Genomic DNA, 72,089 nt, shown 5'->3' with positions numbered 1-72,089 from the left:
ACATTTAAGGCTCATTAGGTCGTTATAGGTCATGTTTAGAGCTAAAATGACATTTCCGCTCCCAACTTTGAACTAAAGAACGTAAGGACTCATTTGATTCTTATTACATGACTAATATGCATATTGTTAACTTTCTAAAACTCATTCTAATATACGTATGCACATTTAAGGCTCATTGGGTCGTTATAGGTCATATTTAGAGCTAAAATGACATTTCCGCTCCCAACTTTGAACTAAAGAACCTAAGGACTCATTTGATTCTTATTACATGACTAATATGCATATTGTTAACTTTCTAAAACTCATTCTAATCTACGTATGCACATTTAAGGCTCATTGGGTCGTTATAGGTCATATTTAGAGCTAAAATGACATTTCCGCTCCCAACTTTGAACTAAAGAACCTAAGGACTCATTTGATTCTTATTACATGACTAATATGCATATTGTTAACTTTCTAAAACTCATTCTAATCTACGTATGCACATTTAAGGCTCATTGGGTCGTTATAGGTCATATTTAGAGCTAAAATGACATTTCCGCTCCCAACTTTGAACTAAAGAACCTAAGGACTCATTTGATTCTTATTACATGACTAATATGCATAGTTTTAACTTTCTAAAACTCATTCAAATCTATTTATACACATTTAAGGCTCATTAGGTCGTTATAGGTCATGTTTAGAGCTAAAATGACATTTCCCCTCCCAACTTTGAACTAAAGAACGTAAGGACTCATTTGATTCTTATTACATGACTAATATGCATATTGTTAACTTTCTAAAACTCATTCTAATCTACGTATGCACATTTAAGGCTCATTGGGTCGTTATAGGTCATATTTAGAGCTAAAATGACATTTCCGCTCCCAACTTTGAACTAAAGAACCTAAGGATTCATATGATTCTTATTACATGACTAATATGCATTATTTTAACTTTCTAAAACTCATTCGAATCTATTTATGCACATTTAAGGCTCATTAGGTCGTTATAGGTCATGTTTAGAGCTAAAATGACATTTCAGCTCCCAACTTTGAACTAAAGAACCTAAGGACTCATTTGATTCTTATTACATGACTAATATGCATATTGTTAACTTTCTAAAACTCATTCTAATCTACGTATGCACATTTAAGGCTCATTGGGTCGTTATAGGTCATATTTAGAGCTAAAATGACATTTCAGCTCCCAACTTTGAACTAAAGAACCAAAGGACTCATTTGATTCTTATTACATGACTAATTTGCATAGTTTTAACTTTCTAAAACTCATTCGAATCTATTTATGCACATTTAAGGCTCATTAGGTCGTTATAGGTCATGTTTAGAGCTAAAATGACATTTCCGCTCCCAACTTTGAACTAAAGAACCTAAGGACTCATTTGATTCTTATTACATGACTAATATGCATAGTTTTAACTTTCTAAAACTCATTCGAATCTATTTATGCACATTTAAGGCTCATTAGGTCGTTATAGGTCATGTTTAGAGCTAAAATGACATTTCCGCTCCCAACTTTGAACTAAAGAACGTAAGGACTCATTTGATTCTTATTACATGACTAATATGCATATTGTTAACTTTCTAAAACTCATTCTAATCTACGTATGCACATTTAAGGCTCATTGGGTCGTTATAGGTCATATTTAGAGCTAAAATGACATTTCCGCTCCCAACTTTGAACTAAAGAACCTAAGGACTCATTTGATTCTTATTACATGACTAATATGCATAGTTTTAACTTTCTAAAACTCATTCAAATCTATTTATACACATTTAAGGCTCATTAGGTCGTTATAGGTCATGTTTAGAGCTAAAATGACATTTCCGCTCTCAACTTTGAACTAAAGAACCTAAGGACTCATTTGATTCTTATTACATGACTAATATGCATATTGTTAACTTTCTAAAACTCATTCTAATCTACGTATTCACATTTAAGGCTCATTGGGTCGTTATAGGTCATATTTAGAGCTAAAATGACATTTCAGCTCCCAACTTTGAACTAAAGAACCTAAGGACTCATTTGATTCTTATTACATGACTAATATGCATATTGTTAACTTTCTAAAACTCATTCTAATCTACGTATGCACATTTAAGGCTCATTGGGTCGTTATAGGTCATGTTTAGAGCTAAAATGACATTTCAGCTCCCAACTTTGAACTAAAGAACCAAAGGACTCATTTGATTCTTATTACATGACTAATTTGCATAGTTTTAACTTTCTAAAACTCATTCGAATCTATTTATGCAAATTTAAGGCTCATTAGGTCGTTATAGGTCATGTTTAGAGCTAAAATGACATTTCCGCTCCCAACTTTGAACTAAAGAACGTAAGGACTCATTTGATTCTTATTACATGACTAATATGCATATTGTTAACTTTCTAAAACTCATTCGAATCTACGTATGCACATTTAAGGCTCATTGGGTCGTTATAGGTCATATTTAGAGCTAAAATGACATTTCCGCTCCCAACTTTGAACTAAAGAACCTAAGGATTCATATGATTCTTATTACATGACTAATATGCATTATTTTAACTTTCTAAAACTCATTCGAATCTATTTATGCACATTTAAGGCTCATTAGGTCGTTATAGGTCATGTTTAGAGCTAAAATGACATTTCCGCTCTCAACTTTGAACTAAAGAACCTAAGGACTCATTTGATTCTTATTACATGACTAATATGCATATTGTTAACTTTCTAAAACTCATTCTAATCTACGTATGCACATTTAAGGCTCATTGGGTCGTTATAGGTCATATTTAGAGCTAAAATGACATTTCCGCTCCCAACTTTGAACTAAAGAACCTAAGGACTCATTTGATTCTTATTACATGACTAATATGCATAGTTTTAACTTTCTAAAACTCATTCAAATCTATTTATACACATTTAAGGCTCATTAGGTCGTTATAGGTCATGTTTAGAGCTAAAATGACATTTCCGCTCCCAACTTTGAACTAAAGAACCTAAGGACTCATTTGATTCTTATTACATGACTAATATGCATATTGTTAACTTTCTAAAACTCATTCTAATCTACGTATGCACATTTAAGGCTCATTGGGTCGTTATAGGTCATATTTAGAGCTAAAATGACATTTCCGCTCCCAACTTTGAACTAAAGAACCTAAGGACTCATTTGATTCTTATTACATGACTAATATGCATATTGTTAACTTTCTAAAACTCATTCTAATCTACGTATGCACATTTAAGGCTCATTGGGTCGTTATAGGTCATATTTAGAGCTAAAATGACATTTCCGCTCCCAACTTTGAACTAAAGAACCTAAGGACTCATTTGATTCTTATTTCATGACTAATTTGCATAGTTTTAACTTTGTAAAACTCATTCGAATCTATTTATGCACATTTAAGGCTCATTAGGTCGTTATAGTTCATGTTTAGAGCTAAAATGACATTTCCGCTCCCAACTTTGAACTAAAGAACCTAAGGACTCATTTGATTCTTATTACATGACTAATATGCATAGTTTTAACTTTCTAAAACTCATTCGAATCTATTTATGCACATTTAAGGCTCATTAGGTCGTTATAGGTCATGTTTAGAGCTAAAATGACATTTCCGCTCCCAACTTTGAACTAAAGAACGTAAGGACTCATTTGATTCTTATTACATGACTAATATGCATATTGTTAACTTTCAAAAACTCATTCTAATATACGTATGCACATTTAAGGCTCATTGGGTCGTTATAGGTCATATTTAGAGCTAAAATGACATTTCCGCTCCCAACTTTGTACTAAAGAACCTAAGGACTCATTTGATTCTTTTTACATGACTAATATGCATAGTTTTAACTTTCTAAAACTCATTCAAATCTATTTATACACATTTAAGGCTCATTAGGTCGTTATAGGTCATGTTTAGAGCTAAAATGACATTTTCGCTCTCAACTTTGAACTAAAGAACCTAAGGACTCATTTGATTCTTATTACATGACTAATATGCATATTGTTAACTTTCTAAAACTCATTCTAATCTACGTATGCACATTTAAGGCTCATTGGGTCGTTATAGGTCATATTTAGAGCTAAAATGACATTTCCGCTCCCAACTTTGAACTAAAGAACCTAAGGACTCATTTGATTCTTATTACATGACTAATATGCATAGTTTTAACTTTCTAAAACTCATTCAAATCTATTTATACACATTTAAGGCTCATTAGGTTGTTATAGGTCATGTTTAGAGCTAAAATGACATTTCCGCTCTCAACTTTGAACTAAAGAACCTAAGGACTCATTTTATTCTTATTACATGACTAATATGCATATTGTTAACTTTCTAAAACTCATTCTAATCTACGTATGCACATTTAAGGCTCATTCGGTCGTTATAGGTCATATTTAGAGCTAAAATGACATTTCCGCTCCCAACTTTGAACTAAAGAACCTAAGGATTCATATGATTCTTATTACATGACTAATATGCATTATTTTAACTTTCTAAAACTCATTCGAATCTATTTATGCACATTTAAGGCTCATTAGGTCGTTATAGGTCATGTTTAGAGCTAAAATGACATTTCCGCTCCCAACTTTGAACTAAAGAACCTAAGGACTCATTTGATTCTTATTACATGACTAATATGCATATTGTTAACTTTCTAAAACTCATTCTAATCTACGTATGCACATTTAAGGCTCATTGGGTCGTTATAGGTCATATTTAGAGCTAAAATGACATTTCCGCTCCCAACTTTGAACTAAAGAACCTAAGGACTCATTTGATTCTTATTACATGACTAATATGCATAGTTTTAACTTTCTAAAACTCATTCAAATCTATTTATACACATTTAAGGCTCATTAGGTCGTTATAGGTCATGTTTAGAGCTAAAATGACATTTCCCCTCTCAACTTTGAACTAAAGAACCTAAGGACTCATTTGATTCTTATTACATGACTAATATGCATATTGTTAACTTTCTAAAACTCATTCCAATCTACGTATGCACATTTAAGGCTCATTGGGTCGTTATAGGTCATATTTAGAGCTAAAATGACATTTCCGCTCCCAACTTTGAACTAAAGAACCTAAGGATTCATATGATTCTTATTACATGACTAATATGCATTATTTTAACTTTCTAAAACTCATTCGAATCTATTTATGCACATTTAAGGCTCATTAGGTCGTTATAGGTCATGTTTAGAGCTAAAATCACATTTCCGCTCTCAACTTTGAACTAAAGAACCTAAGGACTCATTTGATTCTTATTACATGACTAATATGCATATTGTTAACTTTCTAAAACTCATTCTAATCTACGTATGCACATTTAAGTCTCATTGGGTCGTTATAGGTCATATTTAGAGCTAAAATGACATTTCCGCTCCCAACTTTGAACTAAAGAACCTAAGGACTCATTTGATTCTTATTACATGACTAATATGCATAGTTTTAACTTTCTAAAACTCATTCAAATCTATTTATACACATTTAAGGCTCATTAGGTCGTTATAGGTCATGTTTAGAGCTAAAATGACATTTCCGCTCCCAACTTTGAACTAAAGAACCTAAGGACTCATTTGATTCTTATTACATGACTAATATGCATATTGTTAACTTTCTAAAACTCATTCTAATCTACGTATGCACATTTAAGGCTCATTGGGTCGTTATAGGTCATATTTAGAGCTAAAATGACATTTCCGCTCCCAACTTTGAACTAAAGAACCTAAGGATTCATATGATTCTTATTACATGACTAATATGCATTATTTTAACTTTCTAAAACTCATTCGAATCTATTTATGCACATTTAAGGCTCATTAGGTCGTTATAGGTCATGTTTAGAGCTAAAATGACATTTCCGCTCTCAACTTTGAACTAAAGAACCTAAGGACTCATTTGATTCCTATTACATGACTAATATGCATATTGTTAACTTTCTAAAACTCATTCTAATCTACGTATGCACATTTAAGGCTCATTGGGTCGTTATAGGTCATATTTAGAGCTAAAATGACATTTCCGCTCCCAACTTTGAACTAAAGAACCTAAGGACTCATTTGATTCTTATTACATGACTAATATGCATAGTTTTAACTTTCTAAAACTCATTCAAATCTATTTATACACATTTAAGGCTCATTAGGTCGTTATAGGTCATGTTTAGAGCTAAAATGACATTTCCGCTCCCAACTTTGAACTAAAGAACCTAAGGACTCATTTGATTCTTATTACATGACTAATATGCATATTGTTAACTTTCTAAAACTCATTCTAATCTACGTATGCACATTTAAGGCTCATTGGGTCGTTATAGGTCATATTTAGAGCTAAAATGACATTTCCGCTCCCAACTTTGAACTAAAGAACCTAAGGACTCATTTGATTCTTATTACATGACTAATATGCATATTGTTAACTTTCTAAAACTCATTCTAATCTACGTATGCACATTTAAGGCTCATTGGGTCGTTATAGGTCATATTTAGAGCTAAAATGACATTTCCGCTCCCAACTTTGAACTAAAGAACCTAAGGATTCATATGATTCTTATTACATGACTAATATGCATTATTTTAACTTTCTAAAACTCATTCGAATCTATTTATGCACATTTAAGGCTCATTAGGTCGTTATAGGTCATGTTTAGAGCTAAAATGACATTTCCGCTCTCAACTTTGAACTAAAGAACCTAAGGACTCATTTGATTCTTATTACATGACTAATATGCATATTGTTAACTTTCTAAAACTCATTCTAATCTACGTATGCACATTTAAGGCTCATTGGGTCGTTATAGGTCATATTTAGAGCTAAAATGACATTTCCGCTCCCAACTTTGAACTAAAGAACCTAAGGACTCATTTGATTCTTATTACATGACTAATATGCATAGTTTTAACTTTCTAAAACTCATTCAAATCTATTTATACACATTTAAGGCTCATTAGGTCGTTATAGGTCATGTTTAGAGCTAAAATGACATTTCCGCTCCCAACTTTGAACTAAAGAACCTAAGGACTCATTTGATTCTTATTACATGACTAATATGCATATTGTTAACTTTCTAAAACTCATTCTAATCTACGTATGCACATTTAAGGCTCATTGGGTCGTTATAGGTCATATTTAGAGCTAAAATGACATTTCCGCTCCCAACTTTGAACTAAAGAACCTAAGGACTCATTTGATTCTTATTACATGACTAATATGCATATTGTTAACTTTCTAAAACTCATTCTAATCTACGTATGCACATTTAAGGCTCATTGGGTCGTTATAGGTCATATTTAGAGCTAAAATGACATTTCCGCTCCCAACTTTGAACTAAAGAACCTAAGGACTCATTTGATTCTTATTACATGACTAATTTGCATAGTTTTAACTTTGTAAAACTCATTCGAATCTATTTATGCACATTTAAGGCTCATTAGGTCGTTATAGGTCATGTTTAGAGCTAAAATGACATTTCCGCTCCCAACTTTGAACTAAAGAACCTAAGGACTCATTTGATTCTTATTACATGACTAATATGCATAGTTTTAACTTTCTAAAACTCATTCGAATCTATTTATGCACATTTAAGGCTCATTAGGTCGTTATAGGTCATGTTTAGAGCTAAAATGACATTTCCGCTCCCAACTTTGAACTAAAGAACGTAAGGACTCATTTAATTCTTATTACATGACTAATATGCATATTGTTAACTTTCTAAAACTCATTCTAATCTACGTATGCACATTTAAGGCTCATTGGGTCGTTATAGGTCATATTTAGAGCTAAAATGACATTTCCGCTCCCAACTTTGTACTAAAGAACCTAAGGACTCATTTTATTCTTTTTACATGACTAATATGCATAGTTTTAACTTTCTAAAACTCATTCAAATCTATTTATACACATTTAAGGCTCATTAGGTCGTTATAGGTCATGTTTAGAGCTAAAATGACATTTTCGCTCTCAACTTTGAACTAAAGAACCTAAGGACTCATTTGATTCTTATTACATGACTAATATGCATATTGTTAACTTTCTAAAACTCATTCTAATCTACGTATGCACATTTAAGGCTCATTGGGTCGTTATAGGTCATATTTAGAGCTAAAATGACATTTCCGCTCCCAACTTTGAACTAAAGAACCTAAGGACTCATTTGATTCTTATTACATGACTAATATGCATAGTTTTAACTTTCTAAAACTCATTCAAATCTATTTATACACATTTAAGGCTCATTAGGTCGTTATAGGTCATGTTTAGAGCTAAAATGACATTTCCGCTCTCAACTTTGAACTAAAGAACCTAAGGACTCATTTGATTCTTATTACATGACTAATATGCATATTGTTAACTTTCTAAAACTCATTCTAATCTACGTATGCACATTTAAGGCTCATTGGGTCGTTATAGGTCATATTTAGAGCTAAAATGACATTTCCGCTCCCAACTTTGAACTAAAGAACCTAAGGACTCATTTGATTCTTATTACATGACTAATATGCATATTGTTAACTTTCTAAAACTCATTCTAATCTACGTATGCACATTTAAGGCTCATTGGGTCGTTATAGGTCATATTTAGAGCTAAAATGACATTTCCGCTCCCAACTTTGAACTAAAGAACCTAAGGACTCATTTGATTCTTATTACATGACTAATATGCATATTGTTAACTTTCTAAAACTCATTCTAATCTACGTATGCACATTTAAGGCTCATTGGGTCGTTATAGGTCATATTTAGAGCTAAAATGACATTTCCGCTCCCAACTTTGAACTAAAGAACCTAAGGACTCATTTGATTCTTATTACATGACTAATATGCATAGTTTTAACTTTCTAAAACTCATTCAAATCTATTTATACACATTTAAGGCTCATTAGGTCGTTATAGGTCATGTTTAGAGCTAAAATGACATTTCCGCTCCCAACTTTGAACTAAAGAACCTAAGGACTCATTTGATTCTTATTACATGACTAATATGCATATTGTTAACTTTCTAAAACTCATTCTAATCTACGTATGCACATTTAAGGCTCATTGGGTCATTATAGGTCATATTTAGAGCTAAAATGACATTTCCGCTCCCAACTTTGTACTAAAGAACCTAAGGACTCATTTGATTCTTTTTACATGACTAATATGCATAGTTTTAACTTTCTAAAACTCATTCAAATCTATTTATACACATTTAAGGCTCATTAGGTCGTTATAGGTCATGTTTAGAGCTAAAATGACATTTTCGCTCTCAACTTTGAACTAAAGAACCTAAGGACTCATTTGATTCTTATTACATGACTAATATGCATATTGTTAACTTTCTAAAACTCATTCTAATCTACGTATGCACATTTAAGGCTCATTGGGTCGTTATAGGTCATATTTAGAGCTAAAATGACATTTCCGCTCCCAACTTTGAACTAAAGAACCTAAGGACTCATTTGATTCTTATTACATGACTAATATGCATAGTTTTAACTTTCTAAAACTCATTCAAATCTATTTATACACATTTAAGGCTCATTAGGTCGTTATAGGTCATGTTTAGAGCTAAAATGACATTTCCGCTCTCAACTTTGAACTAAAGAACCTAAGGACTCATTTGATTCTTATTACATGACTAATATGCATATTGTTAACTTTCTAAAACTCATTCTAATCTACGTATGCACATTTAAGGCTCATTCGGTCGTTATAGGTCATATTTAGAGCTAAAATGACATTTCCGCTCCCAACTTTGAACTAAAGAACCTAAGGATTCATATGATTCTTATTACATGACTAATATGCATTATTTTAACTTTCTAAAACTCATTCGAATCTATTTATGCACATTTAAGGCTCATTAGGTCGTTATAGGTCATGTTTAGAGCTAAAATGACATTTCCGCTCCCAACTTTGAACTAAAGAACCTAAGGACTCATTTGATTCTTATTACATGACTAATATGCATATTGTTAACTTTCTAAAACTCATTCTAATCTACGTATGCACATTTAAGGCTCATTGGGTCGTTATCGGTCATATTTAGAGCTAAAATGACATTTCCGCTCCCAACTTTGAACTAAAGAACCTAAGGACTCATTTGATTCTTATTACATGACTAATATGCATAGTTTTAACTTTCTAAAACTCATTCAAATCTATTTATACACATTTAAGGCTCATTAGGTCGTTATAGGTCATGTTTAGAGCTAAAATGACATTTCCGCTCTCAACTTTGAACTAAAGAACCTAAGGACTCATTTGATTCTTATTACATGACTAATATGCATATTGTTAACTTTCTAAAACTCATTCCAATCTACGTATGCACATTTAAGGCTCATTGGGTCGTTATAGGTCATATTTAGAGCTAAAATGACATTTCCGCTCCCAACTTTGAACTAAAGAACCTAAGGATTCATATGATTCTTATTACATGACTAATATGCATTATTTTAACTTTCTAAAACTCATTCGAATCTATTTATGCACATTTAAGGCTCATTAGGTCGTTATAGGTCATGTTTAGAACTAAAGAACCTAAGGACTCATTTGATTCTTATTACATGATTAATATGCATTAGATCTGTCTAAATTAGAGTTGTTTCACCAACTAATCTTGGTTTGACAGGCATCAGCTTTCCCGGACACTTGAATGCTCACAGAGCAATTAGAATTACACGTTTATTTGCATGGTTCTCAACAACGTACTTAATTATCTCTATAGTCCGCAACTATATCTTTTAATTTTATGCTTCAATGGAATGTAAAGACAATATCGTGAGTGTAAAATTTGGTACTCATATATATTTTCCTTCCATGCAACTTGCAGGCTAGGGATCGAGTCGATTGGAAGAAAGTCAACACGACCTTACTTAAGGTTTGTAATTCATGATCTAAAGGGACCTAAGTGGCTGGCTTAGAGACATTTGTTAGATTAGCTCTCTAGCCTTTTGTCTTTAGTTGTTAATATTAGTTGTAATTTGTTAGACTAGCTAGGTGTTTAAAAATTGTAAACATACGTACTATATATACGCTTTGCTCTGTTGGGTTAATATAAATGAAGTTAATGTAATGATTTATTTATCAAAGATAAGCAGATTCATACCTTTGCTATTTTGGTGTTGATTGGGTACAGGTTTCAATACTCAATGGACTATATATCTAGTTGTGGTTATTGCCGCCTATTTTATATTTTAAAAGAATTTGGAAAAAAAAAATTAATGTTGTTGAAGGGGGCTTTTAATGTACACCTCAACAACATATGAATTTATGGCGCCAATGTACAGGTATTGGCGCAAAAATACAGGTCTGTTGAGGGGGGCATTTAAGAAGTGAGCCTCAACAGAGGAGGCTGTTGAGGCGGGCTTCTGTAAAGCCCCCCACAACAGGTCCTTATTTTTCGCTTATCTGTAGAGGTTGTTGAGGCGGGCTTTTGAAAGCCCCCCACAACAGATCACCTGTTGAGGCGAACAAAGCCCGCCTCAACAGATCACTGAGCTGTTGAAGCTACGTCTGTCGCAGCGGGCCTTGTTCGCCTCAATAAACCCAAAATGCCCCCCTCAACAGGTATTTTTTCCACTAGTGGATTCAAGACCGAGTGGGCCTTGCTATTGGGCCTAAAGTGGGCCGCTTTATTTTTTATATTTGCAAGTATGATTAGTGCTTATTTAATGTTAGAATAATACCTTAGGAGAAATTTTATGCCTTTATTAATTTTGAAAGTAAGGAAAACACACTGAAATAAATTAACCAATATTCTAAGGGTTCCTAGGACCATATCTAAAGTTTTATTCTTTCTATCATCTAAAGAACTACTAGGCGTTTTTCTAAAGTGCTCTCTACGGCTCAAGCCTTGGGTTTAGTCTCGTAGAACCTTGGTCCTTCGCCTGTACTCATCTTGAACTCTATTCCCTTTGCGTTGACCCACTGACATGTTTTCACCCATCCGTTCTCGGCCTCTTCTAGTGTTGATGTAGGAGCGATTAACCGAGTTAGATCGAAACTTTCATCTTGTAGGGCTAGGGTAGTCATCACAGTCTCGTCCTCCACAGGCCTCGATTCGTTAAACAATGTCCATAGAGCTTGGTTGTCCAATATTTCAGCTGTTTGAGTCTTGGTGAGGTGGGGTGCCTCATCCAAAGTATGACAATCATAGAAAATTTCAAATCCGGGTTTTAGCAGGCCATCCTGAACGAAGGGTTCAGAGAAGTCACAGCATGGGTGTTCTTCTCCTTCCCGGACAAACATACCGTTAAGGGTTCTTTGATATGGGGGAAGAAGGGTGGTTTGTTTTGTCTTGGCTGGCTTAAGGCGTAGCCTAGACAAGCGGTCAACAATATCTTCCTCCGCCGGCTCGTAGCCTAGGCCAAAGGGAGTAGGTTTGTTGGGTAGGGGATGGAACATGTAGTTCTTCTTCCTTATGCCTAATGGAGTTCCCGGGAAATAGCCTTGAGCTAGCAGTATTTTAGGGATGACTCGGGATGCACACGGATCTAGAAATGCTAAATTATAGTCCTCAATGACTTGGATGGCTTAATCCACTTGAAAACCGTAAAGGTCTTCTGCAGTTTCGGCCGTTCCAACCATAGTACAACTGACGTCGAGAGGAGGGGCGCGTATTTCTAGAATTACCCCGTTATGATTAAGTTTAACCATTTGGTGCAAGGTAGAAGCCACACCCCCTAAGTCGTGGAGCCAAGGGCATCCTAAGAGGAGGTTGAAAGTGGGCTTGATGTCGATTATTTGAAACTCCGTGGTACGTGCCACAGGCCCGGTTTGTATCGTGAGGTTGATTTTTCCCAACACAGGCCTTCAAGAGTTATCATAAGCTCGTACCCCTTGTGTGGAGGTTTGGAAGTCATCACTTCCTAGCCCCAAGCAATGGGCGGTTCGCAATGGGCAAACATTTACCGCTGAACCGTTATCTACGAGTGCTAGGGGGATGTTTTGTCCTTTGCATCCAACCACTAGATAGAGGGACTTGTTGTGGGCGCCTCCTTCTTTAGGTAAATCTTTGTCAGTAAAAACTATTGCTTTTTCCTCAACATCTCTTGTGACGTGGTTAACCAACGAGTCAAGTGTGATATCCGTAGGGACTGAGATGAGGTCAAGTGAGCGAATAAGTTTTTAACGATATTCCTTTGAAGTGCACATGAGATCCCAGATGGTAATTTCGGCTTTAGTTCTTTTTAGTTGCTTCAAGAGAGGATTTTCGATGACTTCTGCGACGGTGGTGTGCTGTACGTTTTCAGGAGTCTGTCTGACTGGGATGTCGTCCCCGGGAGGTGGGCGAATATCCTGTTGGTATACCCTTCCTGACCGAGTGAGATTGTCAGCTTCGGGCTCTTGGGGGGTGGTGTCAATGGGAGCATGCCCGGGCCAAGTTTCAGTAAAGAGGTCCTGGCCCGATACTTGAGACAGGTAGACATCTTCCGCATCATCATCCCACACACCGCACACTTCTTTCTCGATTTGATCCATAGGGACCATGGCGAGTGGTGCACCTTGAGGCGTAATATACACCGTAGGGTCAAAGTTTTTATTTTCTAGTTGATCGAGAGAGATGTGACAAGAACCGAGTGGGCTCTTGTTGTTGGGTTTTCCAACGTTAGGGAGAGGTATTACTTCATCCTCTATCATATCCTGGATCGTGCCCATTTCCCTGATGGAATTTGCAATAGGTGCCCTCGACCCAATATTTGTTTTTGAATGGAAGGTCGGGTGTGGGGCCTATAGGCCTTAGATTTCCTTGATTGGTTAGTCTTTGGAAGGCTTGTACCAGAGTTGACCCGAGTGGGGCAAACTTTCGATCTCGGGTCCACCTTCTAGGGCTCCTTCGGGTCGGGGTTTCCTCTACGGCGTGGACCTCTGGGGCTTGAGGCGTGTGGCCCCGGTTGTAGGTGTTACTTTTGTATGCAGGCTTGCTTTGTACTGTTTTTGCAAGGTCATCCTTGATCTTTATTCCTACATCATAAACCCTTTTGAAGGTATCAAGGCCTAAGTACCTAAGGTGTTGTTTGTAAGCTGGGTCTAGGTTGTCAATGAATTTTTGGACCAATTCAGTTTCAGGAGGCCTATTGATTAGTTGGGCCGCTTGGTCTCTCCATCTAGCAAAGAAGGTCGTGAAACCTTCATTTTTCTTTTGGAATAGGACTTCCAACTCGCGCATGGTGACTTGAAAATCCATGTTTGACGAGTATTGCCTGACGAAGACATTGACAAAGTCCTCCCAAGTGGGGAAGAGTTAAGGGTCCTGGTGGTAGTACCACTTGAGTGGCACAGGTTCCAAGGACAAAGGAAAGGCAGGCAAATACATGGACTTGTCCACACCTTTCAAGTTCATGGCATTCACAAAGCTCAGGAGATGGTCACGGGGATTGTCCGTGGCTTTGAACTTTGGTAAGTCAGATGAACTGAACTTTTCCGGTAGTTTGCCGGGAAAAGGTTTAGGATCGAGGGAGAAATACTTGCTCCCCATGGTTTGCTGTAGAACCATTTTTCGATCTTCTTCTCGTTATCGAGGTCATTTTTGGCTTGCGCGACTGCTAAGGATTTGTTTTCCATTCTCATTTGGTTCATAAGTTGGGTCATTTGGACCATTTGGTCTCGTAATTCTTCCATGGACGTGTTTGAGGGTGCGAATCGAGGTTGGAGAAGCGGAGATCCTTGAAAGGGGGAATGACGGATGGAGCTTGGAGTTACTAAACCTTGTGTTGGTGATGTAGCTTCGAGACGCACTAACCTTTGATTTTCAGATCGACGACAAGTGGCAGAACCAGCCCTATGCATAAGACAAGCTAAAGTTTAGGCCCAAAGTTAAGCATTACTTAGTCTAGACTTCTGACTCTTTCTATTTTTTTTCTATTCTCGCTTTTGTTGGTACACTTTTGGCTCTTATATTGGTCATTCTTTGGATTTTCGAAACATTTGCCCGTGTGACATTCAAGGTTATTTTAATTAGCATGCTCGGTTTTGGTGCCGAACATTGTCGTTATAGGAAGCCTAACAACGACACAAGGAGTTATGTATTTTATAAGTCAATCTTAGAATCGAGTGCCTTTTTTCATGCGTCCTCGTAGCAAATTTGTTGCGAATTTTTTTTATATTGCTACGTATATTTTATGCGCGGGCACCGAGGCTGTTGTTCCTGCCCAAAAGGCCAGGCAGCAACTTTAGCGCCCAACTCTGGGCGTTGAAAACGATTGGCGCCCAGCCAGGGGCGCTGAAAATGCGTCCCTGACTGGTACTCGTATTCTGTTCGCGTATCCTTTTTTGTATATACGACTTAATTTTGCGTTCTTGCCTAATAACGTCCTTTACGTGTTGTGCAGCGTTGTGGAATCCGTTACAGGCCGTCCTGGGCGTCGCTTATTTTTGTGGAGCTGGCCCGGGGTTGCGGAACACGTATTTTGGTATAACTATTTGGCCAATTGGTGTTTATGAATGTTTGGGCAATTTTTAGGGTCGTTGGTTTTCTAGCATTATTTGTCACACACAATCACATAATTCGCTACACATAACTAACATTACAACATGAAGCAAAATAATATGTCACGTAGTTTATGATAGGCTTCTATGGGTAATATTTGCGCCGACTTGGTACCGCTTCTATCGTCGATCCAACACATGCCCCGGTCGAGGTAGTGTATTCACGAGCGAATTTTGTCCCAATAGGCCAATCACGATGTAAGCCAAGGGGGCATGCACCAATGAGAGGGACCTAGTGGGCGAGCGATTGGGTTTGGGACAGGTGTACTACTAGCGAAAGTGCCGAGTGGACAACATTCGAAGCGTTTGCACCCCTCGGGTGGCGTTGGGTATCCTTATTCCCAATTCCCGAGATGAAACATGCCAAGGGAGCCAAGATTCGTTATGCGGTTCTGTCCGTTCACATTAATATGTTGATTTTCAGGTCGTCCCAACTTGATAGGGAAATAAATGCGGGGTAGGATCGTTTCACCCTTCGGCTATTTTGATTACCTACGAGCGCGAGTATTTCATTAACATCCCCAGTGGAGTCGCCACTGTGAGGGGGTCGAAAAGCACGAGGCTAATGCATGACCTCGTCCCTCGTGGGCGTGACGTCGTCAGATCAAGTGTATTTGGATTTCCTGTGAGTTTACACCTAATCGACTAGTAATATAGGAGTCGCCATTCAGTTTTTAACGACAATGAGAAAAACTGACAAAACCTGGTTATCGTGACATAAAGGGAGTGCAATTATGTTCGACCACGACGGCCATAGGTTCCCTTGTGATCCCTGGTGCGGGGATCGCTCAACGTACACCCGCAGGGCAGAGATTGAGAGTTCGGGGGACTGTAGCTACCGAGAGGAGTGCTCATCGATAATACTCCAGAGGCAGGTTATCCTTACTAGCTCAGCATAAATAATTGAAGGGACATGCGTTAAACTATTAAACTATTCTGAATTGATTTTAGCAATATGCAACACATAACACTAAATCGATCGTGATTATCTTATTTAAATTGATTTAAGGTACCTAGCATGATAATTCAATTGTTCAAGGTATTATCTTATTAGGCGTGATAGATCAATCAAGTTAATAGTTTGAAAATTTTATAAAAGGGTGATGAAAGCGATTAAATCATATGAGGGACACATTACAACGCACCCTTGAGAGGTGCGTTATGGTTCTCAGAAAACTAACCACTTGGCTTTGCTATTTCTCCTTTTATTTAACGAATCTCGGGTTTCTAAGCGATGTTCCAGTATTTAGGCTTAATTCATCAAGCTACAAGGGGCAGAATGCGTTCTGTTCGACTTTTGGGTCGATTGTGACAGAACGCCGGATCAATTTCGCAGCGTGAGGCTTAGGCTTAAGGCTAGAGTCAATACTCAGGTTATGCAATTGTGTGTCCCCTTCACGTCGGTTTTGAGGCTGTATTTATAGGAAAAGGGTGTGTGGAAAGATAGAATTTAAGATACGAATCCAAAAAGAATCCAGAAATAAAACGGCCCCAGGCATTTTCAGCGCCCAGGGCAGGGCGCCGAAGATTTCGGCGCCCAGATCCAGAAGTTGAAAATGGGATCTGCGCCGAGTTCTTTGTCAGATTTGGACTATTAGAACACAGAGCTTTTAGACTTATCCGAGTCTTTTAGTGCGTATTAACTTTATGACGGAATGTGTCTGGGCCCGTTACGAACTCTAGGTTCGTTAGGAATTTAATTAATACGTAACTCTTATTTTCGAATTATACCAGGAATGTAAATTCTATCTCTTTTAGGATTTATGTTGGAGTGCAACACCTAATCCTGACAGGTTTCTATCTTTTATGACTAGCCACTTTTAACAACTACCTTTTACGGCAGTTACTATTCTTAGCAGGTTTCTATAAATAGCAGTTTTGACTGAAATGAAAGGATGATTGAGATTCGTTTATTTTATAAGAGATGCGTTGCCAAGTGGAGATTTATGTTCTCATCATCAAACTTTCCCTTTCGGGAATGGGGACAAAAGTAGGTGTCGACAACTAGGGGTAGTGGACAATCTAAAAATTCCACCAAAATCAGCAATACTCAAATGAACATCACGGTTCATCAAACGAAAATGAACCGAAGACACATTCCTATAACCATCTTTACGTAAATGCAAAGAACTCGGAAATTCCAAAGTCAAACGCCTAAAGGTAAGACGCAACATGCTATACATATTTTTCATGCCAACACCATAAAAAACTCGTTTTACGTCCTATTCAATACCCATATCATGAATTGATTTTTGACATATAAAACGGGTAGGAATTACCTCCCTCTTTTGAGGTGGATGAACCGATCCCGTTGGCACTCCGTAGTAAAAATAACTTCCGGAAAGTCTCGGTCGACTTCGAACTGGGGTGGCGGCGGTGGTGGTGTCGGCTCACGAGCTCGGCTTGTAGAAGCCTCGTGTTGGTTCCTTGCTTGCATGGTGCAATTCCTCTTTGGACGGTTAGCCATGGAAGAAAATCTGAATTTTTGAGGTTTTTTGGGATTTTTGGTGGAATTTGGGGATTTGGTGGAGAGTGGAGGAAACTGAAATTAGTTAGGTGTAGGTTCTAGAGGATGATGAGAGGAAGATTTTGATGTATGGTGTGTTGAATTTGGTGAAGAATTGAGTGAGATATGAGGGATTGAAGAATTTTGGAGATGGGGTTTAATGGAGGAAGAGAGAGAAATTTGGTTGAAGAAGGAGATGAGAGTGAAGAATAGAAGAGGAATCATGGGCTTAAGTCGCTGATATCACCCGACGCCCGATCAGGCAGCAGCTTGCCCGATCGGGCGAAAAATAAAGTTGCTGAAACCATCTACGCGCGCCCGATCGGGCGCACCTCGCTCGATCCGGACCTAGCGAACTGTGAACTGCCTCTAAATTCATTCTTCAACTCAGATTCCTCCTAGACCTCATAATGACGTCATCACGCACCGCCTGATCGGGCAGAATTTCGCCCGATCGGACATTCTACTCGCCTTTTGATTCGATCGGGCAACCATCGCCCGTTCGGGCGATTTTCAACCTTTTTCCTTGGATCGACACGCGCCCGATCGGTGATGAGCGGCATTTATGTCGCTCTATGCTAGGATTTTATAGAGTTTTATTATGCTTTTTTGATAGTTTTATATAGTTTTGCTGCATTTTTTTCCCCTTTTCCATCTTTGTGCTTTTCAGGTGATAATGTCGAAAATGATGGAAAATAGTTGAGATTTGCTCGAGCAGGTCCAGTGCGATCGCACGGAATTTACGTGCGATCGCACGGAATTTACGTGCGATCGCACGGAATTTACGTGCGCTCGCACGGGTCTAAAAAGTTGGCTCCAAAAGTCAAGGCAGCGTGTTCGCTCGTGCCCCAAATTCGTGTGTTCGCACGAATCCGCAAGAAGGAGGCAGGAACTCCAAGGCATTGGGTGCGCTCGTGCCCCAAATTCGTGTGTTCGCATGAATCCGAAAAAAGGAGGCAGGAACTCCAAGGCATGGAGCCCGCTCGCACGGATTTCCTGTGCAAGCACACGAGGATTTTCTGAGATTTGGCCAAGTTACAGCCGTGCGATCGCACGGTTGTGTGGCACGATCGCAAGACACGAAGGAGAAGAATCGTCGCAAGGCCCGTTCGCACAGATGCACAGCACGATCGCACCGATGCGATCGCACCTGGGTCTGCCCGATTGCACGGCTTCGCGGGATTCAGTTTTCGAGTTTAAATCTCTTATTTTTGGGGTTTAGTATAAATAGGATTTTGATTATTTTCAATTTACGCTTTCATTTTTACGCTTTCATTTTCAGAAATACATTTTAGAGGTTTTATGATTTTGTTCTTCAATCTAGAGAGAGAAACTCTTTAATTCCAAGCATCAATTCAGTAATTTTCTTCAACTCTTCTCTTCTTTATGCAATTGACTTCTTAGTTCTTTACTTCTTGCACTTGCTTAGTTGATAATTGTTTTGCAATTCCTCAATACCTTGAGTTCTTGATTTCAATTTTGCTTGTTACTTTGATTTTCAGCTTTTTTATTTGAGTGTGCAATTGAGTTTCCAATTCTCTACTTCTTCTCCTTTAATTTCATGTTAGCTAGTTTTGAACTAATGGATACCTTGATCGTTAGGATGCTTAGTGAGTAGTTTTAGGTTAGGGAAAGGGGAGAAACTAGGGGATGAATTAGGGGAAATAGATTATTGATTGTTGGTTGATTCATGTGATTAAATAAGATTTGATGATAGGAAATCCATGCTAGTTGAGTGGTAGTTGCAAATGCTATTCGATTAGATTTCCGTGGAACCATAGGATAGGTTTGGCAAGACATTGTGGGCCTATCTTGTGTTGATCAAATGGCGGTACCTATTATATGCTAGTTAGTTTAGTCTAGGATTAGGCAAAAGCTCTTCCGTGGATTAGACGCTTAGCGTTCCCTATCCGAGAGGTGGCGGGTTCGTCTTTAGATGCCATTTGCCTAATCACCATTTTGTTGCATGATCACCATTGCTAAATAGTTGAATTGATCTCCCCCGGTTTCCCTAGGCTATCCCCGACTCCCTAACGTTTCCCTTTCTTGATTCAATTTTACATAGTTCTTTATTTGTTTTTAGACTCTTAAAAAGTGACAATTCAAAACAAATCTTTGATCGAACTACATTGACTTCCAACTCAATAATTCACCGTTTCTTTGGGACGATCCCTTTGCTTACCGCTTGCCGGTAGTTGAAGTGGTTTTATAAATATTGTTTGCATAGGTGGTTTTCTATCAACGACGGAAAATACCCTTATCAAAATGGCGCCGTTGCCGGGGAACGGTCGTTGTTATTGAGTTTAGTTGAGACTAGTTCATTAATTGAAAATACAAAAAAAAAAAATTCATTCTTGCTTTAGTTTTTCCTTTGCATTGCTCACGGTTTTCTTGAGTGTTTATGCTTGATAGGGGACGTGCTCGTCAAAGGATCCTCCATCCTCTTGACCTTGAATTGGAAAGGACTCTAAGGAGACTTAGGCGTGCTCGTTCTAGCTCGTCAAATCATAATCGGTTTGAGGCTTTGAGTGTTGACACGGAACAAGAAGTGAGTGAGGAAGCTAGTGAGAACATGGCTCTTCCGGTTAAGAACTTGGGAACACCGGGAGCATTTGAGGCTACGTGTGGGATTCAAGCACCAACTACATGTGCTAATAATTTTGAGATCAAGCGCGCCTTGATCAACTTGGTGCAAAGTCATCCCTTTTGTTGGAAAAGCAATGAGTCGCCTCACGAGCATCTCAAGCAGTTTGACCACTATTGTGACACAATAAAACAAAAGTGTGTAACCTCGGATTATGTGAGGTTGACTTTGTTCCGCTTCTCTTTGCTTGGGCGTGCTAGTGATTGGCTTGACAAGGAGGTCAAGCCCAACTCACTTCTCACATGGAACGAAGTAACTAGTGCCTTCTTGAACAAGTTCTATTCTCATGGGAAGACGGCGGAGTTTCACCACAAGATTCAATCATTTGAGCAAGGGCGTGATGAATCGATTTTCGAGGCTTGGGACCGATTTAAGGAGTACTAAAGGGAGTGCCCTCATCATGGGATTCCCAAGTGGTTGTTGCTACAAACCTTTTAATTAGGATTGAGTCCAAGCTCGAAAACAAGTCTAGATGCGGGCGCTGGAGGCCCCATCATGAACAAAACGGAAGATCAAATTGAGGAGATAATTGAAGATGTAGTTCAAAACTACCAATCTTGGCATGTAGGTGCAAGAAGTTATGATGGGAAAAGTAGGAATGAGGATGGTAACGGTTCGGTGTACGCCATAGAGCAAGCACGGATGATAGAGAAGCTTAGCTCGCGATTAGAGAAGCTTGAAAATACACCATTTGCGGGAAGTGCAGTAAGCAAGCCACCATCTCCGTCCACAATTCCACCTCCTTCGGAAACTCTTCTCAATAAGGGGAAGGGCAAGGTTAGTTCTTATGGCTCAATGCCTCCGGGCACATTCTTTTGTGAAAATTGCCAAGACTATAGTCATTCCCCCGATGCATGCCCTTTAGTTCATAACTTGTAATTTGTGGATTATGGCCCTTCGTATGAAGGAGAGTTTGATGTAGAGTATGCTAATTCCATCAATGAGAGGTCTAGGAATGATAACCCTATCAATCCTAATTTTGCTAGGCAACCTAGAGGGCCCTCCATGTATGGTCCCCACCAAGGCTATGGCCAAGGAAGTGGGTATGATAACCAAGCCCGAGGTGGCTATAGAGCACAAGGCTATCAAAGCCAAGTTCCCTACGGTCAATCTCAAGGTTTTGGCAATCAAGGCCAATACAACCAAGGGGGTTATAATCCCAACCATCAAGGTGGAGGGGGTTATAATTACTCTCATGGGCAATTTAGGGGTGCCTCAAGTGGGGGTTATCCTTTGAACTCGGGAGTTCCTTATGGTGCATCTCATTTGCCACCTCCCGGATTCAATGGACCGAGGACCTTTGGCAACCAATATCAATCCAACCCAAGTGGTTATGGCGTTGCACCTCCACCACTCCCACCTCTCAAGTCGAATCTTGAGGTTCTCATGGAGTCGTTTATTGGGGCGCAAGTCAAGAAGAACATTGAGTTTGAGGATGGATTCAAACAATCCAACACTCAATTGAAGGTGATTGAAAACCAATTAGCTCAACTTGCTAATACCGTTAGGGAACATCATGCGCTTACTATTCTTCCACCCCCAAAGTCATGCTCCAAGGCAAATGAACGCTATAGTGACAAGGAGTGGAAAAATCCTTGATGATGTTCCTAGAGCTAATAAGGTTTCTAAACCCAATGGGGAAGATCAAGAGGGAGTCATTGAGTCGAGTGACAATGATGTGGTAGAAGAGGAGCCTCCCATTAATGATGAGGGTGATACTACCACCCCCAAGGTGGCAACTCTTCTACCTCTCCCCACTCCTAAACTTCCCTACCCCCAAAGATTTATAAGACACAAGTTGGATGTGCAATTCGCAAAATTTCTTGAGGTCCTTCGGAAATTGCATATCACTCTCCCCTTTACGGATGCGTTAAAACAAATGCCTACCTACTCAGGATTCCATAAGGAAATCTTAAGTGGGAAGCGAAATTGTGACGTAAAGGAGACGGTGAATCTCACCGAAAATTGTAGTGCTATTATTCTCAACAAAATGCCACCCAAACTCAAAGACCTGGGTAGTTTTTCTATCCCTTATGCTATCAAGGAGCTTGAAATAAGCAATACCTTGTGTGATTTGGGGGCTAGTGTTAGTCTAATGCCTTATTCGGTGTTCTCCAAGCTTGTGGTTGGTGATCTTGTCCCAACCAACATTACATTGCAACTTGCCGACCGTTCGGTCAAATATCATATCGGCAAGATTGATGATGTACCTTTGAGAGTTGGTGGATTTGTGATCCCCGTTGATTTTGTGGTCCTAGACATTGATGAGGACGTGCATGTCCCTATTATTCTAGGCCGCCCATTCTTAGCCACGGCGGGGGCTATAATTGATGTCAGGCAAGGGAACATTACCTTGAAAGTAGGGATCGATAGCTTGTTCTTTGAGTTGAATAAAACCATGAGCTACCCTAGCTCTACCAATGAGAAATGTTTCTTGGTAGACTCTTTTGATCCTTTGGTGCATGACATGCATGAGCATTTGCTCACCACTAACGATCCACTTGAGTTTTCTCTTTTGAATAGAGATGGCTTAGGTGATCAAGGGGTTGAAGCGGCCAAATACAAGAGACTAATGGATTCCACCCCACCTTGTGACCAATCGGAGCAATGCTTGCCCGTTCTTGATGGAAAGAAAGCTTTGGATGATCATGCCCCCCAAATTGGTAAGGAAGCTCCCAAGGTAGAGCTAAAACCTCTACCTTCGAGCTTAAGGTACGTCTTTCTTGGTCCAAATTCTTCTTACCCCGTCATTATCAATTCCTCTTTGGATGACGAGCAAGTGCTCAAGCTCATTAATGTTTTGAAACGTCATCAAGGGGCTTTGGGCTACACCATTGGTGATTTGAAGGTTATTAGCCCAACCCTTTGCATGCATCATATCGAGCTTGAGGACAATGCTGTCCCACATCGTGAGAGGAAAAGAAAACTTAACCCACCTATGGGAGAGGTGGTTAAGAAGGAAATCATGAAGCTTTTGGCAGCCGGGGTTATCTATCCTATCTCGAATAGCCGATGGGTATCCCCGGTCCATGTGGTTCCAAAAAAAGGAGGGATGACGGTAGTCAAGAATTCACATGGGGAGCTTATTTCCACCTGGACGGTAACCGGGTGGTGCATGTGTATCGACTATCGTCAACTCAACCTCTCTACCAAAAAGGATCACTTTCCCCTCCCATTCATTGACCAAATGCTTGAGCTTCTAACCAAGCACAAGTACTTTAGTTTTCTTGATGGTTATTCCGGATTCTTTCAAATCCCAATTAATCCGGAAGACCAAGAGAAAACTACTTTCACTTGTCCCTATGGAACGTTTGCTTATAAGCGGATGCCATTCGGGCTTTGTAATGCTCCCAGAACGTTCCAAAGGTGTATGATGAGCATTTTTGGTGATATGCTTGAAAAAGAGATGGAGGTGTTCATGGATGACTTCTCGGTGGGAGGATCCACCTATGACGATTGCCTCATCAATCTTGGGAAGTGTCTTGCAAGGTGTGAAAAGGTCAACTTGGTTCTCAATTGGGAAAAGTGCCACTTCATGGTGGAGGAAGGAATTGTTCTAGGGCACAAGATGTCTCATCGTGGGATTGAGGTTAATCGAGCAAAAATCGAAGTGATAGAGAAGTTACCTCCCCCGGTAAATGTTAAGGGGATCCGGTCCTTTCTTGGGCATGCCGGTTTCTATAGGCGGTTCATTAAGGATTTTTCTTTGATCGCCCGACCTCTCACCAACCTCCTCCAAAGGGAATGTGACTTTCATTTTGACTCCGCATGTCTCAAAGCCTTTGACACCATCAAGAATGCTCTCATCTCTACCCCTATAGTTCAAGCTCCGGATTGGTCTCTACCTTTTGAGTTAATGTGTGATGCAAGTGATTTCTCTGTTGGGGGATTCCTTGGTAAAAGGAAAGACAAGAAGCTTCATGTGATCTATTATATGTCTAAAACCCTCAACCAAGCACAAGCAAATTACACCACGACCGAGAAAGAATTTCTCGCCATTGTGCATGCTTTTGAAAAGTTTAGGACTTATTTGGTAGGGTCAAAGACAATTGTGTACACGGATCATGCGGCCATTCGTTATCTTATGGCGAAGAAAGAGGCTAAACCGAGACTCATTCGTTGGGTGCTCCTTCTCCAAGAGTTTGACATTGAGATTCGAGATAAGAAGGGAGCCGAGAATGTGGTGGCCGACCACCTTTCTCGGTTAGAACTTGGAAGCGTGACTAAAGATGATGTGCCTATCGAGGATGCTTTGAGAGATGATACTTTGTACATGGTTGGGAGCACTCAACTCCCATGGTTTGTTGATATTTTAAATTACTTGGCTTGCGGGGCAATTCCGGAAGAGCTCACATCTCAAGAACGCCGCAAGTTGAAGTATGATTCTAAGCGCTACATTTGGGATGAGCCCACTTTGTTGAGAAGGTGCCCGGATGGCCTCTTACGGAGGTGTGTTCCGGATGAGGAGTTCCCAAGTGTTCTCCGTATGTGCCACTCTTCCCCTTGTGGTGGGCATATGGGGGGTGATCGAACCGCCTCCAAGATACATCAAAGCATGCTATGGTGGCCCACCCTTTTTCGGGATGCTTGGGCATTTGTCATGGCTTGTGATCGTTGCCAACAGACGGGGAATATTTCCAAACGTCATGAGATGCCGCAAAATCCAATCTTAGAATTAGAGGTGTTCGATGTATGGGGCATTGATTTCATGGGCCCTTTCCCCTCTTCTTATGGGAACCTCTACATCCTTGTTGCGGTTGATTATGTCTCCAAGTGGGCGGAGGCCATTGCTTCGCCTACCAATGATCACAAAGTGGTTCTCAACCTCTTCAAAAAGATCATTTTTCCGCGTTTTGGGGTTCCTAGGGTTGTGATTAGTGATGGCGGATCCCATTTCGCCCATGGCAAATTCAAGGCCCTCTTGCGGAAATATGGGGTTCATCATAAGGTTGGTGTTGGTTATCATCCCCAAACTAGTGGCCAAGTGGAAGTTACTAATCGTTAAATCAAGTATATTCTTGAAAAGTCGGTTGCCAAGAACCGCAAGGATTGGCCCATCAAGCTTGATGACGCCTTATGGGTGTATAGAACGGCTTTCAAAACGCCTACAGGAATGACTCCTTACAAGCTTGTCTATGGCAAGAATCGCCACTTGCCGGTGGAACTTGAGCACAAGGCTATGTGGGCCATCAAAACCCTGAATTTCGAATTGACTAGTGCGGGAGAGAGGCGCTTGCTTGACCTTCATGAGTTGGAGGAACTCCGCATGAATGCTTATGACTCGGCGAGCATCTACAAGGCCCGGTCTAAACAATATCTTGATGCTCGGATCGAGAAGAGAGAGTTCAAGGAGGGAGAGAAAGTCCTCCTTTATAACTCGCGGTTGAAGTTGTTTCCGGGTAAACTCAAGTTCCGGTGGAGCGGTCCTTTCATTGTTGTTCGGGTTTTCTCGCACGGTACTATTGAGATCCGAAATGATAGTACGGCTCCTTTCAAGGTGAATGGTCATCGCCTCAAGCATTATTACTTAGGAGATCCCATTGGTTCCATTGCTTCCATAGATCTCCATGACCCCCCATGAATTTGGGGGGATTCGTCAATCTAATGACGTTAAACGAGCGCTACCGGGAGGCACCCCGCGGTTTTTGAGCATTGTTTTGGTCTGATTCTTTGCGGTGGGTTCTCACTTTCCACCTTGTGCCTTGTCCGTCCATTTTTGGTGAGTTTGTTCGGGTTTTAATAGTTCTTTGCGGGACTTGCTCCCACGATACTTCCGGTAACATCCTTCCAACTCTTATGCATTCTTTTGGGGACGGGCATACATCATGTTGGGGCATTTGGTTGGATGGGTAGCTGTGCCCCTCCTTGCTTAGTTTTAGGCCTTGAGGACATGGCCTAATTCTAGCTTGGGGGGAGTTTTGTTTGTGGATGCCTACTTGTTGATGCTCATTGCTTTGAAATCATACCATTACATGCTTGTTTCTTTGTTTTTTTTAGTTTGATTTATTTTGATTTTTAGTTTCTCTTCTTTTTCTTTGTGTTTGTTTCTTTTTGTTTCCTTTTTGGTGTGTTTTCTTATTTTCTTCCTTTTCTTTTTGTTTTGATTTCTTTTTCGTCAAGGCAAGTTTTTTAGGTTTTCTTAGGAAATATTCTTGATTGAGGCATATAAAATTGGAACTTGTAGATTAGAATGCTTTTATTCCTAGTTGGTAGATTTTTACACGGTTCTTAATGTCTTGGGTCGAGTCTAGGATTTGGTGTCAAGAAAGTTGGTTGAACTTTGGGTAGCATGCGTCATGAACTCTTGGCTTGTGGTAAGATGGTGTTGAATTCTCTAGTGATTTGAAGCCGGAGAGAATGGTATTTTCTCCCTTGTGAGATTCATGTTCAAAAATAAGCCCAAACACATATATATTCATTGAGTGGCATGGATCCTTAGCATTGAATTTCTTGTCTCCCGAGTTTCACCTTTTCCTTCCCGAGACCGCGACCGAACTACTTTAGGGGACGATAGAGGCATTTCTTTCGGTGACTATTTTTCTTTTTAGTTTAGAACTTTACTTTCTATTTTTCTCATATGTTTTTGTTTGCACTTGCCCCATTGCTAGCCATTTGAGCCTTGACCCTTCATTTCTTATGAGCACAATACAAGCCTAATAGCCTTTGTTTTGTTTTCACCCTTAGAAGTGATAGTGAAGCTTTGAGTTATGATGCTTGATGTTTTGGATTGAATATGCAAAGTTGAGGAATGAATGTTGTTTGGTGTGAATGACAAAGTTTTGGAAGAATGTTGTACATAATGAATAATTGATGCAAAAAGCAAAAAAATATAGAATTAAATTTTGAAAAAGCCAAAAATAGAGAAAAAACAAGGCATGAAAAGTTTCATTTGAAACGCAAAAAGAGGAAAATCAAATCAAGAAAAAAATGCAAAAAGAGTTGTAGTTTAGAATTGTTGTTGAATAAGCTTGGGGGTGCCCCAAATAAGTGGAAAAGTTTGTTTTTGGTTGATTATGCTTGAGTTGAGTTCTCATTGCGCTTCACTTTAGGTATGAGCACCAAATTGCCAAATTTATTCCACACCTTACCCCTAGCCCACGTTACGCCCTAAAAGCCCTATTGACCCTTTAGAGTTGAGTCATTGTCGGTGGAGGGAGGATTTGGTCAAGCTTAAGGAACAAGGTTGTCATGCTAAGATGTCGGGTAGCCTAATATTGATTTTCTGGCGCCTTCGCGGTGTCTTGAGACGCTATTCTCAAAGGTGAATAAGATCTAGAGTTTTGTCGTACGGTATGCCCGGATGTAGGGGGATTGACTAGTGTTTTTCCTTAGTTCGCTTTGCTTGATGCTCGAATCTTTCACTCGATTTAGGACATTAGTTAGCGTGTACTAATTTATTCGATTAGTAATATTATTGTTCTTCTATACTTGTTCCATAATAAAGCCCCCATCTTGGATTTTGTAGTTTAATTTCTTTTCTTCTCTTTTCTTTTCTTCTTCTTTTCATTCTTTCTTTTCTTGGTTTGCGTTTTCCATTTTTAGTCATGCCTTGATTAGATTTGCTAGATTTCGATTTTGGTAAATTTTTAGAACTTGATAGGTTGCTCATTCTTCCCTAGTTGAGTTTTGTTTGCTAGAGACTAGCAAACGCTTAGCTTGGGGGAGTTTGATGAGCGACATTTATGTCGCTCTAGGCTAGGATTTTATAGAGTTTTATTATGCTTTTTTTATAGTTTTATATAGTTTTGCTGCATTTTTATTCCCCTTTTCCATCTTTGTGCCTTTCAGGTGATAATGTTGAAAATGATGGAAAATAGCTAAGATTTGCTCGAGCAGGTCCAGTGCGATCGCACGGAATTTACGTGCGCTCGCACGGGTATTGTGAGGGGGTCGAAAAAGCACGAGGCTAATGCGTGACCTCGTCCCTCGTGGGTGTGACGCTTCTTTTTGTCAAATCAAGTGTAATTGGATTTCCTGTGAGTTTACACCCAATTGACTAGTAATGTAGGAGTCGCCATTCAGTTTTTAACGACAATGAGAAAAAATGACAAAACCCGGTTATCGTGACATAAAGGGAGTGCAATTATGTTTGACCACGAAGGCCGTAGGTTCCCTTGTGATCCCTGGTGGCGGGGATCGCTCAATGTACACCCGCAGGGTAGAGATTGAGGGTTCAGGGGACTGTAACTACCGAGAGGAGTACTCGCTCTTCGATAACTCCAGAGGCAGGATATCCTTACTAGCTCAGCATAAATAATTGAAGGGACATGTGTTAACTATTAAACTAGTCTGAGTTGATTTTATCAATATGCAACATATAGCACTAGATCGAGCGCGATTATCTGATTTAGATTGTTTTAAGGGACCTAGCATGATAATCCAATTTCCCTAAAATATCATATTTATTAGGCGTGATCGAACAATCAGATTTAGTTAGTTTAACAGTTCATAAAAGGGCGAGGAAAGAAATTAAACCATGGAAAAGGGACACATTACGACGCACCCTTGAGAGGTGCGTCACGGTTCTCAGAAAACTAACCACTTTGACTTTGCTATTTCTCCTTTTATTTAACGAATCTCAAATTATGGGACGGGATACGTTCTGTTCGATTTATGGATCGATTGCGACAGAACGCGTGATCAGTTTTGCAGCGTGAGGCTTAGGCTTAGGGGTTTAGAGTCAATACTCAGAATAATAATTGTGTGTTGTTGTTGTTTTCACGTCGAACTTAAGGCCCTATTTATAGAAAAGAGTTCGTGGTAACATAGAATTGTAGAACTCTAATCCACGAGGAATTAGGAGAAAACACGTACCAGGTATTTTCAGCGCCCAGGCCGGGGCGCCGAAGATTTCGGCGCCCAGAGCCAGGCGTTGAAAATAGGATCTGGGCTGTTTTTGTTAGTCAGATTCGGATTCCTAGAATCCGGAGTATTTGAGATTTAATTGAGTCTTTTAGTGCGTATTAACCTTATGACGGAATGCGTCTGGGCCCGTTACGAACTCTAGGCTCGTTAGGATTTTAATTAATACAACTCTTAATTTCGAATCATATTAGGAATAGGATTCTCTCGCAATTTCTATCTCATTTAGGATTTATGTTGGAGTGCAACACCTAATTCTGACAGGTTTCTATCTTTTATGACTTGCCACTTTTAACAACTACCCATTACGACAGTTACTATTTTTAGCAGGTTTCCATAAATAGTAGGTTTCTATAAATAGCAGGTTTCTATAAATAGCAGGTTTCGGGTGAAATGAAAAGGGGAATTGAGATTCGTTATTTTATAGGAGATGCGTTGTCAAGTGGAGATTTACGTTTTCATCATCGAACCTTCCCTTTCGGGAATGGGGACAAAAGTAGGTGTCTACAGGTATACAAAGTTGGCTCCAAAAGTCAAGGCAACGTGTGCGCTCGTGCCCCAAATTCGTGTGTTCGAACGAATCCGCAAAAAGGAGGCAGGAACTCCAAGGCATTGGGTGAGCTCGTGCCCCAAATTCGTGTGTTCGCACGAATCCGCAAAAAGGAGGCAGGAACTCCAAGGCATGTAGCCCGCTCGCACGGATTTCCTGTGCGAGCACACGAGGATTTTCTGAGATTTGGCCAAGTTACAGCCGTGCGATCGCATGGTTGTGTGGCACGATCGCACGGCACGAAGGAGAAGAATCGTCGCAGGGCCCGTTCGCACAGATGCACAGCACGATCGCACCGATGCGATCGCACCTGGGTCTGCCCGATCGCACGACTGCGCGAGATATAGTTTTCGAGTTTAAATCTCTTATTTTTGGGGTTTAGTATAAATAGGATTTTGATTATTTTCAATTTACGCTTTCATTTTCAAAAATACATTTTAGAGGTTTTGTGATTTTGTTCTTCAATCTAGAGAGAGAAACTCTTTAATTCCAAGCATCAATTCAGTAATTTTCTTCAACTCTTCTCTTCTTTATGCAATTGAATTCTTAGTTTTTTAATTCTTACACTTGCTTAGTTGATAATTGTTTTGCAATTCCTCAATACCTTGAGTTCTTGATTTCAATTTTGCTTGTTACTTTGATTTTCAGTTTTTCATTTGATTGTGCAATTGAGTTTCCAATTCTCTACTTCTTCTACTTTAATTTCATGTTAGCTAGTTTTGAACTAATGGATATCTTGATTGTTAGGATGATTAGTGAGTAGTTTTAGGTTAGGGAAAGGGGAGAAACTAGGGGATGGATTAGGGGAAATAGATTATTGATTGTTGGTTGATTCATGTGATTAAATAAGATTTGATGATAGGAAATCCATGCTAGTTGAGTGGTAGTGTTGCAAATGCTATTCGATTAGATTTCCGTGGAACCATAGGATAGGTTTGGCAAGACATTGTGGGCCTATCTTGTGTTGATCAAATGGCGGTACCTATTATATGCTAGTTAGTTTAGTCTAGGATTAGGCGAAAGCTCTTCCGTAGATTAGACGCTTAGCGTTCCCTATCCGAGAGGTGGCGGGTTCGTCTTTAGATGCCATTTGCCTAATCACCATTTCATTGCATGATCACCATTGCTAAATAGTTGAATTAATTTCCCCCGGTTTCCCTAGGCTATCCCCGACTCCCTAACGTTTCCCTTTCTTGATTCAATTTTACATAGTTTTTTATTTGTTTTTAGACTCTTAAAAAGTGACAATTCAAAACAAATCTTTGATCGAACTAGATTGACTTCCAACTCAATAATTCACCGTTTCTTTGGGACGAGCCCTTTGCTTACCTCTTGCCGGTAGTTGAAGTGGTTTTATAAATATTGTTTGCATAGGTGGTTTTCTATCAACGACGGAAAATACGCTTATCAATCGGGCTCACCTCGCCCGATCCGGATCGGGCGTTTTGCACGCTACTCCGTTCCAGCTTTAATTCCACTTTTTTGAACTTGGAGCCTTAGACCTGCACAACATTAAACACCCAAATCGTAAAATACCCTCTTCTCACCTCTCCAATACCAAAAACTACACTGAGACACACACCTGAAAGGAATTACACTAAAACACACAAACGAAAGCAAAACGTATACTACGGAAAGCAATAAATGGATAGTGAAGTACTCATCCCACGATTAGATTGATGCAATGTCCCCATTACACATCCCAGTTTATGCGCAGAAAACGACAGGAAGGGGATGGTAGCCACAACAACTCATCGAATGGGGGCACCAAAGATGGTGCCATCTGGTGTCAAATCAATTGCCTTGGATGAGCTATGTGGCGCGGAAAGTGACAGATCACGACCCCGATCATGAATACGGTTCCCACCGTTGACAGAACCTTCGGTCTTTTGGGTCACAACATCATCAAACTGTGCCTTCTTCCGAACCCATGCCAAAGAGTTGATACTCTGGTCACCTCCACCTGCAAAACAATTCGAAACACGTGCTTTCTCGGAAGAGTTGTTAGAGTTAGTATGAGTCAATCCATCATTGAAATAATCATTAAAAACATTGACACCACAACATGACTCCTCTATCATAGGACTCTTAGCAACATGGGTAAAATTGAAAGTAACTTTGTCATCCCCCACTGTAGACACCTGCTTTTGTCCCCATTCCCACAAGGGAAAGGTTCGATGATGAAAGCATAAAAACTCCACTTGACAACGCATCTCCTATAAAATAAACGAATCTCAATTCCCCTTTTCATTTCACCCGAAACCAGCTATTTATGGAAACCTGCTAAAAATAGTAACTGCCGTAAAAAGTAGCTTCTAAAAGTGGCAAAATCATAAAAGATAGAAACCTGTCAGAATTAGGTGTTGCATTCCAACATAAATCCTAAATGAGATAGAAAACTGCGAGAATCCTATTCCTAATATGATTCGGAAATAAGAGTTACGTATTAATTGAAATCCTAACGAGCCTAGAGTTCGAAACGGGCCCAGACGCATTCCGTCACAAAATTAATACGCGCTAAAAGACTCGAATTAATCTCAAACTCTACGGATTTCAGGAATCCAAATCTGACAAAGAATTTGGCCCAGACATCACTTTCAACGCCCAGAGCTGGGCGCCGAAATCTTTGACGCCCAGCCCTGGGCGCTGAAATTGCATGGATCTCTATTTTCAACGCCCAGCCCTGGGCGCCAAAATCTTTGACGCCCAGAGCTGGGCGCCGAAATTACCTGGGACGTGTTTTTTCCTAATTCTTTGCGGATTAGAACTCTGCAATTCTATCTTTCCACGAACTCTTCCCTATAAATACGCCCCTAGTTTCGACGTGAATCACACACAACAACACATAATATATTCTGAGTATTGACTCTAAACCCCTTAGCCTAAGCCTCTCGCTGCGAAACTGTTCACGCGTTCTGTCGCAATCGATCCATAAATCGAACAGAACGTATCCTGTCCCATAATTGAGATTCGTTAAATAAAAAGGAGAAACAGCAAAGTCAAAGTGGTTAGTTTTCTGAGAACCCTGACGCACCTCTCAAGGGTGCGTCGTAATGTGTCCCTTTTCGATGATTTAACTGCTTTCCTCGCCCTTTTTATGAACTGTTAAACTAACCTAATATGATTGTTCTATCACGCCTAACAAATATAATATTTTTGGGAAATCGGATTATCATGCTAGGTCCCTTAATGCTATTTAAATCAGATAATCACGATCGAATTAGTATTATATGTTGCATATTGCTAAAATCAATTCAGATTAGTTTAATAGTTAACGCATGTCCCTTCAATTATTTATGCTGAGCTAGTAAGGATATCCTGCCTCTGGAGTTATCGACGAGCGAATTACTCCTCTCGGTAGTTACAGTCCCCCGAACCCTCAATCTCTACCTTGCGGGTGTATATTGAGAGATCCCAACACCAGGGATCATAAGGGAACCTACGGCCGTCGTGGTCAAACATAATTGCACTCCCTTTATGTCACGATAACCGGGTTTTGTCAGTGTTTCTCATTGTCGTTAAAAACTTAATGGCGACTCCTATATTACTAGTCAATTGGATGTATACTCACAGGAAATCCAATTACACTTGATTGAATAAAAAGAATCGTCACACCCACGAGGGACAAGGTCACGCATTAGCCTCGCTCTTTTTCGACCCCCTCACAGTGGCGACTCCACTGGGGATAGTGAAGGAAATACTCGTGCTTGTAGGTAATCAAAATAGCCGAAGGGTGAAACGATCCTACCCCGCGTTTATTTCCCCATCAAGTTGGGACGACCTGAAGAATCAGCATATTAATGTGAACGGGCAGAACATCATAACGAATCTCGGCTCCCTCGGGAGTTGGGACTAAAGATACCTTTTTTTTCGCCAATAGTGGGTGCATACGCCGCGCATGTTTCCCACTCGGTACTTGTGCAGGTAGTACACCTATCCCGAACCCAATCGCTCGCCCATTAGGTCCCTCTCGCCTGCATGCCCCCGTGGCTTGCACTTGCGGGTTGGCCTCTTGGGCGAAATTCGTCTATTGAAGACACTACCTCGACCGGGGCATGTGTTGGATCTACGATAGAAGCGGTACCGAGCCAGGCGCAAATAACTACCCATAGAAGCCTATCATAAACTACGTGACATATTTAATTTTCAAATCCATGTTTGTAATGTAGTTATGTGTAGCGAACTATGTGACTATGTTATGATTGTGCATACGAATAATGCTAGACAAATAATCCTAGAAAAACCAACGACCCGAAATATTACCCAAACATTCATGGACCAATTGGCCAAAGAGTTATACCAAAATACGTGTTCCGCAAGCCCGAACGATCGCCACAAAAATAAGCGACGCTCGGGATGGCCGTAACGAATCCCACAAACGCTGCACAACGCGTAAAGGACGTTATTAGGCAAGCAGGCAAAATTAAAGTCGCAAAAACGAAAGTAGACGAAAACTGAAAACGAGTACCAGTCAGGGACGCATTTTCAGCGCCCCTGGCAGGGCGCCAAAATTTCTCACGCCCACTTCTGGGGGCCGAAGTTGCTGCCTGGCCTTTTGGTCAGGCACAGCAGCCTCGGTGCCCGCGCATAAAAAATATATACGTAGCAAAAAAAGAAAAGAAGACTTTTCGAAAAATTGCTACGAGGGCGTAAGAAAAGCACTCGATTTCAAAAGCGACTCATAAAAAAATTAATAACTCTTTGTGTCGACGTTAGGCCTCCTACGACGACAATGCTCGGCACCCAAAACCGAGCATGCTAATTAAACGACCTTGAATATCACATGGGCGAAGAAATAAAAAAAAAATGTTCGAATAAAGTCTTCAAAAAAAAAAATTGTTCAAATAAATCCGAGTCTAGACTAGGCTATGCCGAAGTACAATCCAAATCCTAAGTCTTAGTTGTCTTATCCATAGAATCGGTCCTAATACTTGGTGTCGTTCTGCAAGCTAAAATGTTAAACCATATTGAGTCTCCCTTCCTAACATTTAAATCAATAAGCACCCATATGTAATTGTCATCCCTTGCTAGGAATCCACGGCCTCAATACTCTCTCTCACCAATAAAAAGAATATACTATAGTATTTGCAAAATGGAAACAGTCACATTCTGGAAATCATCCCCCATAGTCGCACAACCCCAAAGTGAACCTAAGGTGTCAATACCATTGGCAAGAAAAATTAATGGCCTCAAGGCTTATAATCACATTGGGTCACGGCTATCATAGTCCTCTCGAGTCACTCACTCCTTGAAATACTATTAAGTACGGACTAAAAGATTTTCCATGAATGCAACATGACCAACCATGAAAATACCCAAATCGGCATACCAATAGGGCTACCATTGGGGTAAAGCAATACACACTAAGAGAGAAGCCGCACTAATGATTCTAGTCTTGCAAAAATAAAAATTCGATCTCCCCAATTAACTACCTTGCCAACATTAAACAAAATGGCGCATGACAAATGAACACCCAAGGGTTAAAATCTAAAGTGTCAACCAACCAAAGTTATGGTCCAATTAGCCTAAGTCTGAGAGTTGCTTGGTCAAGTATTATAGGCTTACGCCACGTCATTATTTTGAGTCTAGGCCACCTCCTTGTATTCATACACGGGTTATAATCAGAAAGATTAATGAAAGTTTGAGTCTAAATCACAACTTCCAATTAAATCCCAGAAACTGGAATCTGAAAAGAAACAAAAAATTACTTTCGATGTAATTCTTTCGTTAAAATTCAATAAGGTAAAAACAACATTTTGAATCTACGCTATTTGCATATTTTAAGAAACGACTAAATACGCTTGCAAAGTAAAGGTCCACCCTAGGCCTACTAAAATTAAAGGTCCACTATAGGCCTACCAAACGAGGCTCACTCAGTCTCGCCTCGTGACTCAAAGACCACAACCAGCCCAAATTAAAAATTGAAGAATTTATATTGGGGAGGAATCCCAAGAAAAAAAAGAAAGAGAAAATAGAAAGAGAAAAGGGAGAGCGAAAAGAGCAAGCCAGGGAATACTTATCCCGTAGCGCAACATTTACCTAAGTAAACGAAGAAAAGAATTGGGTCAACCAATCCAAATCATAAAATTCTGCGATGTCTACCCTTTCCAATCTTTATGTTCTTAGACGCCTTCGCTCTGGGGTCCCTGTTCAGCTCATTTAACCCATCCATATTCTCATTGCCATAATCTAAGAAATCATTACCTCAACTCTTGTTTTTGAACTTGTTATCAACCGCAAACCACGCACGGCCATTGACACGTGCGTCATACCCATTATTTCCAAAGCCCAAAACCTGTCCTTACACCACCATTATCATAATGACCATATAACTTGTGTGGATACATACTGTTGATATACCCTTAAGCCGCCCCATACTACTCATCGACCTTGGTTAATTTAAACTCACGACACTAGTTCGAGGCTGTAAATTGTGAACCCTAGCTAATATAATCCTCATGCTTGACTAATACCTATACAACTCATTCAACCCATCTTTCAAACCGCCTTCAGTCACGAATATAAAAAAAAAGACAAATGAAAAGTACAAAAAATGTAAATAATACAAAAGCAAACTTTGCAAAGCGCCTCTAAAGTTAGTCTAAAAAGGAAAAGAACCATCTAGCGCACCAAAAAAATCCGCCCAGAAATAATTTTCAGCGCCCACAGCTGGGCGCCGAAATCTTTAGCGCCCCAGCCTGGGCGCTGAATCTCTCTGCTCGCCAAATTTTGTCCAGAAGTGCTCGTCATTTTATCCGCACATGCACGGAAAAATAACGAACACTTGGGGGGGGTACAGCACGTATTCAGATATACGTACCACCAAGAAAGAAATACATGTACTCAAAAAAAATATAAAACAAAATTTTGGCTTACGACAAGGCGGCAGATTAAAATAATAATAAACTTCACTTATTCTACCATTTCAAATAATATGTTTCCACCTCAGAACATACTTGATTAAAATCGGCATTCTATGAAACCATTTTCTAGGCTAAGAACTACGCAAGACCTGATTCCAAATTAAATCTATTTAAGGCGGATACGTAGGCAATCCATGATTCGGTCCAACCAATTTGTAAAAATATTAAAGCCTATAGAAAAAACAAGAATAAGAAATAAAGTCCCTTATTGAAATTTAATTACTTGCAACCCAAGACGAAAGAAAAATCCAAGTCGTCAAGATGCCAAAATGAGCGCACATCGAAAAATAGTAAAGGGCACGTACCCTTGCCAGAAGGAGCACTCACACTCCTAGGCACTTAGCCAAGACTCAAAGGACCGCTTTGCCTCAATTGAATGGGGGCTAGCGCAAGCGTCCATGACCTCTAAAATACTCGACTTGACCCTCCCTAAGGTGAACTAACTCACTTAAAGACCTTCTTTCACCACTACACATAGTCGTGCGCTTAAAGACCTTCTTTCACCCCTAGAAACAGTCATAATCGCCAACAAGTAGTAAAGGCAGTAAGCTTGCAATGAAAAAGATTGTTCCACGGCGTCGCCCCACCGTTCCTTCGAACTCAGGGCACCCGTTCATGGTAATTCAAATGCTTGCTAATCCCCTTTGAAAAAATGAAAAAATGGTACATTGTCAATAGGACTTGGCACTTAACCAAGGCTCACCCTACTCAGGAATATGACGGGCATCTAAAATCGAAATCTAAAAGCAACATTAATGGGAAGACATAACAGCAACTGGGGGCTAAAAAAATTGAAATGAAAGAGCTAGGGAAAGAACTAAATATACCTTGACCTTTTGTACGGACATACACCAAGTAAATCTAAGTCAATTTAAAAACGGTTTATATTCCCGCAATTCTGGAAAAGATGGCCTTAAAAGCCTAAAACATATGCCAAACGGGCACAAGTATATCTTGACACCTGCACCCTGGCTTCCAGCAAAACCTTAGACAGCATTCCAAAAATCGTAACAGTATTCTGATTCGCTCATGTAATCCTGTACGAACCCTTCTATGAGTCAACCTACTTAGGACACCTCGGATTGTACACAGTAGGACTCGGATTTTAAATAATTTTCAAATGATTTTTTTAAAAAAAACTTTTTCGAACATAATAAAGTGTCGTTGGTATGCGTTTATCTCAATGTTGCAAGTAAGTCAAAGGCCTTCCAAATATGATTATGGGTAAAGAAAGGCACCTAGCTTTTAGTCAAGGCACACTTCAACATGTGACTACCTTGACCATGGCAATGTCGCACAATACGACATTTACAAGAGAAGTAGCAAATCACTACTCGAACATACCCCGCACTAAACGAGTCTGGTTCAAACTATTCATGATCTGTGTCACCATGAATGCATAAAAACGTATGCAAAGCATTATAGCACCAAGCCAATCCCGTAGCTACAATTGGAGGCTTGAGAAAAACACTCTAAAAATGCTCGAAATGACGATTTTATCGCAAATTCTCGACGCTAATGCTATACATACATCATAGGGGCACAATCCTAAGCTTTAATCATGTAAAACGAACCTTAGAATGGCTGCAACCCCTCCCAAATTCTAAGCATTACTTAGAGTATATAAAGTCGCCCCACTAACAAGGGTAACTGAAAATCGCGAGTCACCAAAACTCCAATCAAACCACTGCATATAACGCTCGCCCTATAAAGCGCCCGTTACACAGTCTACATCGTTCCAAAGCAAAAGCGAAAGAAAAAAAAAGAGAATAAAAAAAACTGTCAAAATTCTGCCCAGAAATCATTTTCAACGCCTAGAGTTGGGCGCCTATATCTTTAACGCCCCAGCCTGGGCGCTGAATCTTTCTGCTAGCCAAGTTTTGCCCAGATATAAAAATAAGAAAGAAACACCTATGAATCCTCGCATCGAACGAATAAGCCGTGCAAACCCATGCAGAAAATGCCACACTTGTTCGGACACCTGAACAAGGCATGATGAAATACTCCAATGCAAAAACTAATAACATCCCAACACCTGGAGAAATGTTCTAAGACACGCCGTTAGGCCACACAAGCCTACGTCGCACCATAAGTTCAACCGTCCCACGGTACAAGTCTAAAAGAAGAGTAAGGCATGTTGCACTAATGTAGGCACGACCAAGAGCACGTGTAAAAGAGGCAAAGACTACTTATCGCCCATGCAAGCCACACGACTTCTACATTAAGGATTAAAGGTAGAAAATATTACCTACCATGGAATGGATAGCTCGCACCTACACGAGCGGAACCCCAAGGCATCTTTCTCGAAAGAACCTACAAAAATCGTACGCCAAAAGGAAGCATCCCAACATGCATACTTGGGAGCTCCAAGCTACGAAACAACCATAACAAAATAAAAAATCTCGAAGCAAATGTTTGAACAATCGAAAGGGCACGATGTTTTAGCCCACTTCATGAATGGACCTGACCCCTATCAAGCTTCTAAGCAAACTATTCAAAATCAGTCATTGCTCAAAAAAAATGATTCAAGCAAACTGATTAATGGACCGCACACAACGGCCATTCTATGAACGCTCGTTCGCACATACATATCATCATTCACGAACACGTTCAAAAAATATAAGAGCGATCAAAGTCTTACACCTCAAGATATATTCCTCGGGCCATATAGACTCGCCCGACTATTGCAATAACTATACACCTTAAGAGCAACAGTTCCTTAAAATAATCGCCCCAAAGCGACAAGCACCGTAGTCCACCAATCGGCTACGGCTTCTCAAGAAAATCATCACGTTTTAAAAATAAAGGAAAAAACAAAAGAGAAGAGAATACATAGAACTTCCAAGTGAAATAAACGAATGAACAAGAGGCAACTGTGTCATCAAAAGACCAGCCCAAACAACACTTTTAACGCCCCACCTGGGCGTGAATTATTTCAACGCCCAGGCCTGGGCGCGGAAAATGTACCCAGGCTCAAAAGGCCCTAACTTCTAGTGGGCCCTGCCATACTCATTCGACTTGAAAATTGCCGAAAGTCGCACCTCACGACTTTGTCAAAGTAGCACACAACTACGAAGATCGCTCGCACTTACGAGCACGATCCCAAAACACGATCAAGGACATTACAAATGCTTATCCCCAAGGAACCTTTTCAACAAGAAATAACCGTCAAGCACGAATTCTTGGGGCTCAAAAGAAAATATAGAGTATACAAAGTTAAAAACAATATTCCCAGACTACGCTATACGAAGTCCCGCGTTTGGATGTCTCAAAAAAAATAAACCGGTTTACGACCTCAAGACAAAGGTCGCCGTTGATACCTATGCATAGTCCCCCTAATCAAGGACACAGGTAGTGGCAAAATTGAGCCGTAAGGACTAACTCAAAACCATAAAGGATGATGACCACAAGACAATGGTCCGTCTAAGCATGTTGTCAACCCACATTCAGGTTGCAACTAAATCCGAGCATCCTCGAAAGAATTCGCTCCTGCAAGAATAAATGAAAAGAAATTCTCAAAAGAAATCACAAGAAAAAAATAAAATAGGGACTTGCCCACCTCAATCGGGCAAGATCGCCGCACGCAAATCCCAAATCAAAAAGACGAATTCAGGTTCGCTCACCTCCAGCGAGCGGGGCGTCCACCCTTAGCGGACAGGGCTCGCCCACCTTCAGCGGGCGGGGTCTGCATCACTAGCCGCACAGGTCCTCAGTTTTCGACAAAAAAATAAAGTCTTCAAATTTAAAATAGGCTCGCCATCTTCAGCCGGCGGGGTCTACGGCGCAAACCACGTAGGTCCTTATTTTCAAAAAAAAATAAAATAAAATTTCAAAACAGATTCGTCCACTTCTATCGGACGGGGCGTCCACCCTCAGCGGACAGGTTCGCCATCTTCAGCCGGCGGGGTCTACGTCACAAACCGCGTAGGTCCTTATTTTCAAAAACATCAAAACAAATTCGTCCACTTCTATCGGACGGGGGGGTCCACCCTCAGCGGACAGGCTCGCCCACCTTCAGCGGGCGGGGTCTGCGTCACTAACAGCGCAGGTCCTTAGTCGCTGCAGCGATAACTTTTATCGGTTTTCCCTTTTTTTCGAAAATCAAAGGATCGGTTTTCCCTTTTTCCGAAAATCAAAGGATCGGTTTTCCCTTTTTCCGAAAATCAAAGGATCGGTTTTCCCTTTTTCCGAAAATTAAAGGATCGGTTTTCCCTTTTTCCGAAAATTAAAGGATTGGTTTTCCCTTTTTCCAAAAATTAAAGGATTGGTTTTTCGTTTTTCCAAAAAAGAACGATGTGTTGGATTTTCCTTCGTTTTACGTCCTATAAAAACAAGGGGGTTTTCTCGTTTAGCTTGCCCTGAAAATGAGAATCTTTAAAAACGTTTTACCTCGTGATTGGGCTTGGCCAGGCCCAATTACACTTTACAGCTTTAATTTCGAAAACATCTGTAGTTACTCCCAATGACAAAGTGAGGGAGTTTCTACGCACCTTTAGATCCTTCCAATGACAAAGTGAGGAAGTTTCTATACTATCAGTTGACAAATCCCAATGACACGTGAGGGATATGTCGACACTTCAAGTGATGACCCTTAAGTCAAATGTTATCACTCGGGGGCTCATGAGACCCTCGCAAAACAGGTCACATACACCATGGCTTGTGTGACGCACTCCGTCTAATACTTTGACCATCGTCTTACTCCAAGACTCAGTCAAAGTGGGGGGTAACTGTAGACACCTGCTTTTGTCCCCATTCCCGCAAGGGAAAGGTTCGATGATGAAAGCATAAAAACTCCACTTGACAACGCATCTCCTATAAAATAAACGAATCTCAATTCCCCTTTTCATTTCACCCGAAACCAGCTATTTATGGAAACCTGATAAAAATAGTAACTGCCGTAAAAAATAGCTTCTAAAAGTGGCAAAATCATAAAAGATAGAAACCTGTCAGAATTAGGTGTTGCATTCCAACATAAATCCTAAATGAGATAGAAAACTGCGAGAATCCTATTCCTAATATGATTCGGAAATAAGAGTTACGTATTAATTGAAATCCTAACGAGCCTAGAGTTCGTAACGGGCCCAGACGCATTCCGTCACAAAATTAATACGCGCTAAAAGACTCGAATTAATCTCAAACTCTACGGATTTCAGGAATCCGAATCTGACAAAGAATTCGGCCCAGACATCACTTTCAACGCCCAGAGCTGGGCGCCGAAATCTTTGACGCCCAGCCCTGGGCACTGAAATTGCATGGATCTCTATTTTCAACGCCCAGCCCTGGGCGCCAAAATCTTTGACGCCCAGAGCTGGGCGCCGAAATTACCTGGGACGTGTTTTTTCCTAATTCTTTGCGGATTAGAACTCTGCAATTCTATCTTTCCACGAACTCTTCCCTATAAATAGGCCCCTAGTTTCGACGTGAAACACACACAACAACACATAATATATTCTGAGTATTGACTCTAAACCCCTTAGCCTAAGCCTCTCGCTGCGAAACTGTTCACGCGTTCTGTCGCAATCGATCCATAAATCGAACAGAACGTATCCTGTCCCATAATTGAGATTCGTTAAATAAAAAGGAGAAATAGCAAAGTCAAAGTGGTTAGTTTTCTGAGAACCGTGACGCACCTCTCAAGGGTGCGTCGTAAGGTGTCCCTTTTGGATGATTTAACTGCTTTCCTCGCCCTTTTTATGAACTGTTAAACTAACCTAATATGATTGTTCTATCACGCCTAACAAATATAATATTTTTGGGAAATCGGATTATCATGCTAGGTCCTTTAATGCTATTTAAATCAGATAATCACGATCGAATTTGTATTATATGTTGCATATTGCTAAAACAATTCAGATTAGTTTAATAGTTAACGCATGTCCCTTCAATTATTTATGCTGAGCTAGTAAGGATATCCTGCCTTTGGAGTTATCGACGAGCGAATTACTCCTCTCGGTAGTTACAGTCCCCCGAACCCTCAATCTCTACCTTGCGGGTGTATATTGAGAGATCCCCATACCAGGGATCATAAGGGAACCTACGGCCGTCGTGGTCAAACATAATTGCACTCCCTTTATGTCACGATAACCGGGTTTTGTCAGTTTTTCTCATTGTCGTTAAAAACTGAATGGTGACTCCTATATTACTAGTCAATTGGGTGTATACTCACAGGAATTCCAATTACACTTGATTGAATAAAAAGAATCGTCACACCCACGAGGGACAAGGTCACGCATTAGCCTCGCGCTTTTTCGACCCCCTCACACCCACATTTAAAGTCAGCTGCCATTCTTGACATCAATGATTGCCCCTGCGGTGTGTAGGAAGGGTCTACCTAATATAATGGGAATCTGTCTGTCCTCTTTCATGTCCAACACAACAAAGTCAACGGGAATAAAAAATTTACCTACTCTAACGGGCACATCTTCTAGAACACCTAGGGGGTACTTCACAGATCGATCACCCATTTGCAGAGTTATATTGGTAACTTTTAAATCACCCATGTTCAATTTAGTGCATACAGACAGGGGCATGACACTAACACTGGCACCTAAATCACATAAAGCTTTGTCAATAAAAAGATTGCCAATGTTACACGGGATAGAGAAACTTCCGGGGTCCTTCAACTTGGGTGGAGACTTATTTTGTAGTAAGGCACTGCACTCTTCAGTAAATGAAACAGTCTCCACCTCACTAAATGCTCTCTTCCTAGTCAAAATATCTTTCATGTATTTAGCATATGCAGGTACTTGAGTAATTAATTCAGTGAAAGGGAATGTTACCTGCAGATTCTTTACCACTTCTAAGAACTTACCAAACTGCTTGTCTAGTTTGTTCTTAAGTTGTCGGTGAGGGAAGGGAAGTTTGATAGGTGGGACTTGTATCTCAACTTTCTTCTCAACCCTTGTGCTAGCTTCCTTCTCCTCGACCACCTTCTCACTTTCTTCTGGCACAGCACCACTGACAGATGCTTTAACCTCTCCTTCAATAGTCATAGGCGACCTATCATACTCATATCTACTCCGCAAAGTGACAGCATTTACAGACTCTCTGTTCTCGGGCTGTGAAGGGAGATGACCTTGGGGTCTCCCTGCAAGAGTAGTAGCCATTTGTGCCAATTGTGTATCCATGATCTTGTTATGAGCAGTGAGAGCATCAATTTTGGTATCCTTTTCGCTCAGAGACTTCTGCAATTGTAACATCATATTCCTCATCTCTACAAGCACAGGATCAGACTGTGTGGGTTGAGGTTGTGGTGGTGGAGGGGATGTGTTTTGTCTAGGGAACCCAGGTGGTCCACTAGACTGCTGGCTTAGTTACTGATGGGGTTGTTATGACTATTGTGGTTGGTATGACTATTGTGGTGGTGGTTGGTAGGGTTGTTGTATCTGATGGGGGTTCTGGACATTAGTACTCCGATATGATAGCAGGTGGTTATTTTTGTACCCCTCATTGTAAGAATTGGAGTACGGATTATTCTGCTTGTAGGACTGGAACGCGTTGCACTGTTCGATAGAGCTCCTACATTCCTGTGCATAGTGACCTTGCATCCCACAACTATCACAGACATTGGCAAATTGGGCACTCATTGCAGCGACACTAGCATGTTGGGTGGAATGGGAAGATGCGATGTGCATATTATCCATCTTGTGATGTAGGGCTGTTAGCTGAGCAGTAAGCTGTTCAATAGAATACGTCTCATGCTTAACACCCCGGTCGGCAAAGCCTCTAGGATTCCCATACTCGGCACTATGAATGGCCATCTCCTCAATCACCTCTAAAGCTCTAGACATCTCCAGTTGCATAAATCTCCCACTGGCAGCAGAATCTAGAATAATTCTAGACTCGTTACCTAGACCGTTGTAAAATTGTTGGATCAAGAACCAGACATCCATACCATGGTGTGGGCACTCTCTCTGCAGATCCTTGAACCTTTCCCAGACTTCAAACAAGCTCTCGTCTACTCGTTGGGTAATGGAAATTATCTCTCCCCTCAGACGAGCCGTCTTCTCAGGTGGGAAGTATTTCACATAGAAAGCAAGAGCCAAAGAATCTCAATCGACGATTTTCATAGCTGCGCGGTTGAGACTATTAATCCATAGCTTTGCCTTCCCACTCAATGAAAATGGAAAAAGCATCTCCATAGTCTGCTCTGGTGTTAGATTCTTCTGGTTAACAGTAGCACAATATTGAATGAAAGACTGAATATGGAGATTAGGATCTTCACCCTTTTCCCCACCGAATTGGTGTCTCTCAATCATATTTATCAGGTGGGGTTCAATCTTGAAATTCTCGACCGAAATAGAAGGCATGATCACCTTGGGAAGCACAGACAGACTTGGCTTACAATAGTTTGTAAACCTTGGTGCAGGTGGGGGTTGATAGGTTATGATTCATATGACAAAACATAAATCACGCGGAAAAACCATAAAGCCAGGAAAGCATATTATTTACACATAATCATTTAGCATAGTTTTGATGCATACACTTTGTTGCGTGCCCTCCCTAGCTACGCCCGAACCGAACAAGAACAAGTCTTTAGGACTCCAAGTGTCGTCCCTCCGTAGATAGTCCACAGCACGTCCGGATCCGCCTTAAGCTTGATCAACTAGAATCGCCCTTAAGGTACTTGGAATTTTCGGCTAGTTGTAGGCAATTGTGTGACTGAATTTTTCTCTAAAAATCACTTTGAATGCTTGAATACTCGATGTAAATTATGAGCCCTTAACTCATATTTATAGGCTATGGAATAAGTAATCGAATCCTACTAGGATACGAATTAATTAAATTAGAATCCTAGTAGAATTCTTATTTAATTAATTTATCTTTTAGGATTAGGAATTCAATCATTAAACAAATCCTATACTCTTTAGGTCTCGTATGTGAACACAAACTCTACACGAGCATGACCCGCAAGCGTGCAGGCCATGCCCGCGCACAGCCCACACGGCCGCTCGGCCCACGCGAGCTACAAGCCCACGCGAGCTGCAGCAATGCTCGCAGCCCACTGCGCGCGCTGCCACGGCCTGCTGGGCCTGGCCTTGTGCTGGGCCTGGCGTGGCCTTGGCTGTTCGTGTGGCGCGCTTGGCTTGCTGGGCGATGTCCCGGCTTCGTGCTGGGCCTTCGTCTGGCAGGCCTCGTCCGATGCTAATTCGTACGATACGCTTCCGATTAAATTCCCGATTCCGGAATTTATTTCCGATACGAACAATATTTAATATTTTCGATTCCGGAATTAATTTCCGTTTCGAACAAATATTTAATATTTCCGTTTCCGGAATTATTTTCCGATTCCGATAATATTTCCGATTCTTACAATATTTCCGTTTTCGGCAATATTTCCGATTCCGGCAATATTTCCATTTCCGATAATATTTTCCGATACGTACCATGTTTTCGTTTCCGGTAACATCTACGACTTGGATAATATTTATATTTCCGATACGATCCATATTTCCGTTTCCGGCAATATCATCGTTTCCGGAATATTCATTTCTTGCCTGTGACGATCTCAACTCCCACTGAAACCAAGATCCGTCGATTCCGAATATCCATAGATGGAGTATTTAATGCCTTTAAATACTTGATTCGTTTACGTACTATTTGTGTGACCCTACGGGTTCATTCAAGAGTAAGCTGTGGATTATTATAATTAATTCCACTTGAACTGAAACGGCCTCTAGTCAGGTATTCAACTCACTTGATCTCACTGAATTATTAACTTTTTAATTAATATTGAACCGCATTTATTAGACTTAATATTATATGCATACTTGGACCAAGGGCACTATTTCCTTCAGTCTCCCACTTGTCCTTGGGGACAAGTGTGCATTTACCTAATTCCTTTGTCGCTCGATGCTTGCTCTTGAACATAAGGTAAGAGTTGTCATCCTTATTATGTCCAGTGGTGTTTCTCGGTTTCAGAGTTCAACTGATCAAATAAACAGATAATCATAGCCTATGATTCATCCGAGCACGGCCATGCATTTCACAGTTTCTAGCTCTCCAAGTGGCCTTGTATAACTTTTAAGCATCTCATCCCGATTTATGGGAGGACAATCCCAATCTTGCGATCTTGAGATTAGACTTCGTTTGATAGGTGATTACCTGAGCGTTGCCTTTATAGCCTCCTTTACGGTGCGGCGGTTGGTCAACGTCAAAGCAACCAGTTCTCAAACAAGTAATCTCAAATCACTCAGGTATTGAGGATTTAGTGTCTAATAATTTTAATGAAATTTACTTATGACAGATTTTAATCTCTTACAGTAAAGTTTCATAGGTCTGTCCGATACTAGTCTTCCCAAAGTAAGTATCTATGCAAATGATTATGACATTGCCATGTCCACATAGTTCAAGAAACAGAACTACTAGTCATCTTGAATTCTAGTCGTCTAACGTTTTCTATGCGTCCAATTTTATAGAAAACTCCGACCAGGGACCATTTTCAACTTTTGACATTCAAGTTCACTTGATAGACATTTCTATGCGTTTCAAGTTAATATGGCCTAATCGACAATGCCACAGATAGGTGAGATCTGAATCATCCTTTTTGGCCTTTTTGGTATTTATGTTATAAACTTGTTTGTCGTGATCTAATAAATAAAGTCCATTGACTAATCTAGCAGATCCATAAAACATCTCTTTAAAATAAAACGAACAACTATTGTCTTTTATTAAAAAGGAAAATCCCTTAGCATCTAAGCAAGAAACAGAAATGATGTTTTTAGTAAGCCTTGGAACATGGAAACATTCTTCCAGTTCCAAAACTAGCCCAGAGGGCAACGACAAATAATAAGTTCCTACAGCTAATGCAGCAATCCTTGCTCCATTTCCCACTCGTAGGTCGACTTCACCCTTGCTTAACTTTCTACTTCTTCTTAGTCCCTGAGAATTGGAACATAAGTGTGAGCCACAACCTGTATCTAATACCCAAGAAGTTGAATTAACAAGTGTACAGTCTATAACGAAAATACCTGAAGATGGAACGACTGTTCCGTTCTTATGATCTTCCTTTAGCTTCAAGCAATCTCTCTTCCAATGCCCCTTCTTCTTGCAGTAGAAGCATTCGGATTCAGAAGTGGGTTGACTGACCTTCCTCTTTTCAGACTTGGCGCCAGTTTGCTTAGTTGGGCTGGCCTTCTTGCCACCTTTCTTAGCATTCCTCTTCTTTCCAGATTTCTTGAACTTACCCCCACACACCATAAGCACATCTTGCTTATTACTTTTGAGCGTCTTTGCAGTGGTTTTCAGCATACCGTGAAGCTCAGTGAACGTTTTGTCCAGACTATTCATACTGTAGTTCAGTTTGAACTGATCATACCTGTTATGAAGAGAATGGAGGATGGTGTCTACAGCCATTTCCTGAGAGAATTGCTGATCCAGCCGACTCATATTCTCAATGAGTCCAATCATTTTGAGAACATGTGGACTTACAGGCTCGCCTTTCTTAAGCTTGGTCTCAAGAATTTCCCTATGAGTCTCGAATCTTTGGACCCGAGCCAGATCTTGGAACATGTTCTTTAACTCACTGATGATCGTGAAAGCATCTGAGTTGATGAACGTTTTCTATAGATCTGCACTCATGGTTGCAAGCATTAGACATTTCACATCTTTGTTGGCATCAATCCAACGATTGAGGGCTGCCTGAGTGACCCCTTCGCCTGCGGCTTCGGCCATCGCCTCTTCCAGGACATACTCCTTTTTTTCCTGCATAAGAACTATTTGCAAGTTTTTTTTTGGCAAATAGAGATTATATTGATTTACCAAAAGAGACAAAAACACCAAGTCCACACACCTCCTTACAACAGCAACAAAGCAACAACAAAAACAACTAAAACAAGAGGAACTACTGTCTACAAGCTACACAGAAAAGAATCATGTTAGCAACCACCTTTGGAGTGTCCACCTTGCTAGAGAAAATTTGGGAGTTTCTTTGCAACCAAATCCCATAAACAGTCTCAATGAAAGCCATAGCATAGGTAGCATCAGTCTTCCTTGAGCTCCTACTCTTCTTAACTGCCAAATCCACTTCTTCATGCCACTGTAAACCACTTCTGTGAATTCCCTTGTCATTCAGAACCAACTGCCAAACTTCAGAAGAATACTTGCAAGAGAAGAACAGATGATTCAGATCCTCATCATACTGCTGACACAACTCACAGGTACTAATAATACTAACATTCCATTTGATCAGCCTATCTTTGGTAGCAAGCCTATTTTGGACTGCTAACCACACAACAAATGTACTCTTAGGGCTAGCCTTACTGTTACAGACCAATCTTTTCCAGGGCACCTGAACACCACTCTAATGCAGTTGTTTGTAAGCTTTATGAATCTTGAATTTACCAGCTACCACAAACTGACTTCCATCCCCAACTTGCAGCAACAACTCCCTTTGATGCCAAATTTTCCTCATTGACCAAGTAAGGCCATTAGGAACTGGCATGGTCCAGAAATCTCTCTGATGTATATAGTAGGTATGCATCCATTTAACCCAGAGCCTATCCTGCTTCATAGATAAAGCCCAACAATGTTTCAGCACAGCAGCCTTGTTCCAAGTAATGAGATCCTTCAAGTTCCAACCACCACAGGTCTTGGGAAGACAGAGATTTTCCCAAGCAACAGGAGCCTTCTTGGACCCAACTTCATTGCCTGTCCATAAGAAACTCCTACACAACCTCTGAATTTCTTTCATAACCTTTTTAGGCATCACAAAAATTTGGCACCAATACAGTTGGACACCAAACAAAACAGACTTGATAAGTTGCAGCCTACCAGCATAAGAGAGAAATCTAGCAGACCACCCTTTAATTCTTGTAACTGTTTTCTCAATGAGAGGTTTGCATTCATTATAGCTTAGTTTCCTGGTTGTGAGGGGTACACCCAAATATCTAATTGGGAAAGTACCTTTAGCAATCCCCAAGAGAGCAACTAACTGATCCCCCATCTGATCATTAACCCCTGCAAGATATACTTCACTTTTATGAAGATTAGCCTCCAACCCAGAAGCTCTTGAGAACTGAGTGAAAGCAGCAAATAAAGCTGACACAGAACGGATATCAGCTCTACAAAAGAGCAGCAAATCATCTGCAAACATCATATGGGTTAAATCAACTCTCTTACATCTAGGATGAAACTTAAAGGCTTTGTTCTTGGTGAGATCAGCTAAGCATCTTGACAGATACTCCATCCCTATAGCAAAAAGATAAGGAGACATTGGATCTCCTTGTCTTAAGCCTTTTTTTGCAGAAATAGGAGGAGAAGGGATGTCATTTATCAAAATAGAATATGAAACTGTATTCAAACATTGCATCACCCAACCAATGAATTTAGTTGGAAAGCCCAACTCAGCAAGCATACTCTGTAAGAAAGACCACTCCAAAGAATCATAAGCTTTCTTCATATCCACCTTCAACATACACCTAGGGGAAATATTCTTCCTGGTGTAACACTTTACCAGCACACAAGCCAATAAGATATTATCTGAGATGTTCCTACCAGGAATGAAACCAGCTTGGGATGTACTGATAACATCACCAATCACCTTCTGCATTCTAGAAGTAATAATCTTAGAGACAATTTTATATACAACTGAACAGCAAGCAATGGGCCTGAAGTCTTTAATATTTGAAGCATTCTGCACTTTTGGAATGAGGGTAACAGAGGTGTTATTAACCTGTTTTGGCATAACTCCAGTAATAAAGAACTCATGTACAGCCCTGTACACATCAGTTTTAACAACTCCCCAAGCCCTCAAAAAGAAAAGGCTATTAAAGCCATCCACTCCTGGAGCCTTATTAGGATCAATTCCTTTCAATGCAGTATCAATCTCCCTTTCTCTAACAGGTTGAATCAAAGCATCAGCATCATTAGGAGACAATTGTTTACCCTTCTTGACTATATTCACATCAATCCCAGTTAAGAAAGGAGCAGCAGTGCCAATCAACCCTTTATAAAACTGACAAATCTCACCCTTGATTTCATCCATAGTTGTTAGTTTTTTACAAGTACTCTCATACAACACATCTATGCTATTTCTGGATTGCCTTTCCTTCATTGCACTAAAGAAGAATTTTGTATTCGAGTCACCAGCCTGCAACCATTGAATTCTGGATTTCTGCCTATAAGCAGATTCCTGAACATGAAGGAACTTTTTCAGGTTTTCAGTACACTCCTTCTCTTTCCCTTGTAACAATGCATCTGTGAAGTTGTTAGCCAGCTGAGTTTGAACAAGACTCAACTCAGCTCTAATGTGTTCAATTCTTTCTTCCAACTTTGCAAATTCCTGCTGATGAAGTTGTTTAAGACCTTGTTTAATCACCTTAAGCTTAGCCCACACCTGAGCAAGCCCCTTCCCATTTTCATGAATATTAGTATTCCACCCATCTTGGACAGTCTGCAAGAATTTAGGATGCTCTGCCATATAGTTGAAAAACTTAAATGGCCTTCCTCCTGTAGTAACATTGATATTGCAAGACAGTAAAAGAGGGGAATGGTCTGAAAGACCAGGATTCAGATAATCAACAATTGCATCAGTGAAAGTGAGGTGCCAGCTTGCGTTTCCCAATGCTCTGTCAATTCTAGAGCTAATTCTCATATCACCCTGCCCCTTATTACTCCAAGAATAGAAATGACCACAAGTTTTCAATTCAGCCAAAGCAGCAACATCAATACAATCTTCAAAATCTCTAGTTTCAGTGGCAGAAACAATACTACCATTAAGTCTGTCATCAGAGTTAAGAATGGAATTAAAATCACCCATAATCAGCCATGGAGTTGTAATCACAAAACTAAGAGCCCTCACATCATTCCAGAGAGATTTCCTAGTATCAATTGTATGCAAGCCATAAACTGGAGTGAAAAAAGCACTAAATTGCCCACTTTTTGCTGCAACAAAAGTGTGTATCATCTGCTCAGTTTTCTGCAGAATCTGCACTGTCACCACAGCATGTTTCCACCCTAGCCAAATTCTCCCCCTAGGTGAGTGATAATAGTTGAAATCCCACTGCCATACAGAACCAAACTTCTTCAGTAGCTTATTACAGTTTCCCTCTTTTATTTTAGTTTCAATTAAAGCCACTACAACTACTTTATTCTCAGCTAGGAACTTCTTTATTTCCCCTATTTTGCTGGGGTCATCATCCCCCTCACATTCCAAGTGCAAATATTCATGGTGGAATATGTGAAGGAGCCCCTATTTCACCACCATCTTCACCAGCATATCCAACCTGAGCCAAACCAGTGTTATGCACAGGACTGCTAGTCACCTTTCTTCTTCTTGATACTACCCTCCATCCATCATCTTGAATAGGAGCTTTTGGAGTAATGACCGAGTCCATAGAAGTATCCATCTCATTACTAGTCTCATCTTCCACCATGACATTCACAGACTCACTAGCCTGCTTAGGTTCTTCAACAACAACCACCTGCTTTGGAACCCAAACTTTTTGCACCTTCTTCTGAGCATGAGCAGCAGGAACAAGTCTAGCAGTGTTCTTCTTATCTTTGCCACAAACATGTCCTATCATCTTGCAAGTAGGGCAGAATGGTGGCAACCAATCATAGTCTACCTGTTGCTTGAAGGTCTTACCAGTTGGATCCTTTAGCATGACATTTCTAGGCAAGCTCTTTGTGACATCTATTTCAATAAGTATTCGAGCAAAAGAAATTCTCTGCTGACAAGTGGTACACTCATCAGCAAAGAGAGGCACACCAAGCAAACTTCCTATTCTACTCAAAGATCCAGCTCCCCAACAGTTTAAAGGAAGATTAGGGAATCTGACCCAAATTGGCCCCACTCTTAACACTTCAGCCTGAAAATTAAACTCTGGTGACCAGGGCTTAACAATTACTGGTTTACCAAAGAAAGAATGAGGTCCAGCCATCAAGATTGAGTCTCTTTCTTTCTTAGAGGCAAATTTGATAACAAAATAGCCCTCCTCATGAAGCAGCACCTGGGGTTTTGAAACAATATTCCAATCCTTCTCAACAAACCTAATAACAGCCCCAATCGAAGGTCTATCCCCCACCATATACATAATGACTGGAGATTCCCATATTACTGACATTTCATCTAAATTAGCTTGTTCAAGCATAGCAACAGGGGAACCATCACACACAGTAGGAGCAATGAATGAAAGAGAGACACCTTTAGAAGTAAGGGGTTTGGGTTTAAACAAACTTACCCAAGGTTGTTTTGGCACACCATTACCACCTGCTTGAGATTGTTGAGGCTGCACCCCTTCTCCTTCATCCTGCTCAACATTTCGGGTATGCTCTGTTTCCTGGGTGGAGATGACACCACCCTCACCAAGGGTTTCCATACCATTTCTCAAACCCAGAACAACGTTAACAGTTTTCATCATTTCACGTACCTTCTCAAGCGCAGCACCACCCAAAACACCTCTCCCTTGCACCTCCTCCAAAGATCTTGGAATCTGCAGTGGTTCCATCTGGGTTTCCATGGGCTAGATAGGAGTGAAGTTAATCGCCTTATGATAGGCCGCAATAGCTTCCTGAGTGTGTGGGGAAGGAGGTCCATTGCTTGGATGCGACGGAAATGGTGAGATGTTCACCGACGACACACGAGCTTCATCGACATTAATGGATGTCAAATTTCGCAACTGATGCTGATTCTTCGGGCGAGATAACACTGTGTGAAGAATGGTAGAGGCCTCTTCATTAACCTCTCGAACTTCATGCTTCTGGATCTTCTTCTTCCTCGTCATTGCAGTGGGGTGCGCACTTCTGGATCTTCTTCTTCCTCGTCATTGCAGTGGGGTCCGCACGTTAGCAGTGAACCTTAACGTGCACTCACCATGGCAGAGAGAGAAAGTTTTTTCCCGTGTCTTCTGCGTACGTCTCAACTATTTGCAAGTTCCTTTGCCAGTTAAGGAAGTTTTTCCCGCTCAACTTCTCCTTTTCGAGAATTGATCGAATGTTGAATGAATTGTTGTTTGCAATAATTAAAACTACAAATGGAAAAGAATAAACAAATAAATAACCATTCACAGTTTCTCTTAATAAACTTAAATTCTAGCAAACATGCATAATTCAATGTTTATTAAGCATTTTATTCAAGTTATGTGTTCCAGCAGGTGTGAATAAAATGATTCCAAGACCCTAAAATCCATTGAAGAATTAAGCACATTATGTATTTAGACTCAATTCTAAAATCTTTTAGGTAAGCAAAAGCCTTTTGCTAATAGTCTAGAAACTACTCTTGGTTGGTAGGCACGTCTAAGAACTTATTAGGTAAACCTATCGATTTTGCCACGACATAAAAGGACTCCTTACTTATATCGTTGAGTTTCACCAAAACTAACATGTACTCACAATTATTTGTGTACATTACCCCTTTAGTATCGATAAGTAACACCTCGCTATGGCGGAAAACTATTACTAAGATCGATGGAGAAAGGATATCCAAGTAAGTGTTATTTTGGCATGGCACCTTTTAACTCTATTTTTAAGTTTGGAACTTAAGGCTCTTACTATGTTGGTTAGATTTTAAGTGAACTAAAATCCTTAATCATGCAACATAATCAAGCTTTGATCTCATGCATATTTAAGACATATTTAAAAGCAATAAATAACTTAAAACATGCATAAGATAAATGTGATCTAGTATGGCCCGACTTCATCTTGAAGCTTCAACTTCAAAGTCCGTCTTGAAAATCTCCGTGGGAGGCGTCATTTTCTTCAAATAGGATAAGCTATAATTAAACTAATTACAACTATTTCATGGTACGCAGACCATATTTGAATTGAAAAACAATTTTGGTACTTTACACCAATTACATTCAAATTAATGGTACGCAGACCATATTTTCTATCCTATTTGGGCCATACTAGTCACTTCATAACCTGCAAAACAGTACATATACAATATATACCATTCACCCATTCATTATCATGAATGGCCCACATAGCTGGTTAGTAAAACACGTTATGCATCACATAAATATTTGCAGCAATTAATTAAGGGCACCAATAATCTACCAATTATTCAGTCCTTATTAATTCTAATCAAGTTGTTTAACCTTAAGGGATTTGTAGACCTAATCAAGAGTTTATGACTAAAATTGCTCCCACTTAAACCAATAACTTTATATGCTTTACTAATTTTAAACATAAAAATGTATTTCTAGTCTAACCGGAAACATACAAGTTTAATTAAAATTTAAAGCTTATATAAAATTATAATTGAATCCATTTATTTAATTTATTTTCAGTTGAATTAAATGAATTTAAATTAATTCAAGGATTTAATTTTAGTAAATTAATTAGTATAAAATAACATTTATAATAATTATAATATTCAAAATTAAACTCCAAGAAAACCATTTAAATTATCAATTTTAAAGTTAATTAAAATTATTTCCGAACTGAAAATTCAAAATTAAAATCAAAACGTACCAATCGTCACAAGACGAGGCACTTGGGCTTGCGCCCAAGCCCCATCAAGCTACGAGGCAACGCGCCCCGCTTGATTGATCGTAGCACAAGGCACACACAGCCACACGCCACAGGCAGCCACACGCCACACGCACACGGGCCATTGCTGGCCACGCTGCGCGCAGCCTTGTGCTGTGTCGCGTGTTGCTGCTGCGCAGGCCAGCGCGCGCCGAGCGAGGGATCGCTCCCTGCTCGCGTGTTCTGCCCTCTTGCTGGGCGAGCCAGGCGCGTTGTGGCGCGGCAGCATCGCTGCCCACACGCGTCTTGCTCGTCGCTCGTGCCTTGCATCGTCGCCCTCGCCCATCGCATAGCACACACGGCACACATGCACAGGCTCCCTTGCCTCGTGCGCGCGCCATGCGCTATGTTGCTCGCTGCTTTCGTACCGCACGGGCGACGAGCTCCCTTGCTCGTCGTCGCGTGCCCGCACTATACAACACCCCTTAAGGGTAACACGTAGCTTCCATTGCTTTGTGCGTGCAACATTAATGAGCGTTTTTATAAAAATTTAAAATTTTTAATTCAAAATTAATGACAAATTAATAAAACATATTAATTTCATAATTTTAGGGCGAAAAATCGAAAATTTATTAATCAATTAATTTCCGATTAACATGGATTCAAATCTAGGTCATAAAAATTAAAAATTTAACATAAATTAACAATTTTTATGGTGGATTTTAATCATGGATACCTGATTAAATTATTAATTAATTATGAAAATCAAATTAATTCTAAATTATTCGAATTTCAACAAATTAATCATAATTACAAATTAGGTTGTATAATTAACAAGGCTAGGCATTCAAACTTGTTAAACATATACTGTAGGTCAATCAAAAATTCAAGATTTATCAACAAGAAACGCAAATATTTAATTTAACATCTTAAATTTACAAACTTTTGCGTTCGAAAAACTAAAACCTCCGAAAAGTCATAGTAGGCTTCGAATTTGGGAATTCTGGGTTCGGCCGAAAATTATTATTTTTATCAAAAATTTAGAATGCCTTTTACATGCGGAATTGGCACAAAAATCACTCGATTTGGATGAGTAACGAAGAAACTGCCGAAAAACTGCGTACATATAATTAAATAAACGCAATTTGCAATTAATTAACAATTACAAAAATTAATCACCCCTTTTAATTCCTTGCAAATTTGTGAAATTTAACCATGTTTATGCAATTTAGATTATGAAAATAATAAGAGGCTCGTGATACCACTGATAGGTTATGATTCATATGACAAAACATAAATCATGCGGAAAAACCATAAAGCCAGGAAAGCATATTATTTACACATAATCATTTAGCATAGTTTAGATGCATACACTTTGTTGCGTGCCCTCCCTAGCTGCGCCCGAACCGAACAAGAACAAGTATTTAGGACTCCAAGTGTCATCCCTCCGTAGATAGTCCACAGCACGTCCGGATCCGCCTTAAGCTTGATCAACTAGAATCTCCCTTAAGGTACTTGGAATTTTCGGCTAGTTGTAGGCAATTGTGTGACTGAATTTTGCTCTCAAAATCACTTTGAATGCTTGAATACTCAATGTAAATTATGAGCCCTTAACTCTTATTTATAGGCTATGGAATAAGTAATCGAATCCTACTAGGATACGAATTAATTAAATTAGAATCCTAGTAGAATTCTTATTTAATTAATTTATCTTTTAGGATTAGGAATTCAATCATTAAACAAATCCTATACTCTTTAGGTCTCGTATGTGAACACAAACTCTACACGAGCATGACCCGCAAGCGTGCAGGCCATGCCCGCGCACTGCCCACACGGCCGCTCGGCCCACGCGAGCTACAAGCCCACGCGAGCTGCAGCAATGCTCGCAGCCCACTGCGCGCGCTGCCACGGCCTGCTGGGCCTGGCCTTGTGCTGGGCCTGGCGTGGCCTTGGCTGTTCGTGTGGCGCGCTTGGCTTGCTGGGCGATGTCCCGGCTTCGTGCTGGGCCTTCGTCTGGCAGGCCTCGTCGGATGCTAATTCGTACGATACGCTTCCGATTAAATTCCCGATTCCGGAATTTATTTCCGATACGAACAATATTTAATATTTTCGATTCCGGAATTAATTTCCGTTTCGAACAAATATTTAATATTTCCGTTTCCGGAATTATTTTCCGATTCCGATAATATTTCCGATTCTGACAATATTTCCGTTTCCGGCAATATTTCCGTTTCCGGCAATATTTCCATTTCCGATAATATTTTCCGATACGTACCATGTTTCCGTTTCTGGCAACATCTACGACTTGGATAATATTTATATTTCCGATACGATCCATATTTCCGTTTCCGGCAATATCATAGTTTCCGGAGTATTCATTTCTTACCTGTGACGATCTCAGCTCCCACTGAAACCAAGATCCGTCGATTCCGATTATCCATAGATGGAGTATTTAATGCCATTAAATACTTGATCCGTTTACGTACTATTTGTGTGACCCTACGGGTTCAGTCAAGAGTAAGTTGTGGATTATTATAATTAATTCCACTTGAACTGAAGCGGCCTCTAGTCAGGCATTCAGCTCACTTGATCTCACTGAATTATTAACTTGTTAATTAATACTGAACCGCATTTATTAGACTTAATATTATATGCATACTTGGACCAAGGGCACTATTTCCTTCAGGGGTGGTGGTGGTGGTGTTTGTTCACCCATCTCTGAATCTGTATGGAATATATTGCCAATCAGATGGTCGGATGCAGAGTCCGAATAGTCTCTCAACTGTTCAACGAATCTACGTCGTCTACGAAAGGTCCGTTCAGGTTCAGGATCGAACAAAGTCAGATCGTTGGTATTCACAGTCCCGGGCATAAACAGGCAAACAAGAAAACAGTCGTGAGATCCGATCTCAAGGAACGGGAGTTCCTTGAGAAGTAACAAACAATAATCTAGAAATAACAATTAATAACAGAAAATAAAATCGTTTCCCCGGCAACGGCGCCAAAATTTGACAAGCTAAAGTCGTATCACCTAATCAAAAATAACCTAAGTTCACTAGCTAGGTAGCAAAGGGAAGTCAGGATCGAATCCACAGGGAAACAGTGTTCTTTCAATTTCTAATTAACTAATCTAGACTATTGGTATCAAAAGGGTTTGAATTGGTTTGTAGATTAAACTAAGGCAATAATTAAAATAGAAAATATCAATGATAAAGGAATCTAGGGGAGCGGATCACCACAAATGCAGACCGGGATTGGACAACGGACAACAACAATCAATTAACAATCATAACAAGGAAAACATGCATCTCTCGAATCTTATGAATTCCTTAGGTAATTATAACTAGCAGGCTCTCGCTATGTACTAATTACAATTCCTATCTAATAGCCACAGATCAAAGACATCAGATTTATACCTCTCGGCGCATAATCTAAGGTTAATCAAACTCATATCAAATTAGTCCGGCCGAACAGAATTGACGAGCAATAATAATAAGCTATAGAAATTACAATTAATCAATCAATAATCAAGTCCACTTATAATCCCAATCATGCATTCATGGATCCCCTAAACCCTAGAAATTAAACTACTTACTCATGATAACAAATAACAAAGTGATTAATATAATAGAAAACATGATTAAAGCGATAAAATAAATAAAAGTAAAGAGTAATACCTAATTGATGGATAATGAAATAATAAATCTTGAATTTTTGATTGGAAAATAAAAACTAAGTGTTGAACAAATTAGAGAGAAACTAACATAAACTAAGTGCTAGAAAGTAGAATGAAAGATGTCCCTAAAAATAATAGGGCTTAGCATATATAGTTTGCCCAAAATAAAGCCTAAAAACCGGAATTAGAAAAACGCGCATAAGCATCAGAGGTTGGCGTCGCTCGATCGGGCGGCGCTTCGCCCGATCGGGCGATGTGCTCGATAGTCGACCCGATCGGGCCGAATTCCGCCCGATCGGGCGGTTTGCGAAAGTCTCACAGTAGCACCCAGATGGCCGCCCGATCCGGACCGGGCGAAGTGCGCCCGATCGGGCGCGCACGGAAAGCTTCAGTTCTCTTTTCTTTCGCCCGATCTTCGCGTTTCGCCCTCAGCTCACAGGGCGATTTGCAATCATCAACATCCTTCGCCCATATCACCGAGTCTAAATCCCGGGGCTCAACCATATGCATCTAAGGCTCCCGAAAGTCGACGATAATGGTCCCGAACTTCCTCGAGCTCGTGTAGTGGCCTAAATCACCATGAAACGGGTCTAAAAAGACCAAATTCTGACTAATCAAACCTGAAACTCAAGGCACACTCAATAACACATATTAGTACTAAAAACGGCTCCTAAGAGCTTATTTGATGCATAAAAGTACTAAGGGACGGGGGTAAAACTCTATATAAAACACACATATCAAACTCCCCCAAGCTAGGTCCTTGATTGTCCCTAAGCAAGGAAATCATCGATGAATACAAGACCAACTTCACCCCCAACATATTTCAAAATGAAAAACATAATTCAAGGCAAAATCTAACGAGCATGCATCAATGTCAACCAATCAAATCCAACCAACCACAAGTCCTCCCTAACAATCGTCACGCAAATCGAACCACAAGTGCAGAATGGAATTCAAGACTAGTGCTCACACACTCGTCACTCATTTATGTGGCGGGTAAAAGATGTACCCGTTCCCTCTCCTCCCAACATATAAGTGAACAATTCCCTCCCAAACTCACAACACTCGTGTGTCTAGAAAAACATACACTCAACCTAGTAGTCGACTCGAAATGTGTCATGTCATAACTTGCATTGATAAACAACTATTTTCACATTAATACGACTCTATGCACAAAGGTCGGAAGGTCTTTAAAGCTTGTAATTATAGGCTTAGGTAAGGGTGTAGTAAATTTAGGTAAAATGTGAGCTTAAAGCCTTGGCTTTGGGGAGCATAAATCCTAGCAAAACATGATCAACCATAAATGATGAGCATAACTCTCCCACTCAACACATGAATAAAACAACAAATAAACCACACTATACTTTCTTGCCTTTTTTCACAATTCTAATCAACCACGCATAAGGATATGAACTTGCAAAACTTGATTGAAACAATACTTAAGAACTTTTTCTGAGAGTAATAGATTTTTCTTTTTTTTTCCAATCTCTTTTTTTCCTTCTTTCATTTAGAAACCTTCACATTTGTTTTATTCTTCTCATCTCTTTCATTTTTCAACTCAATTTTTTCAACAACAAATATGATAAGAAGAACTCAACGGCGCCAAAATTTGATAGGCTAAAGTCGTATCACCTAATAAAAAATAACCTAAGTTCACTAGCTAGGTAGCAAAGGGAAGTCAGGATCGAATCCATAGGGAAAAAGTGTTCTTTCTATTACTAATTAACTAATCTAGACTATTGGTATCAAAAGGGTTTGAATGTAGGGGAATACAGTTAAACATAATAACATGTGCGGAAACAATCCCCAAAGCCAGGAAGAATGTATAAAGCACAGATTAAGCATACTTACGTTTGAAGCGTGTTTTCCACAAATTGTCAACGAACACGAACTTAGAACTCCACTTGTCGTTCCTCTACTTGGTTCACCGACACGATCAGATCCGTCTTGATTATCGTAGCTTAGATAATCGATCAAGATACTTTGCTTTTGGGAAGAACTCACTTTGGAGGCACAGAGAGAATTAGGGTTCTCTGTGTCTCTAGGGTTTGAGTATAACTTAATTGTTATGTTGAAAATAGGGTTAGAAGGTTATTAACATAACCTTACTAACCCACCAAGCCACAAGGGGCATGGCCGGCCAGCAAGCCCGCGCACACGAGCACAGCTCGCTGGGCCGTGGGCTGCGCTGCTGTTGCTGTGTCGCTGCTTCGGCCCGCGCACACAGCTCGCTCGGCCATGGGCCAACGCTACCGTGTTTTTGCGGCCTTGCTTGCGTGCCCAGCGCCCATGGGCCTTGAGTGCTTCGCGCACTCGACTCGTGGGCTGCTCCTCGTAGTCGCGACTTAATATTGTTCCGGATATTATTTATCGTTTCGTATACGACGAATCACCATCGTACGATACGATTTATTCGTGTCGCCCAGCTTACGAATATTCGCGATACGATATACGATTCCGATGCAAGGTCGTATCGTATAATACGTTTTCCAACTAATTCCCGAAAAGCTATTAAATGAATTTTCGTTTCATTTAATCTGGTGATCTGTTATGTGTCATTGGTGTGACCTTGTAGGTTCAGTCAAGAGTAAGATGTGAGCTTGATATTCATTAGAACTCACTGATCGGAAGCATTGCTCCAGCTAGCTGTTCCGATCACTTGATCTCACTGAATTAATTGTTCGCAATTAATCTTAACCTTGGTATTAGACTTAATGCACCTTGGGTGAAGGACATATTTCTTTCAGTCTCCCACTTGTCATTCAGAAAAGTGTGCATTCACATTTCTTTGTCACTTAGTGTTACTTACTGAACATAAGGTAAGATCCAAGCCATCCTTATTAGGTCCAGAAGTGTTTCTAGGATTACAGAGCTCAATTGTTAAACTTTTGCAGAAGGTTAAGCCTTAACCATTCTGAGCACGGCCATGCATTTTACAGTATCTAACTCTCCGAGAGGCCTTGTTATACAACAACACCATATCCTATCAAAGATAGGAGGACAATCCATTCTTGCAATCTATGAACACTCACTTTGATTCATAGTACGCCCAATAACTGCTTTTATAGCCTCCTTTTACGGTGCTACGTTTAGCGAGCATCAAAGCAAACTAATTCTCAAGCGAGCAGACATAATCGCTCATGTTCTGAGGAACGGTTTCTAATCACCATTAATGAGAACTACCTATGACATGACTTTAATCTCTTAAAGCGTTCTCATGGTCAATCCGATACAAGATCCAATAAGTATCTATGCAAAAGATTCTGACATCCAGTCACTCTAGTTCAAGAAACAGAACTAAGTAATCTACTTGCAATCTAATCTTCATTAGTCATTGGTCGTCCACCTTTCAATGACCTGGATTAGGGATCCTTTGTGACTTCAATATTCAAGTTCACTTATGGGTGTTTCTTTGTCGAAGAATCCATCTTGACATCCCATTTGAATGATTTGAATCACATGGACTTATCATTTAATACTAAACCAAAATTAAATGAATATGAAATAATAAATTTCATAAATATGAAATGGTTAAACCAATTGTTTTAAACATAGATCTAACAGATGTTCTAAAACAATACTTAGAAAATCAAAGCCATTCTCCAACATGCTTGATTCCTATGGTTGCTACATGTGCGTTATGTTTCACTTGTGGCAACGGTTTAGTCAATGGACCCGCGACGTTGTCGTCAGTTCCAACCTTGAAAATCTCGATTTCCTTTCTTTCAACGATCTCTCAAAGTATATGAAATCGCCGTAGTACGTGCTTGGACTTCTGGTGGCTCCTAGGCTCCTTTGCCTGGGCAATGGCTCCGCTATTGTGGCAATACAAAGCCACTGGTCCTTTAATGGAGGGGACAACCCCAAGTTCTTCGATGAACTTCCGAATCCAAACAGCTTCCTTTGCTGCTTCTAAGGCAACAATGTACTCGACTTCAGTTGTAGAATCCGCAATAGTGTTTTGCTTAGCACTTTTCTAGCTTACTGCTCCGCCATTGAGGTAGAACACAAACCCAAACTGTGATCTGAAATCATCTTTGTCGGTTTGAAAGCTTCCGTCCGTATAGCCCTTAACAATCAAATCATCTGTACCACCATAAACCAGAAACTGATCCTTAGTCCTTTTCAGGTACTTTAGCATGTTCTTGGCAGCAGTCCAATGTGCCTCACCTGGTTCTGACTGGTACCTGCTCGTTGCACTGAGTGCGAACGAAACATCCGGCCTTGTACAAATCATAGCATACATGATGGACCAAATAGTCGAAGCGTATGGAATTCCACTCATCTTTCTACGCTCATCAGATGCTTTGGGACACTGATTCTTGCTTAGATATGTGCCATGTGACATGGGTAGATGGCCTCTCTTGGCTTCCATCATATTGAACCTAGCTAGCACTTTGTCAATGTAAGTGCTTTGGCTTAGTCCAATCATCCTCTTAGATCTATCCCTATAAATCTTGATGCCCAATATGTACTGTGCCTCTCCTAAGTCCTTTATTGAGAAACACTTTCCAAGCCAAGTCTTTACAGACTCCAACATAGGAATGTCGTTTCCAATAAGCAGTATGTCATCAACATACAAGAATAGGAATGCAATTTTACTCCCACTGACCTTCTTGTATACACAAGATTCGTCCTGATTCTTGATGAAGCCAAACTTATTGACTGCTTCATCAAATCGTTTATTCCAACTCCTTGATGCCTGCTTTAGTCTATAGATGGACTTCTTAAGCTTGCATACCTTTCCTTGGTTCTTTTGATCGACAAAACCCTCCGGTTGCGTCATAAACACAGTCTCTTCAAGAACACCATTCAAGAAGGCAGTTTTGACATCCATTTGCCATATTTCATAGTCATGAAAAGCGGCAATCACAAGGATTATCCGAATAGACTTAAGCATCGCGACTGGAGAAAAGGTTTCATCGTAGTCAACGTCGTGAACTTGCCTGTAACCTTTTGCTACCAATCTACCCTTGTATATATATAAAATTCCATCTTTATCTTTCTTCAACTTGAAGACCCATTTGCATACGATAGGTGTAAACCCATCCGACAAATCAACCAAATCCCAGACTTGATTTTCAGACATGGAGTCTATTTCATATTTCATGGCCTCAAACCATTTGGTGGAGCTTGGGCTCATCATAGCTTGCTTGAAAGTCATAGGTTCGTCACTATCCAATATGAGAACCTCTAATTTTTCAGTCAAGAGGACGCCTGTCCATCTGTCCGGCTAAAAAATAATTCTACTTGACTTACGAGGGGCAACAACGTTTTGAGGAACTACTCCCACTGGTTCTTCTAAAGACCTTAGAGGTTCATCAACCTGAACTGCTTCTAAAGAGTTCTGAGTTCGTTGTTCGTCTCGAATCTCTTCGAGGTCTATTATTCTCCCACTTGTCAATTTGGAAATATGATTTCTTTCCAAAAAGACACTGTCACGAGCAACGAAAACCTTGTTGTCTGACTTGTTGTAGAAATAATACCCCTTTGTTTCTTTTGGATACCCAACGAAGAAATATTTGTCATATTTTGGTTGTAGCTTGTCCGAAATTAATCGCTTGACATATGCTTCGCAGCCCCAAATCTTCAGAAAAGACAACTTTGGAAGTTTCCCAGTCCATAATTCGTATGGAGTCTTTTCAACAGCTTTTGACGGAGCACGATTCAGTGTGAGTGCTGTAGTTTGCAACGCATGTCCCCAAAACTGTAAAGGAAGTTCGGCCTGACCCATCATTGACCTGACCATATCGAGTAAGGTCTTGTTTCTCCGTTCCGACACTCCATTCCATTGAGGTGTCCCCGGAGAAGTCAATTCAGAAAGAATGCCGCATTCTTTTAGATGGTCATCAAACTCGTGGCTAAGATATTCACCTCCTCGATCCGATCTTAGAGCTTTGATTTTCTTGCCATGTTGATTCTCTACTTCATTTTGAAATTCTCGTAATTTCTCAAACGATTCAGACTTGTGCTTCATTAAGTAAATATAGCCATATCTACTTAAGTCGTCCGTAAACGTTATGAAATAGCTGAAATCACCTCTAGCTTTCGTACTCATAGGCCCACATACGTCCGTATGTATTAGCCCTAGTAGTTCGCTTGCTCTTTCTCCCACCTTTGAGAAAGGTTGCTTTGTCATTTTGCCAAGTAAACAAGATTCGCATTAATCAATCTTCTCTAAGTCGAATGATTCTAGAATTCCTTTCAGTTGAAGTAATTCCATGCGCTTTATGTTTATATGGCCTAATCGACAATGCCACAGAAATGTGAGATTCGGATCACCAGTTTTAGCCTTTTTGGTATTTATGTTATAAATGTGTTTGCTCGTATCTAGCACATAAAGACCGTTTTCTTGTTGTGCTGAACCATAAAACATTCCATTCAAAGAAAAAGAACAACTATTGTCTTTAAATTGAAAACTAAAACCTTTAGAATCCAAACTTGAAACGGAAATGATGTTTCTGGTGATACTAGGAACTTAGTAACAGTTTTCTAGTTCCAAAACAAACCCACTAGGCAAAGGAATAAAATAAGATCCTATGGCTAATGCAACAATCCGTGCTCCATTTCCCATGCGTAAATCCATCTCGCCTTTATCAAGCTTTCTACTTCTCCTTAGTCCCTTCGAATTGGAACATAAGTGTGAGCCACAACCAATATCTAATACCCAAGAAGTAGAATTAGCAAGATTACAATGTATAACATACATACCTGAAGGAGAAGCAACGTTTCCGTCCTTCTTCTCTTCCTTTAGTTTGGGACAATCTCGCTTGTAATGACCAATTTCATTACAATTGAAGCATTGTGATGTAGAAGGAGAAGCATTTTTCCTCATCTTGCTCTTGGGAGGCGCCAGTTGCACTCCGGGAGTGGATGAAGCCTTGCTTTTCTTCCCCTTGCCTACTTTCTTGAATTTGGTGCACCTCACATTCAAAGGGTCTTCCTTGAACTTAAGGATTCTCTCGAATTTCTCGAGTAATTCCACAAGTTCACAAAATGTGCCCTCTTTCTTATTAAAGAGGTAGTGCATCTTAAATCCCTCATAATCCCTATGAAGAGAATTCAGCACTAGTGCAATAGCTATCGACTCTTTGACGCAACCACCAAGTCTCTCGATTGTGAAAAATAATCCAGACATCATATCCACATGAGACCGAATTGGCGTGTTTTTGTCCATCTTGACAGAGTAAATGCGCTTTTGTGCCTCTAGAAGTTCGATTTCTAGGCACGACTTGTGTGGGGTAATGAGCTTGAGATTTCTCATCGAATTAGCCAATTCATCAACCCTTTTGCCACCAGTTTGGCACATGGGTTGAAAACCCGCACAACATCTATCCTCGAGACTTCTTAGGAGAGCATTAGGCTCAAAAGTAATGAACCTCCCTCTCCAACCTTCGGGAATAGACTTAAGGATGAACTCCGTGACAAGGTACTTGTGAAGTGCCCAACTTCTGTACTTTTCAGGAGTCATGCCTCACGCATCATAGCTAGGAAAAGGTTGTTCAATGACATAGTGTATGCCATTAACTTTCAAAACTTCGACAAGTTTCCCTTTCCATTCAAGAAAATTAGTTAAGTCTAACTCGACATCCAGAATTTCAGCTGATGTGATTGTTGTTATGTTTGCGACCATTTTGATTACTACAATCGAAAACTATTTGCAATAAATAACCATTCATAAACTTTAATAACTTTGAAACAAAAGCTAGCATGCAATCATTAAAGCTGTTAAACATTTCATTCATGCAAAAAGAAAAACATGGTCCCAAAAGAATGAAACGATTCCAAGACCCAAAAGTCCTAAATCCTTAAGCAGCTTTGGCATGTCTTAAGTAGTTTAAGATTCTAGGTAAGCAAAACCTATTGCTAGTAATCTCCAAATTACTCTTGGTTAATAAATTAATACCATAATTTATCCCATTGCCATAACATAATGCCATTGTTGTTTGAGTTGAAACCACAATCAACGTGCTCCTTTGGGATGCCTTACTACCTAAGTCAACTAAAATAGCACCTCGCTTTGGCGTAAACCTACTACCTTAGATCCTTAGATTTTTGTAAATGCTTGATTTGGAAGGCAAATTTTAAACTCAATATTACTTTGGACCTAGTTGTTTCTATGTTCGTTCGATTATTTAGTGAACTTAATCTAATCGAGTCATATGAAACAACCTATTCATGCAAAGCATACATACATTCATACATTCATGCATAACATATATATATATATATATATATATATATATATATATATATATATATATATATATATATATATATATATATATATATATATATATATATATATATATATATATCAAAGTGCATATATAAATGGTGATCTAGTATGGCCCAAAACATCTTGTCTTTAAGCATCCAATCATCATCACCTCCTTGTTAGCTTGGCATCGTCTTGAATATTCGTTCAAATGCTAACTTAACGTTCTAAACTTAGAAATACTTGAAAATAATAAAATTACATCAAAATTTCCATGGTACGCAGACCATATTTAAAACTTTACATTCAAAGATAGAAACGGTACGCAGACTGTATTTAACTATCCTAAATGGTCATACTAGTCACTTGGAGTACCTGCATTACATAAATATATATTCTATGCATTCTCCCATTCGTGTGCTAAAACGAATGGCCCATATAAGTATGCAAGTATTTACGTGAATTAATTAAAATTCAGGTTCACATAACCGCGTCCTAAAAGATTAATCAATTTCCAAATTATTAATCCTTAGACTTTATTCTAATCAAAATTGAATTTAATTAAAATAATGCGACCTACGAAAATAATTAAAATTAATTATTTCATTTTAATTTCATTTAGCGGCTCCCACTCAAACCAATAATTATTCCGGATAATTAATTATGAAATATTAAATTAAAACTCGCGGCCCGGCCCAAGCAAATAAAATATTAAATTAAATATCCCGTTAGCCCAAATTAATGCAAATAAGTCAAGCCCAACAAATTTTAAAAAAAATGTCATGTGCTTACTTGGGCTAGGCTTGCGCCCAGCCCATTGTAGCATTGCGTGGCCTACGAGGCATACGAGCATAGCCCGCAGCCATCGCATGGCCTACGAGGCATACGAGCATCGCCTGCAGCCATCGCAGCCATCACACACGTACCCGCAGCATTGCTGCTGCCCCTGCGTGCCTGGCTCGACTTGTCGCAGCGCATCGATGCACCATCGCAAGGCCTTGTGCCCTGCTTTGCGCGCAACACACGCCCCTCTCCTCGCCCAGCGCGCGCGGCAAGCAGCATCCAGGCTGCTGCCCGCGTCGCTGCGACTCGGCTAGCGCATGGTAGCTCGCATGGCTCGTCGAGCCACACGCCCACCACACATCGTGTTCGTGCCTTTGGTTCGTGCCTACGGACCAACTTAATAAAAAAAAGTAGATTTTAATTTCACAAACTTTGCATTAATGTTATTTTCAAAAAAAAAAAACAAAGTTACGATTTTTATTTTCGAAAACAACGATTTTTAACATTTAATAAACTTTAACGACAATCCAATTTCGTATAATTATTAAATCAAGGCTAACATTATTCAAATTTTTAAGAACGAACGAATCAACTTGAAAATTTTGAACTTTTTAAATAATAAAATCCAAAACTTTAAATCGTTCTTTAACATTTAAATTTCAGATTTTAATAATTAGGTTTAAGTGCGATTAAAATTAACGAAACCATTCAAAATTTTAATCCAATAATTTTAAAAATTAGCCAATGACCCACGAAATTATATTCCCTTTCCCAATTAACCGAATTATTAGACCTAAATTTTTTAAAAAATCAATTAGGGTTCTAAATTCAACGAATTGGGGAAAGGCAAAATTAGGGTTTATACTTATTGGAAAAATCTGAAATTTTTACCATAGATCAATAATATACCCAGAAACATTGTATAAAAATTTCAAGCAATTCCGAGTAGTTTAGGTCGACCTTTTAATTGAATTACTTTCCGACACTTTTAATTTTTATTAAAAAATTAACAAAAACGCCCAAAAAACGACACTTCGAGGCCTGTTTTTGCGATTTCGTTCTCATGAGTTGATCTTAGAAAATCGTTTTCAATCAGATTAGGGTTTGAAAAATCGAAAAAGCGAATCTTTTTGAAATCAGACCTTATTACGCAATTCATCCAAAAATTCATCATAAATCTGAAAAATTCACAAAAAATTCCAAATTTTCGACAGATACAAAAACAAATAAAACATGCTAAAACATGCTTTGAATAGATAAGGCTCATGATACCACTCTAGGGGAATACAGTTAAACATAATAACATGTGCGGAACAATCCCCAAAGCCAGGAAACATGTATAAAGCACATATTAAGCAAACTTACATTCGAAGCGTGTTTTCCACAATAATATGTCAACGAACACGAACTTAGAACTCCACTTGTCGTTCCTCTACTTGGTTCACCGACACGATCACATCCGTCTTGATTATCGTAGCTTAGACAATCGATCAAGATACTTTGCTTATGGGAAAAACTCACTTTGGAGGCAAAGAGAGAATTAGGGTTCTCTGTATCTCTAGGGTTTGAGTATTACTGAATAGTTATGTTGAAAAATAGGGTTAGAAGGTTATTAACATAACCTTACTAACCGACCAAGCCACAAGGGGCAAGCCCGACCAGCAAGCACGCGCAAACGAGCACAGCGCGCTGGGCCGTGGGCCGCGCTGATGTTGCTGTGTCGCTGCTTCGGCCCATGCGCACACACGCGCAGCTCTCTCGGCCATGGGCCAACGCTGCCTGTTGTTGAGGCCTTGCTTTCGTGCCCAGCGCCCATAGGCCTTTAGTGCTTCGCGCACTCGACTCGTGGGCTGCTCCTCGTAGGCGCGACTTAATATCATTCCGGATATTATTTATCGTTTCGTATACGATGAATCACCGTCGTACGATACGATTTATTCGTGTTGGCCAGCTTACGAATATTCGCGATACGATATACGATTCCGATGCAAAGTCGTATCGTATAATACGTTTTCCAAGTAATTTCCGGAAAAGCTATTAAATGAATTTCCGATTCATTTAATCCGGTGATCTGTTACGTGTCATTGGTGTGACCTTGTAGGTTCAGTCAAGAGTAAGCTGTGAGCTTAATATTCATTAGAACTCACTGATCGGAAACATTGCTCCAGCTAGCTGTTCCGATCACTTGATCTCACTGAATTAATTGTTCGCAATTAATCTGAACCTTGATATTAGACTTAATGCACCTTGGGTGAAGGACATATTTCCTTCATTTAATTGGTTTGTAGATTAAACTAAGGTAATAATTAAAACAGAAAATATCAATGATAAAGGAATTTAGGGAAGCGGTTCACCACAAATGCAGACCGGGATTGGACAACGGACAACAACAATCAATTAACAATCATAACTAGGAAAACATGCATCTCTCGAATCTTATGAATTCCTTAGGGAATTATAACTAGCAGGCTCTCGCTATGTATTAATTACAATTCCTATCTAATAGCCACATATCAAAGACATCAGATTTATACCTCTCGGCGCATAATCTAAGGTTAATCAAACTCAAATCAAATTAGTCCGGCCGAACAGAATTGACGAGCAATAATAATAAGCTATAGAAATTATAATTAATCAATCAATAATCAAGTTCACTTATAATCCCAATCATGCATTCATGGATCCCCTAAACCATAGAAATTAAACTACTCACTCATGATAACAAATAACAAAGCGAATAATATAATAGAAAACATGATTAAAGCGATAAAATAAATTAAAGTAAAGAGTAATACCTAATTGAAGGATAATGAAATAATAAAGCTTGAATTTTTGATTGGAAAATAAAAACTAAGAGTTGAACAAATTAGAGAGAAACTAAAATAAACTAAGTGCTAGAAAGTAGAATGAATGATGTCCCTAAAAATAATAGGGCTTAGCATATATAGTTTGCCCAAAATAAAGCCTAAAAACCGGAATTAGAAAAACGCGCATAAGCATCAGAGGTTGGCGTCGCTTGATCGGGCGGCGCTTCGCCCGATCGGGCAATGTGCTCGATAGTCGGCCCGATCGGGCCGAATTCCGCCCGATCGGGCGGTTTGCGAAAGTCTCACAGTAGCACCCAGATGGCCTCCCGATCTGGACCGGGCAAAGTGCGCCCGATCGGGCACGCACGGAAAGCTTTAGTTCTCTTTTCTTTTGCCCGATCGATCTTCGCGTTTCGCCCTCAGCTCACAGGGCGATTTGCAATCATCAACATCCTTCGCCCATATCAGCGAGTCTAACTCCCGGGGCTCAACCATAAGCATCTAAGGCTCTCGAAAGTCGACGATAATGGTCCCGAACTTCCTCGGGCTCGTGTAGTGGCCTAAATCACCATGAAACGTTCTAAAAAGAACAATTTCTCACTAATCAAACCTGAAACTCAAGGCACACTCAATAACACATATTAGTACTAAAAACGGCTCCTAAGAGCTCATTTGATGCATAAAAGTACTAAGGGACGGGGGTAAAACTCTATATAAAACACACATATCAGGAACAACACCAAACCGCAGCCAACAACAGTCCAAATACAGATTAAAACAGAGTAAAACAGAGCAAAAAAAAAAAGCAAAATGTGCACCCACACCAATTTCCTCCGCCCGCTCATTCACAAAAATCACCTGTAAAAAAGGTACTGATTGTTGTGAAATTGACATTTCCAGAGATGTGCGCCCGCATCTCAAAACAGTGCGCCCGTACCGGTGGGGTGTACAGAATTAATGAAGTCACATGGCTGCGCTCATGGTTGAGGTTGATAGCTTCGATCCGCCATCGTACCTGGGTGAAATCAAGGGCTGCGATTTTGATTGATGAAGATTTGAGCAGTGATTTCGACCGTTTGATTTGCGAATGATGCTGATCAAAGATGGTGCTTGGGGATGGACGGTGATGATGGGCGTGCGTGATGATGAATGATGCGGGGATGAGGATTGATGATGATTGACGATGATGATCTACGGTGGTTGATGGCCGGATGGTGAAGTGCAATAGTGTTAGGTTATGATAC

The 72,089-nt window shown here is 40.0% G+C and overlaps 2 protein-coding genes and 2 non-coding genes across 4 annotated transcripts; 2 read left to right on the top strand and 2 right to left on the bottom strand.

Moving 5' to 3' along the window:
• Positions 1-20,916: 20,916 nt before the first annotated feature.
• Positions 20,917-21,022, bottom strand: LOC130460398 (small nucleolar RNA R71). The gene has a single exon (XR_008920276.1). It is a non-coding gene; the product is annotated as a small nucleolar RNA R71 (small nucleolar RNA).
• A 4,706-nt stretch (positions 21,023-25,728) lies between these two features.
• On the top strand, positions 25,729-26,196 carry LOC110802634 (uncharacterized). The gene has a single exon (XM_022008073.2). It carries the CDS (start codon positions 25,729-25,731, stop codon positions 26,194-26,196), a length of 468 nt encoding a protein of 155 aa, XP_021863765.2.
• An 18,644-nt stretch (positions 26,197-44,840) lies between these two features.
• LOC130460438 (small nucleolar RNA R71) lies at positions 44,841-44,947 on the top strand. Its single transcript, XR_008920308.1, has one exon. It is a non-coding gene; the product is annotated as a small nucleolar RNA R71 (small nucleolar RNA).
• Positions 44,948-52,114: 7,167 nt separating this feature from the next.
• On the bottom strand, positions 52,115-53,410 carry LOC110802635 (uncharacterized). Its single transcript, XM_022008074.2, has one exon. The coding sequence runs from the start codon at positions 53,408-53,410 to the stop codon at positions 52,115-52,117; it is 1,296 nt and encodes a 431-aa protein (XP_021863766.2).
• Between the last annotated feature and the right edge of the window lie 18,679 nt (positions 53,411-72,089).

This window comes from Spinacia oleracea, chromosome 4 (assembly GCF_020520425.1).
Source record: "Spinacia oleracea cultivar Varoflay chromosome 4, BTI_SOV_V1, whole genome shotgun sequence".
NCBI lineage: Eukaryota > Viridiplantae > Streptophyta > Magnoliopsida > Caryophyllales > Amaranthaceae > Spinacia > Spinacia oleracea.
Note: the sequence above shows the minus strand (reverse complement) of the source record. Positions and strands in the feature narration are given on the sequence as shown.

Coding starts and splice junctions, on each gene's coding strand:
- LOC110802634 (XM_022008073.2), top strand. CDS start 25,729: ATGACTCCTTACAAGCTTGTCTATGGCAAGAATCGCCACTTGCCGGTG.
- LOC110802635 (XM_022008074.2), bottom strand. CDS start 53,410: ATGGAAACCCAGATGGAACCACTGCAGATTCCAAGATCTTTGGAGGAG.